We start from the raw sequence: 72089 nt of genomic DNA, 5'->3' as shown, positions 1-72089 counted from the left end.
TTACATAATAAACGGGATATTGTTCACCTTCATGATCCTTTACCAAGACGGCACTTACTACGTTTCCTGAGACAGCTAAATACAGATATAAGGATTCTCCATCCACAGACTTCATTAGAGCTAGAGCTGAGGATAAGTAATCATTCAAGGCTGTAAGCGCAGTCTCATGCTTTTCCGTCCACTCAAACTCTTTATTCTTCCTAAGGATGTCATAGAAGTCCTTGCACTTCTCGGAGGATCTTGAGATAAACATATTGAGAGCGGCTATTCTTCCTGTGAGCCTTTTGCGTTTGTGTTTTGGACAAAAATCCGCTAAGGATAATGTATCCAAATTCGTTATGTGAGGTTTAGTGCTAGATTGATAATAACGATTATGAAACAGTTGCAAAAACAAACACAAGGATTTGTTACGTGGAAAAGCCCTTGATCTTGGTCGGATCACCGGCACAAAAACCCCGGGTGATGACAATTGTCTATCACCACTTTATTAATATCAAAAATGAGGATACAAGGTTTGGAGTATATGATCGGTATTACAAGAAAGCTATGTGGGTGTGTGTATTGCTATTGTATTCGCAGTGGATTGTGTGTTTTTCCTAGCTGATCATAGCCTCTATATATACATGAAATACAATAAGTAAACTCCTATATTTTAGCCACTAATCAAGCCATTCCTTCCATTTCTTCATTGTAATTGTTTCCTTAATTATCCACGCGGTCTATTGACTTGATTGCGAGAATATAGGTTGGAATTGGTAACTAGCCGTTATACCTGCCCAAAATATCAAGATAACAAAGAAAAATCGTTAATAAATAATAAGTACCGAGGATCATTGATCCTGACAGGATCTGCAACATATTCTAAGGATAATTGATCCATATTGTATGCCAGGATAACATATACACAGTGTCAAATTTTCGTGCACTAAGTAGAGGCTACAGCCTTCATTCCATATATCCAAGGCCTGCCAAGAATAACGTTGCAACAAGAAAGACTGTCAATAACACAAAACTTTTGATAAGAGTTTAACCCTTCGATGTATATTGGGGTTTCACCACTAAAACCCACTAACACCGACGTGCTTGGGATGATTTCTGAGTCCGGGATGTTCATTTTTAGTAGTACGTCATGTTGGATGATGTTGACCGAGCTTCCACCGTCGACTAGGATCCTGCGTACATAATGGTTAGCAATAAATAAAGTTATAATCAAACCATCGTGGTGAGGATCCTGGATGCTTGTCTTATCTTCTTCGTCAAAGAAGATTCTTTTGTCAGTCGTCAAAGTAGTGAATATGACTGGTCGGTCTCCGTTCTCCAACTTCGTTTCTTTGGCGTGTCTTTTTGCTGAGGAGAAAGAAGTACCGCATATATCTGAGCCACCAGAGATGAAGTTGATTACTTGTGCGTCTGGTGGGGGCGGAGTTGCTTTCTGTGGTACATCTTTAGGATCCTGGATCCTAGACTTTTTTCTTCCCAAGAGCTCTTTGAAATGACCCTTGCTCAGGAGGTATCCAATTTCCCTCCTTAAACCAATACAACCTTCTGTCTGATGGCCAAAGTCTTCATGGAATGCACCACTTGGACTTGTCTTTGAAGGATGTTGTTTTCTCATTTTTTCGAGGCCACATTGCTTTCTCTCCAAGATCCTTCATGGCACAAATCAAACCATGGGTATCAACAGAGAAGCAATATTCGGAAATACTTGGGTAGTCCTCATCATCTTCTCCTTCTTCAACTGCTCGGACATTTTGATTGTTGGATTTTGAGTACGGCTTTGAGTCGTTGTTCCTGAATGAAGATCCTTGTTTCTGGTTAGGTGACTCTTGTTTCATTGGAGTTCCTACCCGTTCTTGGATCTTCTTGTCATCTACTAGTCTTATAAATCTGAGTGCCCTGTTTCTGACTTCATCTAAAGTCCTGCACGGAGTCATCACAAGATCGTCATAAAATGGGGAGCCCCTTTGAAGTCCCATATTGAATGCTTCAACAGCCGTAGCCATATCAAGATTAGGGATCTCTGGGGCCTCCCTGCCAAACCTTGTAACAAAATCCCTAAGAGATGCATTATAAGGTTGGACAACTCTATACAAATCACTAGTTAACTTCTCAAATTTCCTACTACAAGAAAATTGGTTGTTGAACAAGTTAACTAAATGTGAAAAGAAGTAACGGAAAAGGGAGGAAGACTTAGCAGCCATTTTAATGCAGATCCTGTTAGTGTGGATCCGAAACCCTTGCATAGACAAGCCTCCTTGAGTTTTTTGGGAATTGGATTGATTTCCATTCTCTCCCTGTATTGAGCCACATGCTCTTCAGGATCAGTTGTTCCATCATACACCTTCATATTGGGGGTCTGAAATCGTTTTGGGACTTCAGCATCACAAATAGGTGGAGCAAATCTGGACAACTTGTGGCTTCCTTTTGGTATTTCAGGAATCGGACGGACCACTCCTGGCACGCTGGATATCATATCCTTAAGCTTCTGAAGTTCCTTAGCCATAGCCTGGATGATACCTGTATCCTGCATAGAGCCAAGGTTAGTATCTAAGGATATATGATTATACATGTTACCTCTCAGTTGATTGAACGTTGGGATCCCAGAAGTGTAGCCAAGGTAAGAAGCATCTGCCATGGTAGCTGGTCCACCAGAGGCAATGTTTTGCATGGGGATGATGTCTCCTTCATGGACCTCCAAAGACATCTGATGTTGAAGTCCTGAGGATCCTTGATTCTGGAAGAAGGATCCTTGAAGTTGGGAGTTGGAAGATCCTTGGTGATAAATTCCAGAGGATCCTGGCTGAAGGAACGAGGATCCTTGAGTTTGCTGACCCATGGATCCTTGTTGAAGGATAGATGATCCTTGTTGAGGGAACGAGGATCCTTGAGTTTGCTGCTCTATGGACCCCTGTTGAAGGATAGATGATCCTTGCTGGAAAATCGAGGATCCCTGAGCGTGCTGACCCATAGATCCTGGTTGAAGGATAGATGATCCTTGCTGGAAGATGGAGGATCCTTGAGTCTGTTGAGCCACAGATCCTGGGGTAGTGAAATCCAGAATCCTTGGCATCAAAGGAGTCTCATCCTCCAGTGGCCTCTTTCTTTTCTTGAGATCTTCAATTTCACGAAGGATCTTCTGATTAGTCTTGTTCTGCTGCTCCATGTATGCTTTAACCTGTGAAAACATAGCAGAAACATCATTGTTAGAGTTAACCACCGATGTGGCAGCAGTGGTCTTTGAGCTATGGAAGATTGGAATTTGTGTCTTGTTTCCAGCAGCAGCAGCAGCCCGTGATGCTCCCGTGATTGGAGGAGGCATCGGCGGCAAAGTCTTTGATAAGAGAGAAACCGAAGATGGCATGGTTGATGAAGCAGAGGTTGATTGAGAGGCCATTGATAGTTATATAGGTAAGAAAGGTTGAATATTGATAAGGTATTTTCTGGATTATAGCACCAATTGCCCCACGATGGGCGCCAAATTGTTTTGGACAAAAATTCGCTAAGGATAATGTATCCAAATTCGTTATGTGAGGTTTAGTGCTAGATTGATAATAACGATTATGAAACAGTTGCAAACACAAACACAAGGATTTGTTACGTGGAAAAGCCCTTGATCTTGGTCGGATCGCCGGCACAAAAACCCCGGGTGATGACAATTGTCTATCACCACTTTATTAATATCAAAAATGAGGATACAAGGTTTGGAGTATATGATCGGTATTACAAGAAAGCTATGTGTGTGTGTGTGTATTGCTATTGTATTCGCAGTGGATTGTATGTTTTTCCTAGCTGATCATAGCCTCTATATATACATGAAATACAATAAGTAAACTCCTATTTTTTAGCCACTAATCAAGCCATTCCTTCCATTTCTTCATTGTAATTGTTTCCTTAATTATCCACGCGGTCTGTTGACTTGATTGCGAGATTATAGGTTGGAATTGGTAACTAGCCGTTATACCTGCCCAAAATATCAAGATAACAAAGGAAAATCGTTAATAAATAATAAGTACCGAGGATCATTGATCCTGACAGGATCTGCAACATACTCTAAGGATAATTGATCCATATTGTATGCCAGGATAACATATCCACAGTGTCAAATTTCCTTGCACTAACAGTTTGCAGGAGATTTCAAATTGAGGATGGCTTCAATCTGTTCGGGGCTTGCTTCAATTCCTCTTTTAGTCACCATATATCCCAGAAACTTTCCAGCCTTAACACCAAAGTGGCATTTTGACGGATTCAATTTCATGTTATACTGGTCGAGGATATTGAATGCTTCCTCGAGGTCTCTAAGGTGATCCTCAGCTTTCTTCGACTTTACCACCATATCGTCTATGTATACTTCCGTAGTCTTTCCCAACTGATCCTTGAACATCATGTTGACTAGTCTTTGGTATGTTGCCTGTTTTGGATAAAAATCAGCTAAGGATCAAGTATCCAAATCTGTAAAGTGAGGTATAGTGCTATGTTGATAATAACGGATATGTAATCGAAATCTTGATGTACACAATGATTTGATCACGAGGGAAAAAACCCTTGAATACGATAGTCTTACTTCGGTCAAAACTTATCAAGGTAATCTTTGGTAAAATAACTTCGGTCAAGGATTAATAAGATAATCTTTGGTTGAATTACTTTAGTCAATGATCAACAAGGTAACATTTGGTCGATAAGTATATGATTATCGTGGTCTCCGGCACAAAAAAACCCCCGAACGGTGAAAACTATCGCCGTCGATTATATTGATAATAAAAGGTGGTTACAAGTGTTGTGGAGTATATGATCGAGATTACAAAGTAAGCTAGTGTGTAGAGAGAATGTTTGCTTCTGCTCTACTGTGTGTGTTTGTACATGTGTTTTATCTAGCTGATCATATCTTCATTATATACAAGAAAAGAATAACAAATATCCCTAATTTAAGACGCCAATCAAGCCATTCCTTAATTGTGATTGTTTCTTTCATTATCCACGCAATATATTAATTAGATTACGAGATTATAGCTTTGACTTGGTCATTAGCCGTTATACCTGCCAAAAATATCAACATAACAAAGGAAAATCATTAATAAGCAATAAGTACTGAGGATCACTGATCCTGACGTAGCTCTGGAACTCTTCAGAAGGATAATTGATCCAGACACGTCAATATCTTCTTGACTGCAAGTTAGTGGATAGACTGAGTCTTCTAACCGTTATACCTACTAAATATAAGACTACACATGAGAACAACCGTTAATAAATAATAAGTACTGTGGATCCTTGATCCTGACGGGATCTGGAACACACGCTAAGGATAACTGATCCAAAACATATGCCAGGATAACATATCCACAGTGTCAAATTTCTGTGCACTAACATTGCCCCTGCATTTCTTAGTCCAAACTGCATAGCAGTATAACAGTATATGCCGGTAGGAGTCATGAATGCTGTATCTTCTTGATCAGATGGTTCCATCTGAATTTGTTGAAATCCAAAGGAAGCATCCATGAAGGTAAGCATTTCATGTCCTGCTGTTGCATCCACCATGGAGTCTATATGTGGTAATGGGAAAGGATCCTTGGGGCATGCCTTGTTTAAATCGGTAAAATCGACACACACCCTCCACTTTCCATTCTTTTTTGAAACAACGACCACATTAGCTAGCCATCGAGGATACTGAACCTCTCTGATCATACCGGCCTTAAGAAGTTTTTCAACTTCTTCTTGTATGATCTTGTTCCTCTCAGGAGCGAATTTCCTTCGCTTCTGATGGACGGGTTTAACAGATAAATCAAGGCCGAGTTTATGAGTGATTACTTCTTTTAAAATACCTGTCATGTCAGAATGCTTAAAGGAAAAGGTAGAACTTCTTCGCCCTAAGAAGGATATTATATCCTCCTCTATCTTGCTGGGGATACTGGATCCTAGGAACACCTTTATTTCTGGATCCTCGGGGTCCAATGATACTTCTTTAAGGTCTTTCTCCCGAGCTTCCAGCACGTCCCTAGGATGTTGTTGTAGTTGTTATGCTATAGTTTGCTTGGCTGTTGGCTTCATTGATGATGAATAATAGTTCCTAGCCTCCGCTTGGTCACCCACTATCTTTACAACTCCCCAAGGAGTAGGTAGCTTGATGCATTGGTGATAGGTTGAGGCTACAACCTTCATTCCATGGAGCCAAGGCCTACCTAAAATAACATTGCAACAGGAAAGGTTATCTATAACACAAAATTTTTGGTATGAATTCAACCCTTCGATATAAATTGGGAGGTTAATGTCCCCCAATGTCTTCTTAGTTTCGCCACTGAAGCCCACTAGCACTGAAGTTCTAGGAATGATTTCTGAGTCCGGGATGTTCATCTTCTTGAGGACAACATGTTGGATAATGTTGACCGAGCTGCCACCGTCCACTAGGATCCTGCGTACATAATGGTTAGAGCTAAATAAAGTAATAATCAAACCCTCATGATGAGGATCCTGAATGTTCAGCTTGTCTTCTTCATCGAAGAAGATTCTCTTGTCCGTTGTTAATGTGGTTGACATTATTGGACGATCCCCGTTATCCATCTTGATCTCTTTGGCAAGTCTTTTTGCTGCGGAGAAAGAAGTTCCACATATGTCTGAACCTCCAGAGATGAAATTGACGGCTTGCACATCCAGCTTGTCCTGATGAGGATCCTGGATCCTTGAATTGAAAAAGATTCTCTGATCAGTCACTCGAGTAGTGGGGATGAGCGGTCTTCTCTCATTATCCAACTCGAATTCTTCCATGGGACTTTCTTCTATGGCACAAGAATCTTTAAATAATTCGTAGTCTCTGGAGACAAAGTTGATCACATGAGCATCCGGCGGTGGTGGTGTTGCTTTCTGTGGAAGATCTTCAGGATCCTGGATCTTAGATTTCTTCCTTCCCAAGAGTTCTTTAAAGTGACCCTTGCTCAGGAGGTATCCAATTTCTTTCCATAAGCCGATGCACTCGTCTGTCGCGTGGCCAAAATCTTCGTGGAAGGCGCACCACTTAGACTTGTCCTTGAAGCCGGTCGTCTTCTCATTCTTTCGGGGCCACCTTCCTTTTTCTCCCAGATCCTTCATGGCATAGATTATGCCATGAGTGTCCACAGAGAAGCAATAGTCGGAGATGCAGGGATAGTCTTCATCGTCGTCTCCTTCTTCAACTGCTCGTACGTTCTGATTGTTGAACTTGGTGTACGTCTTCGAATTGTTGTTCCTGTTCCAGGATCCTTTATTCTTTTCGGGAGTTTCTTGTTTCGTTTGTCCCCCAAGACGATCCTGGATCCTCTTGTCGTCTTCTAACCGTATAAATCTGAGAGCTATGTTCCTTACTTCATCTAGGGACCTGCAAGGAGTCATCACAAGATCATCATAAAAGGGGGAGCCCATCTGAAGTCCCATCTTGAAGGCTTCAACAGCCGTAGCCATATCAAGATTAGGGATTTCCAAGGCTTCCCTTCCAAACTTCGTAACATAATCCCTAAGGGATTCATCACTTGGTTGGATAACTCAGTATAAGTCACTGGTTAACTTTTCAAATTTCCTGCTACAGGAAAATTGGCTGTTGAACAAGTTAACTAAGTGAGAAAAAGATGTAACAGAATAAGGAGGAAGACTTAGCAGCCATTTAAGTGCAGATCCTGTTAGTGTGGATCCGAAACCCTTGCATAGACAAGCTTCCTTGAGTCTTTCAGGAATTGGATTGATCTCCATCATTTCCCTATACTGAGCCACATGTTCTTCCGGATCAGTGGTCCCATCATACACCTTCATGTTGGGGGTTTGAAAGCGTTTCGCGATCTCCGCGTCGCATATCGGTGGAGCAAATCTGGACAGCTTGTGGCTCCCTTCTGGTATTTCAGGAATTGGACGGATCACTCCTGGCACGCTGGATATCATATCCTTAAGCTTCTGAAGTTCCCTAGCCATAGCCTGATTGATACCTGTATCCTGCATAGAGCCAATGTTAGTGTCTGAGGATATGTGATTATAGGCGTTACCTCTTGGTTGGTTGAACGTTGGCATCCTGTTGGTGCATGTTTGTCAGTAGTTCATAGTCTTGTAATTGTAATCGAGTCTGTATTGTAATTGTGTATTTGATTATGTTTTAGATTGTGTAACTAGCAAAGTTGTCAACAAGTTTGCTCAGGCGAACTTGTTGAACAAGCGAAGTTGTCAACAAGTTCGCTCAGGCGAACTTGTTGAATATGCGAAGTTACAGACAACTTCGCCTGTGGCGAAGTTGTCGTGTATATATTCACTGTTTCAGCCGAAACGTAAAAGGTTGTTCGTTTAGGGTTTCAGTCAAGTGTTCGAGTTTAAGCAGACGTGTTTGCTAGTTCCAGAGTCTGTATTAGTGACTACGAGTCACGTGTTTGGTTATTAATATAACGTGTTTGATTCATTGCTCGTGTTCTTCTATATCTACACTCGTAACCTACCTACGCAGGGATTCCGCACCTGCGTTGTTAGAGAATATCCCGTGTACGATCCGTCCAGGAACCTACAATTGGTATCAGAGCCGATTGGCTCGATTGTGAGGTTCGGGATTTCACACGAGTGTAGTTTCGTCTCGTTTGACCTATTCGCGAGACGTATTTTTGTTGGGATTGTGTTCTAATAGTGCTTGACAGTCATTTTCAAGCCTTAGCATTGATCGGGAGCTTCTGGTTTGAAGAAAACAGATCTGAAAAACTTCCAGGTTCATCGGGCGAACTTGCTGATCTTCAGGCGAAGTTGTTAAATTCTGGCGAAGTTGCCGTCACTGGAGTTAGGGTTTTTGGCGAAGATATAAGGTTTGGCGAAGTTAACCACAACTTCGCTCAACTCATAAGTTCGCCTTAGCGAAGTTATCCGCAACTTCGCTTACTACCCAAGTTCGCTCAACTCATAAGTTCGCCTGAGCGAAGCGAAGTTAACTTTAACTTCGCCAATTCAAGCGAATTAAAGACCTCAGCGAAGTTCTCTATTCAGCGAAGTTGACCTTCAAGCGAAGTTATCCTTAACTTCGCCTACTGAGCTGTTTTAATATTTTCTTGTTTTTTTTTTTTTTCAGGTTTTTCAGGTTTTACAAGGATGTCGTCTATCAACATCTCCGATTTGGTCAAGATGGAAGTTGAGGCAGGGTCAGCCACTAAGGCCCCGAGGTTGATGAAGGGAACAGACTTCGTGGCATGGAAGGACAGATTCATCCAATACATCAAATATCAGGATGCCAAAATGTGGGTGTGCATCCAGGATGGATATATCCCTCCAACTGCGCAATACGAAGGACGTGACGTGGTGAAGAAGTACAGTAAAATGGAGGACGAAGAAAAGAAAATGTATGAGGCCGAGAGCAAGGCCCATGCAGCGATAACAATGGCACTTCCTCAAGAAGTTCTCCATACGTTCCGAAAGTACACTTCTGCAAGAGAGCTTTGGGATGCTCTGGAAAACAGATTCGAGGGGAACGTAGGTATCCGTGCCTCAAAGATTAAACTCTTGAAGACCCAGTTCTCCGTCTTCAAATATTTGAAGAATGAATCTTTGGATGATATTATCACCAGATACTATCATCTAATGACAGAGCTTAGCAATTATTCGATTGCCTACCGAGAAGAAGAGATCGTCGAAAAGCTTCTCGATGCTCTCCCACCGAAGTGGGAAATGTACACCGTCCTTATGAGGGAAGACAGAGACTTTCCTAACTGTGATTTGGAAACTGCAGTAAACAAGCTCAGAACTTATGAGCTCAATATGGTTCGAAAAGAAACACCAACAGACCAGATACAAGACCCTGGTATGTATGGTGCAAAGATTAACTCAGGCTCAAGCTCGAGACCTGAATCTGCAGCTTTTTACTCAAAAGGGGAGTCAGGTCCCGACTCTCCTCATGATGGAAACGTTTCTGTAAACACGAATGGTGATGTATGTTTCGTTGCTGGAGGATCTAGTACTTCAAAGCCTCAAACATCCACAAGTAGTTTTTCTGTAAATGCATCAAGCAATAATTATACCAAGATGCCTATGAGTGTAAAATCTGCTGAAGAGCAGTTTGCAGTCTATGCTTCATTTATTGCTTCCTACGAAAACTACATCCAGGGGAAGATTGTGGACCCTGCTGTTCTGGATGAGGATTATGACCAGATCGATGCTGATGATCTGGAGGAGATGGACTTGCAATGGCAGATGGCCATGATAGTGAGGCGAGTCAAGCGTTTCATGAATAAAACGGGGAGAAAGTTCGTTGGTGGTCGGCCCGGGTTCGACAAGTCCAAGGTAAGGTGCTACAATTGTCAACAGTACGGGCACTTTGCCAAGGAATGCAGAAATGAGAGGGTTGAACGTGGACAAGGTCGACCTACACAACACTCAGGAGTTAACAGAGAGATAAATGCCATGTTGACCAGAGAGGCAGGAGAGTACAACTGGAATCAACGCCCAAGTGGTTCTGGTGAACAGGCTAACATGGCTGAGACTGAAGCTGAAGAATGTGAGAAGGTTGAAGAAACAGAGAAAGCAAATGAAGAAGAAACCGCCTTCATGGCAAATGACAAAGATAATCGCTCCGAGGTAAGTCCTAAAACTATTTGTACTAGTTGTGAGAATTTGTCTGAGCAACTTAAAACAATAACTGATCAGTATGTCCATTTAGATGCTGACTTTAAAACTGTTAAAGAAGATCACCATTTTACGAAAGCAAGAGAAACGAGTTATAAAATTAAAATAAAAGCATGTGAAAAAGACGTTCAAAGCTTAAAAATTAAACTTGCTGAGAAAATTGAAATAATTGATCTTAGTTATGAAGTTTTGGAGGAAAAAACTAAAGTGATTGCTGATCGGGATAAACAGATTGCTGACCACCAGGTAAAGGTGGTGGAACTGAACCGCAAACTTGAGCAGTTCAGGAATTCCTCAGCCATCCTTGATCACCTCGTGAGTGATCCAGGTACCTCTGCAAAGAGGGGAGGAATCGGATATAATGAAGTTCCACCACCCTTTAACCACAACTATACTTATAATCCGAGTGTTCAGAAATCTGTCGATTTCGAAGTTCCTCAGACAACTCCAATCAAGATTACAAAACCAAATGTTAGCTGTGGCGAAACAAGTACGCCTGTTTCTAGTGTGAATATTTCTGTATCAAGTCCAGTCTCATCAGATTCGGATATGTTGTCCGAATCTGGTCAAACAAAAGAGAAGGTAGGTTTACCCACCGATGGAGATAAAAATGAAGTTTCTAAAAAGAGTTCTCCACTCAATCCGTACGTCCCACCTTATGTGAGACGAACGGCTGGTAACACTGCCTCTACATCCAAACCAACATTTGACAAGAAAATGGAGGGTAGATGTTGCTTTAGGTGTAACAAGTTAGGACATCTTGTTGCAGATTGTCCTTTGAAACCGAGATTTAGAGATGTGAAGCCAAATAAAAATGAGGATAAGCGTCATTTTGTTCCTGCTAAAAATGAAAACTTTAAAAAATGCCAAAATGTAACGAATTCAAGTTTTCATAAAAACCAACCTCATTTTTACAACCAAACCACAAGAAATAACACTTTCTATTCTCAAAGGTTTGGAAGGCATTACACTCAATCTGCAGGGAGATTCCCTAACAGGACGTACAGAAATTATCCTGATGCTAACTTGAGAAAGCCAGGATACGGGATGTATCGATCCAAGACCAATTGGTCTTGGGTCCCAAGATTCTAACTCATTGTTTTATTGTGCAGGAACAGTTGAACAGGGCTGCCAACAATCTGTGGATTGTAGATAGCGGCTGTTCCCGGCACATGACTGGCAACAAACACTTGTTGCAAGATTTAAAACCTGTTCAGGGAGCTAGAGTTAGTTTTGCTGGTGAAAGCGGAGGAAGAATAACTGGGAGAGGAACTGTGTCAAATGGGAGAATGACACTTGAAAATGTAAACTTTGTGGAGGAATTAAAGCACAATCTGCTGAGTGTGTCGCAGATCTGTGATAAAGAATACACTGTCCATTTCACTAAGAATGAAGCGATTGTATTGAAGCCTGGTTTTCATATACCAGAAGAATGGATAGTAATGAAAGCTCCACGTGAAACGAATACATACGTGATGGATATGAGGTCTACTGAAATGGCCACCAGAGAATCATGTTTAATGACAAAGGCAAGCGAATCAGAATCAGAGTTATGGCACAGAAGAATGGGACATATTCATCTTCGTAAGATGAACTTCATTGTCAAAAATGGGCTTGTGATGGGCGTTCCCTTAAAGAGTTTTAACTTTGAAGATAAATGCATAGCGTGCAAGAAGGGAAAACAACACAAGAAAAGCCATCTCACCAAGACGATCAACTCAATTGATGGTACTCTAGAACTACTTCATATGGATCTCTTCGGTCCGGTGAATGTACAAAGTTTAGGCGGTACTTCTTACTGCTTGGTGATAACTGATGATTACTCGCGATACTCGTGGGTATATTTTCTGAAAACGAAAGACGAGACGACTCAGATGGTAAAGAATCTCATTACAAAAGTCGAGAACGTCATGAGTAAATCAGTTAAATTCATCAGAAGCGACAATGGGACAGAGTTCAAGAACTTTGAGATGGAAATCTTTTGTCTTCAGAAGGGTATTGAGCATCAATATAGCGCTCCGTATACTCCACAACAGAACGGAGTAGCTGAAAGGAAGAACCGAACGTTGATTGAAGGAGCCAGAACTATGCTGGCCGACTCAAAGCTTCCTGTGATGTTCTGGGCTGAAGCAGTTGCTACAGCCTGCTATGTTCTGAATCGGGTGTTAACAGTTAAGAGACTTGGAAAAACTTGTTACGAGCTTATGCATGGAAGGAAGCCCAACTTGTGCGGTCTTGAACCTTTTGGGTCTCCTTGTTCGATTTTGAAGACTAACTCGAAATTTGGTGAAGTAGCCGATGAGGGAATCCTAGTCGGTTATGTTGTTGGGACTCCCAACAGACGGGTCTTCAATACGACAACTTGCAAGGTGGAGGTGGTTTGTAACACCGACATTACTAGTTATCAACCGCCAAAACCAAGCAATGGACCTGCTGAGCTTTTTGACTATGTTAAACTGTTTAAGTCGTTTAACGTACCTAATTTGGAAATTGCTGAAGAAGACGAAAGAGTTGTGACGAAGATGATATTTGATGAGGAAGAGGAGCTAGTGCAACATCAGATGATAGAAAAATCTCAACCTTCCACATCAAACCCTATCGATACCCCTGCGGCCTCAACTGAAGATGAGTTTATTAATCCTTTTCACTCTCAGCCTGAAACTACCATAGATGAGATCTCTTCAAACTTGGAAGACAATTTACATGTCGGTGCTGTTCCGACCACGAGAATTCACAAAGATCACCCTTTGGAGAATGTTATAGGTGATGTGTCCTCTAGTGTACAAACCAGAAGTAGTTTGAATGAGCACACCTGTGTTTATACAAGCATTAAAGATACAGGTATTATGAATGAATGTTTGTACTCTTGCTTCATAAGCCAAATTGAACCAAAGAATTATCAAATGGCTTTGAAGGACAGCTCGTGGGTCGAAGCTATGCAAGAAGAGTTGGCTCAGTTCGAGAAAATGGAAGTTTGGACTTTGGTCGAAAAACCAAAGAATGTGCATGCTATAGGCACGAAATGGGTGTTCAAGTGCAAGAGAGATGAAAAAGGGATTATTGTGAGAAATAAGGCGAGGCTGGTTGTTAAAGGTTTTAATCAGCAAGAGGGTATTGACTACAATGAGGTTTTCGCTCCTGTTGCCCGGTTAGAAGCGATTCGATTGTTTTTGGCGTTTGCTGCTTTCAAAAAGATGAAGGTGTTTCAGTTGGATGTAAAGAGTGCGTTTCTTAACGGGAAAGTTGACGAGGTTGTGTATGTTGAGCAACCACCGGGTTTTCCTGACCCAGACTTTCCTGATCATGTATACAGGTTGAGCAAGGCGTTATATGGTTTACATCAGGCACCTCGTGCCTGGTATTCAACGTTATCGGACTACTTGCTGGAAAATGGTTTTGAAAGGGGTTTGATCGACAGTACGCTGTTTGTGAAGAGAGAAGGATGTGACTTCTTACTGGTTCAAGTCTACGTGGATGACATCATTTTTGCTGCATCAAGAGTATCCATGTGTCAAGATTTTGAGGCTGTCATGAAGAAACGATTCGAGATGAGTGCTATGGGTGAACTAACTTTCTTTCTAGGATTGCAGGTTGATCAGAAGAAAGATGGGATGTTCATTCATCAAACAAAGTATGTTCATGATGTGCTGAAAAGATTCAAGATGGAGGACAGTTCTCCATATGACACTCCAATCTGCGTCAATCACAAATTGGGAGCTGAATCAGATGGTGACGCAGATGTGGACCCTACTCTGTATCGGGCGATAATAGGTTCTTTAATGTATTTAACTGCTTCTAGGCCTGATATAATGTTTTCTGTTTGTCTTTGTGCTCGCTTTCAGGCAAACCCAAAGGAATCTCACATGAAAGGTGTGAAGAGGATTTTGCGGTATCTCAAGGGCAAGCCGAAACTAGGATTGTGGTACCCAAAGGGAGGAGACGTTGAACTGGTGGCATATACTGATTCTGATTATGGAGGTTGTAATCAGAGTCGGAAGTCAACAACAGGAGGCTGTCAGTTTCTTGGAGGAAGATTAGTTTCCTGGCAGTGCAAGAAACAGACATCAGTTGCAATTTCAACTTGCGAAGCTGAATACATGGCAGCATCCAACTGCTGCTCTCAGGTTTTATGGATTCAGCAACAATTGCGCGACTATGGTCTGAATTTCTTACTCACTCCTATTTTAATTGATAACACTGCCGCCATCTCAGTAATTAACAATCCCGTGAAGCACAGTAAAACTAAGCATATTGACATTCGTCATCACTTCATACGGGATTGTGCTGAGAAGAAACTGATCAAGATCGAAAAAGTTGATACACTTGAAAATTTTGCTGACTTGTTTACAAAAGCGTTTGATAAATCCAGATTTCAAAACCTAATTGAGCTAAATGGGATGATCAATCCCGAGTAACCATGTCTTTGTTTTTGATTTAAAAAAAAAAAAAAAAAAAAAAAAAAAAAAAAAATGAGTCTTTATTGCTTAAAATTAGTCGGTTACCTCGGTTTGATGGACATCTCCTCGGATATGTTTTGGTCCTTGTTTTCGACTTAGGAAATGAGGATAGCCATTAACCGGAAGACTGAAAGTAACTGGGGCAGTGTTGACATGTTTTTCTTTCAGTTGCTGAAAATTAGTCGGTCATTCTTAGTAAGAAGGACACATACTTGCATGTGGTCGGTCCAGCTGATCCAATGGATCTTCAGGATAGCCGTTTACCTGATGACTTTGACATGATTGGGGCAATTGAATTCAAAACTTTATTTAGGGAAATGAAATTACTTTTCAAGTCTATTACTTCGTAAGAAGTTCTTTGCTGTGTTTAAAAGAAAATTGATCCAACCTTGGAAAATGATATATATACTGACTATGTGTGCCTAACTAGTGAAGTTATTAAGCTTAAAAGGCTTTAGAACAGTCATTGTATGTCATGGTAATTTTAATGGTGCGTAAAAGTAGATGTGATACTAACTTAAATTTACTCGAATTTACGTGGAAACTCCTTAAGAGTTTTGTATGTCTTCATACATATCTTTTCGAAGGATAGGCAGAAAAGCGACTACCCAGTCATACACGAGCCCGAGAGTGTTCTGATTCCCGTGAAGAAAGCATTTCAAGACACTGCAGTGATCCAGATTCGGGACTTGCAGTAGTTTAGTACTCCGATGAAAATTCTTATGTTTGATTCAAAAAAAAAAAAAAAAAAAAAAAAAAAAAAAAAAAAAAAAAATACATGTATAATTTTTGTACTTATGAGAAATAGTGACAATAAACACGAGAACCAAAACGTCTCAAGATTTCTCAAGTTTGGAGTAAGAAGAAAACGGGAAGCAGACAACGAGTATCTACAAGTTAATCAGACACTATGGGTCGAAGTCAATTCGGGGTGACTTGGGTATAGCCAAATACGCTTTGAGAATAGATAGAAGGCATCATTACCTCTGAGTTGTTGCCAACTTAAATTTTTGAGCTTAACTGAACCTTAATCCGTATCACAGAAACAATGAAAACCATTTAAGTTATTACATGCTTATAACCTGTTTCTCTATGTCATAATACAGCCAAACACGGATCCAAGTGACAGTCACATAGTTAGTATGATTCCTGTTCGGATCTTTTCTAAAACGTAGTGGTCCCTGACTAGACTGAAATTTGATCCCTTATTTCGTTAAAATTTTATAAGTATTTTCTGTTTTTGTAGTTATATTTTTATTGTTGGTTACTGGGTCTTGATCATTTTTGTTTAACTTTTTTGGTAACTTATAAGGATATATTCAAGATTTTTCAAACTGAAAGGGCTGTTTTTGTAAATATCGGGCGAAGTTGTTGAATCGGCGAAGTTGTACTTAACTTCGCTTAGGCGAAGTTAAGAATAACTTCGCCTGAACCAACTCAGCCCTATAAAAGGGGTTTTAAACAGTAAATTTTTTATTATTAACTTTTTCCGGCGAACTTAACCTTAATTCCGGTTAACATCTCTTATATACACTTTCGATTTCGATCTTTTGTTCTTTGTTACTACTATACTGAGTGGTATGTGTTGTCGATTTCATCCTTTCATTCTCTTTATAATTTTACCTCGGGTAGTCGAACACTCGAAGAATCCTCGAAACCAAGGTTTTCGACCTCACGTTACGTGTTCATGGACGACCTTTTCGTCCATACACCATTGAAATATGTTGTTCTTCATGTTTATATCGTCAAATCGGTCCGAAAACATCGGATTTCGACCTCTGAATCCGAACAGTCGCCGATTCTGTTTCAGGCGAAGTTATGGTTTTGGCGAAGTTAATCTCAACTTCGCCAGACGCTTAAGTTCGCCTAGGGCGAAGTTATCCACAACTTCGCCTGGCGAAGTTAACCACAACTTCGCCGTGGCGAAGTTATCATCAACTTCGCCTTGGCGAAGTTATCCACAACTTCGCCTTGGCGAACTTAACTGTAACTTCGCCTTGGCGAAGTTATCCTTATCTTCGCCTATATCCTTTTATTTTAACTGTTTTGTAGACGAATTTACTGATGAAGCGAAGTTGTTCCCAACTTCGCCTCAACTTTAATTTCGCCTGTGTATCTTACATCACAACTTCGCACTTGCTACACTGCGAACTTGTGAGTTACATAAAACGTCTCTAACTTGATTTGTTTTGTGCAGATATGGCTGCAGTTGGAGGAACTGGTGGTGATGATGGTGATGAGCAACGACAATTCTTTCCAGCTCATAACCAATACATTACTTTGGATCCTGACGCACGAGGCGTTGACGACTACAGGGAGATTATCACTTTTCTCCAGAGATCAAGGGTGTTTCACGCGATCACTAATACACTACCCATATCTCTGCCTAACATACAAGATTTCTGGCAGACGGTGTATTATGATTGCAGACCTGAGCCTCCGGTGATGCGAGCAACCGTCAATGGTCAAAACATACAGTTTTCTTCGGAAGACATTCGGTTGGCTCTGCAGTTCGGCAATGAGACACGAGACGACCCAACGGAGTTCGTAGCTCCTTTCCGTGACGGAGCATACTTGAGAATGGGTTATTCGGGTCCGCTGGGGGACTCGCAGAGGAGGAAAGGCTTTCTGCTGGACCAATGGCGTTTTCTGATGCACGTGTTAATTGTGTGCATGTCCGGCAGGAAAGCAGGAACAGACGGGATGGGTGCGACGATGCAATCTGCCATGACGGCCCTGACTTACAATCGTCGTTACTCTTTTAGTCAGATGATTTTCTATGAGATTGATCGTCAGAGACGGGCGACGGCGCGAGAACGATTTATCATGTATCCGCGATTTCTTCAAATGATTATTAATCATGTCGCTCCGTCTCTACCGCAACGGCGTCCTATTCGATATGTTGAGTGTGTTACAAAGCGTATTTTTGCTCAATGTAGGACGTCGAGCACTCGTAGCAACCCTGAACGCCGTCCAAGGCATACTCCACTTTTCGGGTATCTCATCAACCCGGAGTATGTTCCTGCAGGAGGGGACGAGTTCAGGGATCCCCAACCACATCAGGCGGCAGCACCTCATGCTGTATCAGCTGCGCCTGTTGTATCTTCTGCTGCTGTGCCAGCTACTATTGCACAGACTATGTCCACGGCTGAAAACGTTAATCTGGATGCTGCTTTCAGTGGACACGGTTTGTTTGATATGGATATCTCGGGTCCTCAAGTTATGGATGCTTCAACAGCAGCTACTTCGGTAGCTGAATCCGAGTTAGATGAAACGTTTGCTGAGGCCAGACGGCTAATGGTGACTCGTGAAAGGATTTCGGGTAAGAGGCCGAGAGTTGAGGAAGAGGAAGGAGATGAGGAAGAAGCGGTACAACTTGTGATGAGACGTTCGCGACGAGAACAACTAGGTATGGCTACTGGAGCGGGGGAGACTTCAAGGCATGTACGTTTTGCTCCGCCTGTCTTGTCAGGTATGTCACTGCTTCCTACTACTGCACAGGTTACGACTGTCGAAGCGTCAGCTCCAGCAGTGGTGTCTCTACCACCACAACCGTTTGATCCACCGGTGGTAGTCGCACGCTTCGTTGATTCGACTATCACAACAACTGCAGGGTTACCAAGTGTACCACCTGCGGTCACTTCTGCTACTGATGTTCCACCAACTCCATTGCCTACTTCAGATGCTGAACGGATTACATCACTAGAGCGTATTGTTGCCGAACAGACTAAGACTATTGAACGCCTAGTGGAATCCAATCGACTACAAGCTGCCCTCCTGGTAGAACATGGCCGAATAATTGATGCCTTTAAGGATTACTTGGCATCTCAGGGGGAGAAGACGTGTAGGGGCGATGAGTTGAGAACGAAAAGACGAGAAGATCATGACGATGATCCCAATGCACCTTCGGGTGCAGGTGGTGAGCTGCCAAGAACCTCTCAGGCTCTTGGGGCTTCCACAACTGAGGGGGAGTCTACAGATGTAGCTGGTGATGTTGTTGTTGGTATGGGTGATGATGCTGATGTTGAGGACGTTATCGATGCTTTAAAGGAGTTGGATGATGAGGAAGACGATGAGTTTATGGATGATGACGACGTGTTGCCCGTGGATGAGATAGAGAGGATTGGGGAAAAGATTAATGTGGAAAATGTGTTAGAAGAAGGTGAGATAATGGATGATGATGTTGAGCATGACATTCCCGAAGTGGAAAAGTCGGGTGTTGGTGATGAAACGGTGTTGGATGAGACGATGTGGGAAGAGCAGCCTAGATGGAAGGAAGAATATGCTCATTGGTTTGTCAAGACCAAGAAGCCTGCTGTTCCAACCATGTTCAGAAAGAGCTACAATATTAAAGGGTATGCAGAGGCGAAAAAGGGGATTATTTGTTGGATCTATGATGCACAGCTCAAGTTGTTTGTGGTGAAGCGTTATGATGGCGTTCAATATTTCAAGAAGATGTTGAGATCGTTCAACACATTGCCTGAATGCGAAGTAAAAGATTTGGCCAGGTTGGGCCTGATAAACCGAAACAACGACAATATGGCTAGAATGATTGAGAAGATAATGTGGAAAGAAGGAGTAAAAGAAAAGAAGTTTGAGTTGCTAAAGCCACAAAAGGGAAAATTAGTGAAGGATACAGAGAGAGGTATGAGAGCAGATGGTAAACCGTGGATGGTAATGAAGTACAAACCAGTCCGATGTATCAAGGAGGTACCCATGAAAGCTATGCCTCGAGATGTGCTGAAAGATTTGAAATGGTGGTTTGTGGACTGTGAGACTGCAGAGGCAGTAATGGAGGACGAGGATGAACAAGAACTGCTTCGGGTTTACGACCCGATGCATCTTGTTAACCTGTCGCAAGCTGATCTGGAAGTACTCAACAACAAGAAGATCTTCTACATTCCTGCTTGGAAGGATCAAGCTAGGAGATATCAAAGTGTAGTGACAGTATGTGTGAGAGAAGGGGCGCACGCTTAGAGATGCAGATTACAAGATTCGAGATTTGAAGATCAAGATATGAAGCTACTGCCAAGGGGGAGTCTGTTGGTGCATGTTTGTCAGTAGTTCATAGTCTTGTAATTGTAATCGAGTCTGTATTGTAATTGTGTATTTGATTATGTTTTAGATTGTGTAACTAGCAAAGTTGTCAACAAGTTTGCTCAGGCGAACTTGTTGAACAAGCGAAGTTGTCAACAAGTTCGCTCAGGCGAACTTGTTGAATATGCGAAGTTACAGACAACTTCGCCTGTGGCGAAGTTGTCGTGTATATATTCACTGTTTCAGCCGAAACGTAAAAGGTTGTTCGTTTAGGGTTTCAGTCAAGTGTTCGAGTTTAAGCAGACGTGTTTGCTAGTTCCAGAGTCTGTATTAGTGACTACGAGTCACGTGTTTGGTTATTAATATAACGTGTTTGATTCATTGCTCGTGTTCTTCTATATCTACACTCGTAACCTACCTACGCAGGGATTCCGCACCTGCGTTGTTAGAGAATATCCCGTGTACGATCCGTCCAGGAACCTACACATCCCAGAAGTGTAGTTAAGATAAGAGGCATCTGCTACAGTACAGGTCCACCAGAGGCAATGGTCTGCATGGGGATGATGTCCCCTTCATGGACCTCTGAAGACCTTTGATGGTGAATTCCTAAGGATCCTTGATTATGCCAGAAGGATCCTTGAGGTTGGGAGCTGAAGGATCCTTGAGGATACAACCCAGAGGATCCTGGTTGAAGGATGGATGATCCTTGTTGAAGGAACGAGGATCCTTGAGTTTGCTGACCCATGGACCCTTGTTGAAGGATAGATGATCTTGGCTGAAAGAACAAGGATCCTTGAGTATGTTGAGCCACGGATCCTGGAGTAGTGAAATTTAGCACCCTAGGCATCAAGGGAGTCTGATCCTTCCCTGGCCTCTTTCATTTCTTGAGATCTTCAATTTCACGTAGGATCATCTGGTTGGTTTTGTTCTGCTGCTCCATTTATGCCTTAACCTGTGAAAACATTGCAGAAACATCATTGTTAGATTTGACCACCGAAGTGGCGGCAGTGGTTTTTGAGCTCTGGAAGACTGGAATTTGTGTCTTGTTTCCAGCCGCGGTGGTCCTTGGTGCTCCCGTAATTGGTGGAGGCATCGGCGGCAAAGTTCTTGATGAGAGAGAAACCGAGGATGGCATGGTTGATGAAGCAGAGGTTGATTGAGAGGCCATTGATGGTGATATGGGTATGAAAAGTTGAAAATTGATAGGAAATAATCTGGATTATAACACCAATGGCCCCACGGTGGGCGCCAAATTGTTTTGGACAAAAATCTGCTAAGGATCAAGTATCCAAATCTGTTATGTGAGGTAAGGTGCTAAGTCGATAATGGCAAGTGTATAAGCATAGTATTGGTGAGCACAAAGGTTTGATCACGAGGGAAAAAGCCCTTAACCAAGATAGTCTTACTTCGGTCAAAACTTATCAAGGTAATCGTTGGTAAATAACTCCGGTCAAGGATTAATAAGATAATCTTTGGTCGAAGCACTTTAGTCAATGATCAACATGGTAACCTTTGGTCGATAAGTATATGGTTATCGTGGTCTCCGGCACAAAAAACCCTCGGACGGTGAAAACTATCACCGTCGATTATATTGATAAATAAAAGGTGATTACAAGTGTTTGTGGAGTATATGATCGAGATTACAAAGAAAGCTAGTGTGTAGAGAGAGTATTTGCTTCTGCTCTAGTGTGTGTGTAAGTATATGTGTCCCCTAACTGATCACAATCTCCCTTATATATAAAAGATAATAATTCAAGGGAGTTATGAGTAATAATGACTATTAACTAATGATCCCTAAAAATCCGCCATGTCTTCAATATAATCGTAACAGTCACTTTGACCACGTGCTTCATCACTCAGGCTGCGAAATAGGTGGTAGACCAGGTCTTCTAGCCATTACACTTATTAAATATCAGCCTTCATATAAGATACAACCGTTAATAGCAGCAAATACCGAGGATCCATGATCCTGACATAGTTTTGGAACTCTTCAGAAGGATAATTAATCCAGACACGTCAATATCTTCTTGACTGCAATTTAGTGGATAGACTGAGTCTTCTAACCGTTATACATGTTAAATATAAGACCACACATGAGAACAACCGTTAGTAAATAATAAGTACTGTGGATCCTTGATCCTGACAGGATCTAGAACACACGCTAAGGATAACAGATCCAAAACATATGCAAGGATAACATATCCACAGTGTCAAATTTCTGTGCACTAACATAGCTATAGTTTGAATACCAAATATTCAAAATTTCTTTTTGAAAATTTAATTATTTTTGGTTGATTTCATTCACCACCTTTGTTATTTTTTGCTTGATTTCATTCACCACCTGTGTTAATTTTATAGATAATATATAATAAATAATTTAATTAATTATTTGTTATTTCATCAATAGAAGAGATTACGAATAATATATAGAGATACCGATATAAAATATTATAATTGTGTTAAAATATTATATTATTTAAATTTAAATAAAATAAATTAAAGATGTCAAATTCGTAAGAAAATTAAGGAAATTAGGAAAAGATGACCCATTTAATTAAGGTAAAGTTTAATTACGGATTTGTAAATTTCTAAATTTGATATTCCCTCCTTCCTATTTGAATTAAGTTTTACTATAATATATAATAAATAATTTAATTAATTATTTGTTATTTCATCAATAGAAGAGATTACGGATAATATATATATATATATATATATATATATATATATATATAGATACCGATATAAAATATTATAATTCTGTTAAAATATTATATTATTAAAATTTAATTTGTCAAATCCGTAAAGAAAATAAGGAAATTAGGAAAGGATGACCCATTTTATTAAGGAAATTAAAGAAATTACGGATTTATAAATTTATAAATTTGATATTCCCTCCTTCCTATTTGAATTAATTATTGTCTAAATTATGGTCTAAATTTGAATGTAAATTTTATTTAATTAACAATCATTAAGTTTTACTATAATTAAGTTAGTTGACCAATTGACCCATTGACCAACTGATTTCATTACAGTCATTTACTTTTAAGAATTAAAATACAAATCCATTGACCATTTCACCCATTCATTTATTATTGTCAATATATTACAACAATTAGTAACTTTTTATTTTCACACCTTATATGAATTACAATACATACTATATAATTAGTAACTTACATTTTTACATTATGTAACATTGCATTTTACAGAACTACCATTACATAAAATTCAAAAATTTGTAAATATATTATTTGTATTTCGAATCTAATTATCTAACATTACATATTATTTGAAAATCCATTAATTACGATATCAATTCATTCCTTCTTACTATAATTTTTTTGAAAATTTTTGAAATTTCCTAAATTTATGTTTCTAATTAAGAACATTTATACATTCCTTCTATAATTTTCACTACCCTAATTCATTTGGTATAAATATGTACATTTGATAGGCTAATTCTTACACCATCAAGGTATCTTTAGCAAAAACGAGTTGCTTTGTGCCAAGGTTTTTAGTTTATGTTGTTTATATATCTTCCATTTTCATATTTCATTTTTGAGGCTTAAAATTGTTATTGTTATTTAATTTTAATTTTTTTGTGTTTTTTGTTAAATTTTACTAGCAAGATGGAGCCAACAAATATCACCATGTTGAACCAACTCGATGTTCTTAACAGTGAGTGTATCCTAAAGGTCCGTATTTTGAAACTTTGGCGGCTGAAGGACAACTCATAGCCCGAGCAAGATTGGTCCATCGAAATGATTGTTCAAGACGAAATGGTATTCTTAACACATTCATTAATTTACTATATTATTTATACAACTATTTACTAATCTTAATAATAATGTGGCAGGGCAACAGAATGCAAGCCTGTGTAAGGAAGCCTTGCATTCCCAAACATGATGTTTGGCTTGCAGAGAATAAATCTTTGATTGTTCGGAAGGCCTCGCTCAGTGCAAATATGTCTACGTACAAATATATCGATTGCCCACACAAACTTTGTTTCGCAGCCGAGACGCATCTCTCTAATTCCTATGAATTTGAAGGCCGCTTGTATGGGCTTAAATTTGTTACTTTTGATGACATAAAAGCCAAAAACTTTCCACATAACGGAACTATAGGTTATTTGTATTTATTTTTTACCACCTCATTTTGATTATTAAACATTTTGTGACTAACTTTAAACATAATAACCCTCATTATATGTATAATTATTTATATATTTTATTTCTAGATGTCATCGGACATGTTACCAAGTTTTTTTAATAATAAGAACTCATTCTTAAGGGAAGTTCAACATCAAAACCGAAGAACGATGGAGTTTTGTGATTTGAGGTATAATTATTATATTTTTTTGCTAATATTTTGTTATTATATATATGTAAATGTTTGTATAAATTCATAAAGTTGTAAAGGTTTGAACCATTCATATTAAATTTAGGAAATGATGACCCATTTGATTAAGGAAATGGTTTAATTACGGAATTTGTAAAATTGAATTAATTATTATCTATTCTTTGAATGTAATTAATTTGTAAATTTGAATTAATTATTGTATAAATTATGGTGTAAATTTGAATGTAAATTTGAATTAATTAACAATCATTAAGTTTTACTATTATTACGGGTGTTGACCCGTTGACCCATTGACCCACTGACTTAATTACGGTAATTAACTTTTAACAATTATACAACGGATTTTGACCCATTAACTTATTCTAAATTAGCAGTTAATTATTTAAATATACAATTTTGACACATTTTAGTATAATTTCGCAAATTATCAATTAATCACCTTTTTGATTATGAAATTATTTATTTACGGTAATTGTATATTTTAATTATAAGTTGTATATTATTTGAATAATGATTTGAATATTTGATTAAGCATTAATTGTTTACTATAAATACAACTGTTGACCCATTTAATGCTTCTAAATTAAGTAAACATTGATATAAATATATTGTTTTGATTTATACTTATAAATATTCAAATTCTAATTCATATTATTCTAATTGATAATACAGTTCAATTCTATTTTAAATGTTTTAATGGTAATAAATCAAAACCATATTAGTTAGTTATTTTTTCACACCTTATATTAAGTTTAGAATTATTTAAATGCTGATATATACCGTAATTTTATATTTTATATATAATTTATTACATTATTTTCAATAATTTTATAATTTTCAATCAAGGTATTCAATATATAAATATATGCCGTAAATTTGTATTTTAGATATAACCTATTATATTTGTTCAATCATTATATTTGATGGCATTCAAATACATATTTTTATATAATAGTAAATACATAAAGTTAATTTATATTTTTACGTTAGTAACTTTAGAGACTTTAATTCCCTATTTAAGTATAGTCTAAATTTAAATATAGTATAGAATTATTTTAGGAACATTACATTTAAGGTTTTCACCATTGTTCCCTAATTTATGAACTTTTCATTCAAAATTTAAAAATTCATTAATCGTAATTACCTTATTTTAAGTTAATTGACTTTTCCTAAATTATTTTTTCTAATACAATATGAAATTCGTGTATAAATACTTAGCATTCATACGCTCATTCTTACACTATCCAAACTTCCTTAGCAACAACGATTTACTTTCTTTTTAAGGTTTTTAAATTTTGTTCTTTTTATTTCCTCCCATTTTGTAATGTATTTTTCGGCTTAAAATTCATAATGTTCATAAATCAACTTTGTTTTTTTTAACCACTAGGAAAATGGAGCCAAAATACATCACCATCTTGAGCCAATTCCGGTAAGAAAGATTAATTATTTTCCGGTAAGGTTTTATTTGATACTTTAATGGACGATTCTCATATTATTCATTATTTCATTAACATTTTTTTTTTTCTTTTCCCTTTTTTGTTTGTATTGATTTTAATTATTATATAATTTTCTTATAATCTTTTTAGGTTCTATATCAAAATCAAAGATTCAATGGAGATGTTGAACTATTACGGGTTTCTGGTAAGGTATTATGAAAAATACTATAATTCCCGATTCTCATATTATTCATTGTTTCATTGTTCATTTATTTCTTTGCCATTTAAATTATTGGTTTTATTATTTTTATTATTTCTGTTACATCCATTTGGAATTAAATTATTTTTGTTATTGTTAATTATTCAGGTTATAGTCATTGCAATATCATTTTTTCCGGCTATTGGTAATTATTCCGGCTATACATTATAACAACAATTTTACATTTGTTCACATAATTCAAATATTCCATAATTGGTAATTTTTCCTATTATTTTACATTAATTGTTATTGTATATAATTATGATTATTCCGGTTAATAACTAAAGTTCTGTTTAGTTAGAATAATATATTATTTAACATTTATTTAATTTTATCATTTCAGCTTATGGCTCCCAACTAGAAATGCTAATGTCATGGATGGAGTATTAGTTGTGAAAATGTCTTACTTTTTGTACAAGATTAAATGTAAATATTTATATTATTCATGTATTTTTGTATTTTTCACAATTCATGTAATTTAATTGATTTTTATATAATTAATCTTATATTGTTGTTGGTCAAAGTGTATTTAATAAATTTCCATGATTTTGAATCATTTTCAAAATCGTTTTAATATATTTCTCTGGTTATCATTATTGGTCAAATTCTATTTAATATGTTTTCATATTTTTAATTTAAATTTAATATCATAGGCAATTAAATCACCAATGTCAACGAGATTTAACAAATTTGTATACTTTCCAATATTATCAAACTTTATATTTTAAAATAATTCACATTTATGTGCTTATCTAAACTCATTTCCAAAGAATACTGTAAAAAGAAAGCTATGTTTCCATTTGAATTAAATTATATTTGTTATTGTTAATTATTCAGGTTATAGTAATTGCAATATCAATTTTTCCGGCTAGTGGTAATTATTCCGGCTATACATTATAACAACAATTTTACATTTGTTCACATAATTCAAATATTCCATAATTGGTAATTTTTACTATTATTTTACATTAATTGTTATTTATTTAATTATGATTATTCCGGTTAATAACTGAAGTTCCGTATAGTTAGAATAATATATTATTTAACATTTATTTAATTTTATCATTTCACCTTATGGCTCCCAACTAGAAATGCTAATATCATGGATGGAGTGTTTCTTGTAAAAATGTCTTACTTTTTGTACAAGATTAGATGTATATATTTTTATTATTCATGTATTTTTGTATTTTTCACAATTCAACCAATTTAATTGATTTTTATATAATTAATCTTATATTGTTGCTGGTCAAAGTGTATTTAATAAATTTCCATGATTTTGAATCATTTTCAAAATCGTTTTAATATATTTCTCTGGTTATCATTATTGGTCAAATTATATTTAATATGTTTTCATATTTTTAATTTAAATTTAATATCATAGGTAATTAAATCACCAATGTCAACGAAATTTAACAAATTTGTACACTTTTCAATATTTTCAAACTTTATATTTTAAAATAATACACATTTATGTGCTTATCTAAACTCATTTCCAAAGAATACTGTAAAAAGAAAGCTATGTTTCTATAATATATTAAACTATTAGCCAAGGTCATTGTGCAATTTGATTTTGTATTATCAATATATCATACGTTGGAGACACTTGTCTTCGTGGATATAAAGATTATTAATATAGATCAATAACTAAAACCAATAATTTAAGATTTATACATACTGTTGGGCTCAATGAGAACTACTATATATTTACGAACCACTAAAAATTATTTATTTCACCTTTTGTATGTATTAAAAGATTAATACATTATTAGTATCTTACTAATTTAAGATTTATACATACTGTTGGGCTCAATGAGAACTACTATATATTTACGGAAGCAGCCTCTCTATCCCTATGGGGTAGAGGTAAGGCTGTCTACATCTTACCCTCCTCAGACCCTACCATAGCTTTGCTATTGGTGGGATATACTGAGTACGATGATGATGATGATTACTAATGGAAAATAAAATGCGTCACTATATCAAATGGTTGCCACATCAAGACTGTTATTAGCAGCCATATGGATATGTAGTTAGACATGCCAAAATGTATTGCTGTGCAAGTTCTTGTCAAGATTTAGAACATGTTTAAGCTAATATGGGAGTTCAAGTCAAGATTAGAGTGTATACAAGTTATGACTCTATGAATCGTTAACAAGCCATATAAGTCAATTGATGTTTCTAAGTGTTCAATTATTAGCTATTAAAAAAACCAATTTATTCCTTTTTATATTAATCTTTGACAACACCGAAATACTACAAATTAAAGTATAAACCTTGTATACAAGAAGTATTTAGGGAGTTGTAAATACTAAATTTATGATACTTTTGTTAAATAAATAGTTAAATTGTATAGACTTTTGTTCGTGTTTATTTTAAATTACACTTCAAGTAGTTCTTCCTACATCTTGTCAAAGTGAAACGTACTTCAACTATAAAAAAAACACGAGGCTCACAGTTGGATGTCAATCCTTACATGTTGAAGAGATAAAATAATTTGCGAATTAACTATTGGATATAGGTGAAGGGAATGTTGGGGGGTCCAAATGACGACGAATGAATGTACAAATTCCCGATGATATTTTAATTAACAATTCATTATATCCAGCATATGATTTAATAGACTTTGTATATCACTCGATTTTAGACAAGTTCAATGAACTTACTTTCAAGAACGGACAATATTGTCGATTAAAATTATATATGTTTATTAGACGATTTCTATATTTCCACCCGTGGCGCCCACGGGTTAATAACCTAATATATATATATATAATCATGTTTTATCCCCCTCGTTACAGGGGTTGTTTACGTTTTTCGATTCTAATATTTATATATATATTTTTTGGATTTTAATTATTTTTATTGTGAAAAAGTTAATAATATACTTAGTGTTTTACAAAATTACTTGCTTTAAAAGAAGTTTTACATATACTTCGTTTATAAAATTAGTTGAGCCCTCAGCTGTATTCTATGTCATAGTGATCTTCTATCTTCACCGGACATATCCTCTTCTATACCTTACTTTTTGGTTACCTGAAAACACTTTTAAAGATACATCAGCTATATGCTAGTGAATAACGCTGACTCGATAAAAGGCTTTCATAATTCGTTATGACAAAATCACCAATAGCATTCAACGACTCGGTGAGTCTCAATCCCATCTCATCGGAACTAAGCATACGCACAACCACTTAGTGGACGATTACCCGCCCAAGAGACAGCTACTTGCCTGATGGTCACTATGTTTGTAGTGTGCCCACTACAGTTCATATATGTAAGGATCCAAACATATGTGTATTTTAGTCTGAGTGTCTAACACTACCTTGTATCAATACGTTTTATAGGATTTTAACCAACTATTGTGTAAATACCAATGTTTTTCCATTCTCCATCTCGATAAGCTATTTTTGGTTTCTATTAGTTTTTAGATTGTTAGTTACATATTGTTAGATTGTTAGTTACATATTTGTTTCAAAGATTTTTAGTTATGTGACAAATTATTAGGTTTTTGCTTGTATTACATATTGTGTTTTGCTTGTTGGATTGGATAAACCTGGTTGTTGGCTTAATACATGTGGGTTGTTTTTTTAGTTTTTTTCCAGATTTTTTTTTCGGATATCCGAAATTTCGGATTCGGATAGTGAAATCTAATATCCGGAATCCTAAACTTTGATTATCCGGTTTTGAACACCCTTAGTTGAGGTACTTACTTGAGATGAGTGAAGACAAACAAGTAGATTATACCTTTAGGATATCAACAAACTTTTATCACGATTTTTATTTTGAATTTTGAAGCTTGGTCTATTTGGATAATGTTTTGTTTTGAAAATTTGATGTACTTTAATTATTTTAGATTTAAATAAATAGATAGATATTGTGACCTTAATGTTGATAGTGTTACGAGCCATCGTGCAATTAGTTGTGCCCCGACATTCCGCCGTAGGTTGAGTGTGGCACTTGCGAAGACTGTATGACGATAATTTTGTCAACATCTTCAATTATTCATCTCATAGCCGTATAAAGTTTTGTATGCCATTTGACGTACACTTTTGTAAAGATGTAAAATCTAGTATATGAATGGTTGACCGCTCATTTAAAAACGTGCTGAAACATAACTTCATGTCTTCATACGTGAGATTGTTAGCAAATTAACCGCTACAAGACGATTCTTTGTAACTTCACAATCCCGCATAATTCAAGCTCATCTTGTAAGCGGTTGTGAACTTTTTGGCATGATGATATATAAGTTGGGCCCCCGCCCAAATCACACAAAGGAACATCCCATCTTCCGCAGATGAATATGACGATGAGGATGAAATATTCATTCTTTATAAAAAAAATGGAAAGTGATAGACAGTTAGATAGTAGAATGCAAGATTTTATGAAAAAAAATAAAAATAAATAAAAGCTTGATTGGTATATATATATATTATAAATTGCTTTAAGAGCCAAAGAGTTTTTTTTTATCTGAATTGACGTGTAACAATCAACATGCTGCACTACGCTCATGAAAGAGCTCACACCAACCTCTCACGACCCAATTCCATTGGAGGTTCGGGGGGATTCATGCTCTTTTTTACTATGTGGCGTGAAACCACTATACATAGTATGATTATATCATTATGTATTATTTATTTACTATACTTTTTAATTTTAACAAGACGAATTTAAATACATATAAAGAAATGTCTAAATACAAATGCTTTGAAATAACTTTAAATAGTTTAAACTATTATTTAGTGATGACGGGTGTCTAATCCAGATTAACTAATAACTGGTGTTCGACTCATCCGAACCTATTATTTTACGAGCGTCAAGTTTATATAGATTAATAAATTATGAAATATTATGATAAATACAAAAGGTAATGGAGAGTTTATAGGCAATCTTTCATACTCGTATTCATCTCATAGCCATAAATACAAATTAAATTAATTAAAAAGTGCAAAGAAAGTCCACAAAGTGTGACAAGCGTGTAATATCATACAATAACTTTTATCCCACTTCACATTTAACTTAATTGATAATATCTTACATAAATATAATTTAATAAGGTAATCTATCATGACCTTAAAGAACAAAACAAGCGGGGTCCCATCTTTACTTTCTAACCGGGGAATCCATTGAAATATTTCATATAATTAATATCATTATGATATAATATTGATTTTTATATTGTTTGATAAAAAGCCACTCATGGATGTAATATAATATTGTTTAATATAATATAAAATAATAATAGTTTGAAATCAGTGAGGAATAAGATATTATTTTATATGTTGATAGTGGCACACGACATGTTCACCATGTTTCCGAATGGTTTAAAATAGAAAATCCCTATTTAAATTATCAATTATATATATGTAAAATATAATATTTTTATTATTCATAAGGCTGAGGGGTGTGGAGCGCTAGAAAGGGCGCAAGAGGCCAGCCGGTCGCGCCCGGGGCGCGAGGACCACACCACCGAGGCGCGAGAGGGGCGCGAGAGGGGCGCGAGAGCGGAAAAAGAGGCAGGCGCAAGGGGTCTCGCGGGAGCTGTTGGGCGTAAAGGGACTTGGGGAATTGTGAAAGAGACGTTGGGGTCTTAAAAATGAGCCGTTGGCTCTTTAGTTAATAAAAAAAAAAAAAAATTTTTCTCTATATATATCTATATCAAATACAAACCAACAACAATATAAAACATACAATTTTCTCTCTATTAAACCTATATCAAACCCAAACCAACACCAATATCACATACCAATATCACATACCACACCCAAAACCCAAAATCACCCATCTTCCAAACCTTTTTTTAAAAACATGGCTGGAAATTGGTACCCAAACCTAGATTCAGATTACAGTTTTTTTTTTAGATATTAATGTGTTTTTTTAATTAATGTGTGTTTTTTTAAATAATTTATGAGTTTTTTTAATAATACGTTTTTTTAATACATTTATAAAAAAATAAAAAAAAAAACCGCTCGCGCCCCCTCTCGCGCCCCTCCACACCTTGTCCCGGGGCGCGAGCACCACTACCAACACCCATCTTATCAAGTTTCTCTCTCTGCCACACGTCACAATATTATTGGCTGGCGCCCCCACTCGCGCCCCCCACACCCCTCAGCCTAAGATCCATGTTTACGTGTTACCGGTGAGTTGTTTAATGTGTGGAATTTTCTGGAGTAGGAATTTTTGATGCCACGTCAGTCAACAACCCTTTTATACCCTTTCTTATAATACAATAATAAAATAATTTAGGTTTGTTTTATTACAGTTCAATTTATATTAATTTCTTAAACATTAAAATACTTATATTTATCAATTAAATTTGGTAAAACTCAAAGGGGTATTTTTTTTATTTAATCTATTTAGTCAATTACATGATATAATTTTTGTGAACGTCGTTGTCTTTAAATCAAAATCAAGTTCGATTTTGCTATACCAATCGAAATTAAAATCCAAAAAGTGGAATCAAGTTTTCTTTTTAGAAAACTAATGATGTTTAATTTTCATTATGAAATAAAAATAATTGCTACTACTTAACTAAACAAAACAAAATTATAACATAAATGAAAAAATGTCTGCGAAAAAAATTACGGATAATCAGTTTTAGCTCAACCGATATTAGAGGTGAAATAAAGACTTAAGCTAGATACTGAAAGAACTCAATTTCAAATTCGATTCCAATAGTGTTTTATTGCAGTGAGTTTATAAGTGTCTTGTTTTACCTAAAATAAAAGATAGTATGTTGGGCTACCCAACGTTCTCTGTTATTGTAGGCGTACGAGGCCAGTTACGTTAAAATTTTATTTGTTTAGACATGCCAAGTGATGCCTTTATTCCTCTTTAAACTTCTCTAACCCCATGGGCTATGACAATTCGGACGCTTTTAATTTCCCTAACTTAATTTGGTAACAGTAAAGAAACAAAAAAGTGTTTCTTCATCTTTTTTTTAATCAGCAATATTATTTATAGCAACGTCTGGAACTAACCTTAATATTCGAGTAAGTCTTTTTGAGCCAGAATGTCAACCATCTATATTGTTTCTGATATTCTGGGTCCGACTCATCCATGAAAACCTTCAAGGAGATAACTATCAGTGTGAAAAAACCTCATTAATTCTGGTTTCAAATAGAAAACCCATTATTGTGAGAAAAAGTGACACCGTCCCATAACATTAGACCAGAAGACCAAATGATAATCAACAATATTATTAAATTATTAAAACCAACAACAAAACAGACACAAAAAATGTGAACGAATCAATCAACTAGAATGAATATACAAGAAGACTAATAAGTATACCGGATATTAGTGGTCACATATATTTCACACACATTATAACATTCATGGTTAGTGATTTAAAATCAGCAACAGTTTAAGAGGATATCATCTCTTATTTCATTTATCCCGCATGGTTGTTCTAGCAATGCTTTGTGGAAGCATGTCCGATCATTGGGTTGGACTGTGGACGCTTACGTTGCTAGAAGTAAATATAATTTGAAACACAACTTCGGGTTTGTTGGATTTAAAAATGTCAAGGATATTGATTATGCTAGTAATAAGTTCAACAGGATTACGATACGAGGATATGGATCTTCTTAGGTCATGTTAATTCGGTACAGGGATGTTGGATCTTCTTGATGATTTTAATTCGATTCAGGTAGAGGCGCACAAAATACCCGTTTCTGGACCCGACCCGGAACTGGTTTCTATTCGTATCTGATCCGCGGGTACGAGTGGGTATAGGATTTATCCCTAGAGCCATACCCGGAACCGGAACCAACTCGGACTGCCGAAACCGGAAATACTCGGTCAAAACCCGACCCTACCCGAAACCCCAATAAAACTCGGAAAATCCGGTCAAATACTCGACTATACCTAGAACTAGTTCCTACATGGTTCAGTTTTGACTTGTTAACTATAACCAGAAATAGTTCCTGAAAATACCCGGTTGTGCACCTCAGATTCGGGTGGCTAAGGAAAGATTTAACTAGGTATTTAACGCTTCAACTCTTCAAGTGCACAACTTTTATTTGTTTTAGTAAATTCAACCCAATAGTCTCTGAGTTGTCGGGCCCAAATATCACATGTAGTTGGCCCAACAAAAGGCCATTAAGTTTTTTCTTCTTTCATTCTTAATGTTTAGTTCCACCGTAGATTCGAAAAATACTAGCATTTTGTACATGCTGCCAAAAAACAAAAATACAAAATTTAAACAAGTATATATATGATACCTTTTTAATATATTAGTTCAATATTAATTAACTTCATTTTCTTATGATTATTCTTTCGTCTTTGTTTATTCGCAACCGCACGTCCACACATCCATTTAACTACTAATTACAAGGATTGCTAAATGCGTGTTGCGTAGGGACACGTTAAATGAATTACATGTTCGAAGGCTATCGGCGTATCGCGCATTACAACATGGAAGCGGTGGAAAGTCAACCGTTATCGGTTTGGTTCATTACAGTAAAAGTTTTGTGGGCAAAGTTGATAATATAAAAGTCTTATGACAAAGGTTGAAACGCTAAACAAAGTTTTTATTGTAAAAGTGCAACCTTTTTGACCAAAGTTGAAAGGCTAAATGTTTCTATGGCCAAAGCTTATGTCACTAAAGTTGAGAGGCCAACAATGTAAATATGACGAAAGTTCAAAGAGGACCAAAGTTTGAAGGACCGACATGTAAAGAAGTACAACTTTGGTGGCAATATCTCAATCGTCGATTTCATGGTCGGCAATCCTCTTGATCTCTTCTTCTACTACGTCTTCATTCATGATAGGTACAATCTGTTTTTTTTCTCAGAAGTTGATGGAATTATTTGGTATAGTATTATTCTCCATAATCTCTTCCCCAACTTTGTTGCTTGAAGTAATATGGAAAGTCAGTTAGGAGACACTCATTGATTTGTTCTTTGGGATGGATATGGTGTCTTCATATGGTGCTATACAAATAACTTCGTGTTCTTTAAAACTCATGGTGGATTCAACCTTTGTTTCGCCCAAAACTTTTCGATACCCGAAAAACATCACTAATCATGTTGCCTTCCATTCTATAACAAATCATACTTGTAATTAGAGCTGTCAATTTTATCCGCAACCCAAAACCCGACCCAAATAACTATTAACCTGAACCCGAATGTACCCATACTCATGAAACCCGAACCCGGATGTAACAAACCCGAGCCGGGCCTGTGCTAATTCGAGCAAAGTATTGAGTACTTTTTATGGGTTTTGGCTAAACCCGAAAAACCCATTTGACCTAGTTGACAGTAACATATGCCATTACTAGTTGTTTCATATTCTACTTCGTTCGATGTTATATCACCGATTCCAATATTGCTGTTAACATATTCTACTCCGGTTCCAACATTCCAACCCCATTGAATCGATTATTATTTTAATCTACTTTAATTGCACTGATTACTCAAGAGATATGGACATTTTATTCAATTCAATCGATCAACGTTTTATTATTGGAGTTTTTAATTTAACTTGTCTAAGGATTATGAAATTTTGGATTATATGATTTGTTATTTGCTTATGTAAGTTAACATTTGAATATGATAGCTTTTTTCTTGAACTGTAGTATATATGTACATTTTTTAAGTTTTCTAGGTCAAACACTCCCGAGTCCCGACTAACCGGTACTCATAAAACTCGTACCCGAATAATCTGAACCCGAAGAACTCAGGGGAGATTAGGGTCAGGACTGAGTACTATAAGTATATTTCTCATGGCATCACTTTCTGTTTTTTTAGTAAATGTAATTATCTTTAATAAATCTTGTATAAGTTATTAAGTAATTTTCTGTTAGGGGGTGGGGTGGTTCTTGATGGAGCTCCCATCACGAATGATGGGGGGTGGAACAGTGCCGCCACCCCTTTCATCACGGGTGATGGATGAATAAACATGATGGTGATCACGGAATCTTTCAAAATCGTGATGGATGTTCTCTCTCTCTAAATATATATATACCCCTAAATATAATTATTTCACTCACACAAAAAACTATTTCTATAAACACACATACATATATATATATATGTATATATATTTCAAAACTCATCACACTACCACCACCCTACTAAATTCCATCACTAGTGATGAAATGTAGTGGGGGTGATGTGACACACCACCATTAGATGCGGCGAGTGATGGAAATTGGACCACCCCATCCGCTTACTTCAATTATAATAGATAAAAGTTTCTAGAAAAAGCGTAGGTCATACTTTACAGGGAAAGATATGCTTTTAGGATCAAGAAAATGAGGTCACTAAAGAAGATAAAGTGGACCAAGAAAAGTCAAAAAGGGCTAATCTTGTTTGAAAAGAGGGGTACTAGTACATTATGTTAGTTTTTCTACATAAACATACAAAGGTGATATCAATACCTTTATGGCGTAATTGGTCTGGTCCAATGATATAAAATGATGGTTAAAGTTTGAAATATTATGATCTTAATGTTTAAATCTTGACTCAAGGGGGTTTTTTAATAGTAAAATTTCCACCTTGACATTGTTCCTAGGTGAGTCAAGCTTGTAGCGTCAAAATTAATATGGATGGTTGACATCTCGAAGACTTGTATAATTTGGGGTAGTTTTAAACGCTATTAATAAAAAATTCCTTGAGGGCTTTACGAGTTAAAATTTGTAAATTTTATTTTTAAAAATTACGGCACTTATGGACGTATATTTACCAGGAAAAGTCGTCTACGAACTTGGCTGGTGACATCTAGAAATGGTAATACAGATATGAATAGAGTGGAGTCCTGTTATCATAGAAAACTTGAATCCAGACATTAATGGCTAGACATAAAATTTTGCATTAATATCAAAATATATTCCGCTGTTCTTGATATTTATTTCAACTTTAATGAGTTCAAATCTTTAGTTTCCTAATGTCATTTGTAGAAATAAAATTTAAAAGTATAACAGTTTAAAAAATGATAAACTACTACTATAAACCTTCACCGTATACAAGTAATATCATACATAACTTATGATAATTACGTTACACTTGACAAGATGAACACTTAAACAAGCAGGGTTGATAGCTTGAATGTCCCATTGATGAGCTTGGAGAACATTGTATTCTAAAACTCATTCTCGAGCTTGGGTGCTCGAGTAGTGAAATATGGCCTAGTATGATTTGAGTTGGCATGCTTAGCATAGGTGGAGGTTGGGGGTAGTATAGTGGATATTGTATAGGCTGGGTTGGAATTGGTTCATTTTGGCTAGCTCGAACCTTCAGTGTACGGTTTTTGCTTTGAGGATGTGGGTTTTTTATGTGCCCCTCCATTCAAATAATATTTTAGAAGTGTAAAAATATAATATTATAGAGAACAGAACAGGAGAAGTGTAAAAATATGTAACTTAAACGGGTATTTATACTTATATAGTACAAAAATAAGTGGTATAAAATTAAATTTTGTTCATCTAAATGACCGACGGTGTCATTTTCCTTTGTTCATCAAGAACTCACAAAGGAAACCAATTCCCAAACTCTACAATGTTGCGGCGGTGAACCCGAATTCAACATAACCCGCTCTTCCCTGAATACTAAGTTCCTTTCACCCTTAAAAGTGTAGTTAGATATTTTATATTTTAAATTATTTTTTTAGTTAAATATAGGATAGCGTTTTTATTAATCGGCACTTCATAACCCTAAACCCGAACCCTAAACCTTAAACCCTAAACTCGAAATTATAAAAAAAACGCAAGTTGTAAAAAAAATGAAATCCTTATTTTTGTGCTAATTTGGTAATTATATAATTTCAATGGGTAATATGAAAGTTGGTTTTTTAAAGGGTATGACAAACAACTAGGGGGTACGCTTAGCCTGACCCATACAACATTCATACATATAAATCTAAATGTAAATATATAAAGATACAAGAATGAAATTACAAAGCTCTTTTCGTGCCATTAGATTCCTATCAAAAAGTTGGCTTTCATACACACCACGGAAACTCATGGACATATCTATCTTTTATATGATTAATTAAAACTGATATTAAAATATATTAATTTTAAAAATGTATAAGTTGTTTATATAATAAACTTAAAAAACATATGCGTGAACGTGTATTATGTTTTATAATTAAATCAAGTTTTGTACTACATTTAAATATGTAATTAGTGACATTATATTATAAAACAAAATAGTTTATTTAAAAAAAGTTGGTATGCGTTTTAAAATTCTTAAGTGTGAAATGTGAATAGGTTCACACTTAATCCCGTTGTTTGAATTTGATTTTTTCTGTCACTTTATTTTCACAGGCCTCTAGTTTTAAGTGGTAAAGCATAATCAGCAAAAAGGCAGAAGTGTGCAATTTGGAGAAGTAAAGTCAGTCAACGCTGTTGACATATCTGCATCTTCAATTCCCATTTATGAAAACTAGCGATAATTGACTATCCGTTGCAGCGGGACGCGACGCTAAATTTGATTTGTATAGGTTCGGTTTGTTAGGCACTAGGGTATACTTTAACATCCAGGGCGTTAAAACTAATTTGACAAAAGTTAACGAGAGGAAAACACTCCCTTCGTGAGTTAAGGGGCGTTAAAGGCAAAACATGTTAAAATGCTAACGGGTTTTAAATCGTCTACATTCATACACAATAATTTAAAATTTGTTTTTTAATTAAATTGAGAGGCGTTAAGTGAGTTAAACTATTTTCTTTAGCTAAGATAGAACAAAGGGGGTAAATTGAGTGATGTGGCGCTTACGTGGAGTTAATGGTCATTAATGTGTAACCCAAGGCCGTATGTCAACTACATTCATTATAATAGATGATATGTAACTTATCTAGTTTAACATTTTAAGAATTGTGTAACTTAATTATTACTATAATATAATCAAGAAGTTTGGTGCCACAAAGTGAGTTCCTTTTTATTTTTGTATATGTAATATTGGTTTTGTATTTGAGCAAGTATGTTTGGGTTGGTTGGATGGTCGTGTAGGTTGTGTAAAATACCTAACCTGGTTTGTAACTAGGGTTAGAATCCCACTCTAATGCAACCTTGGTTTTTTTAATAAAATGTGTTCTATTACTTTTTTAAAGTTGTTTTTTGTTTTGTTTTTTAAGTGTGTTATTTATATTTATGTATACATGAGAATGGTTATTTTTTAACATTAACTTTGGTGTAGGCCGGATGGTTGTGTTCTTAGGTGAAACCGACCGAATTCGCATAGAATCACCGCATTTGTTTTAGTTTCGGTACCGTAACGAACTTAACAAAAATCGATAGAATCCCAAGTTTGTTTTTGTTTTAGTTCCGGTATCTTAACGAATGTGACGGAGACTGACCAAATTTGCGTAGACTCATCACCTTAACGTCCGAGTTTTACTGATCGAAACCACCCCAATTTTTTACATGCGTTTTATATTGTTTTGTTTTATTTTTAGTTTCAGTTCCGATATCATAACGAACGTAACCAAGACTGACAAGTTCGCGTCCACTTACCACCTGCTTTGATGTTACCATCGTCAGGGTTTTACTGACCTGTCCCGGCGCAACGCGCTGCGTAAAACACTCGTTAGATAATAAAACAACAAAATAAGTTCGGTGCATTCGTTGTAGTAACTGACGTGCATAAGAAACAAAAAATAATTACTTAAATATAATTATATTGAAACGTACATAAAAATATAATACTAATTGGAATTTCCCTTTTATTAAAACTTGTTATTATTCTTATTAAAATTAACTAATTTTTAATTTATTTAAGAATAATAATTAATCAAAGTTAATTATTAATTTATTAAATACCTAATTCAACTTTGGTTTGTTCAATCCCTTTTACCCGATTTTGTGTTTGTTGTTGTCCTTTGATTTATCAAAACAAATGTAGTCATGTCTACGTGTCTATGTGATCTTCTATTAATGAATTTGAAGTTGATTATAAATCTAGCATCTAAACCTAAAATTGAAGTGGTGATCTTCTTTTACAATTATTGTTTTACAATTTAAGTCAAAGTTTCAATAACATCAAAAAAAATCTTTTCATCCAATCAACTAACTTTTGCAAACTTCATAATGTTCTTTACAATTGCTTTATTAATAGTTTAGATAATCAAACAAAACTTGTAATACTGGACACACGGTTCTTATGGATACGATACGTGACTTACCCTAGCTACCTGGGTTAGTTAGGCTTTTGCATGATCGGGATGACACAGTCATCAAGTCATATGACGAGAAATGAGTTGTACACTATAAATTCAAACTTGTGTATACGACTTCACGACGCTAGCTAACTAGGTTAGATGCTTTTGCATGATTAGAACAAGATGGTCATCAACTCATATGACAATAAACGAGTCATACACTATAGACGTGCGTTTCTCATGTCACAAAGCAAACTTCAACTAAGCTAACCCCTGACTTAGAAGCGCTTAACCAAAGCCAAACTACCACATTTGATGTAAAGTCCGTGAATAGTCTAGTTCTTAGTAAGTAGGATGCTCAGTACTGGTACTGAAGACAAAAACTTAGTAAAATAACAGTACTGTACTAAACCAGATTGGTACCAGTACTGATTCCGAAACATCTATAAGTCAGTATCGAATTGATGCTGACGGTACTTGATAGTCTTTCTATTTATTTATTTATTATTTGTTTTTTTTTCATATTCTCATTTTTCAAAAAAAGAGGACCTTAAACAAAGTTAAAGGATTATTCCGTTCTTGATAATTATTTACTTAATCGGTGAATAGAAGTATACAATGGATCGGAATATGAGAAGTACACCTTGATCATTTATACAAATTTAAAGCCCCTAATTCTTTTTACACACATAAATACACTTACATAATCTCTATTATGAATCATTTGTGTACCTTCCCGGTTGGAGTGGTGAGATTTCATCTCCCACTCCCCTTCTTTTGAGGGCGAGTCCTTATTCAATTTGTAAACGAATTGCAAACTCGAGGCTAGCAAGTCAGAGTGCAGCGCCCCGAAACGAAGAAAGTGGTGCAGGAACAAAAGGTTATTTGATGTTGATACTCGATACCATTTGCTTATTCTTAGTTCTAAGGTAGGTCACATGTGAAATACTATTCAAATCATAAATATATCAAGAACTAAGTTTGGCATAAAGCCATAGATCACAAATAGAAGATTATAACCTAAAGATGATCTAAATCAATTCTAAAGAACATGCATTTACTTCAGAATTACACAACCACATAGAAATATGGCAGGAGCAAAAAACTATCAAGCAATCATATACATCATGGATGATTAAACCAAAGCTTCACTAAAGCCAGACATGCTTCATAATCAAATTCAACCAATATGATGTATACCAAGATCAAAATTAAAACTAGACCTAGATGATAAAACAAGTTTAGCTACTCATGGTGTATAAAACGAATATAAATAAAGAAATAACATAATCATGACGAAAACAGAAAGATAGATTCATTGAATGGTGTCCAAGCGTTCTATTCTTCAATCCTCGATCACGTTCCTCAATCGAATGTTTCAATTATATCTCCCATCATGTAAGTTTTCTGCCCAAAATCACCTTTGACAGTGGGTTAGATGTATGGAAAATCGAACTTCTTAAATTCTTAATTATAGCTGTCAATTATGTTTAAATAAGAAAAACTTTAGGTTCAATGCTACAACCTCATGATCTTCATCCACAAAGTACTCACTATGATTATTATCCGTATCTTGGCGATATTTCTCATCATCAGTAGGTAATGCTTTATCAAGTTCGATGTTTTCAAAATCAAATGCAAAGCTGTTCATCGACTCTAAGGTAGGTTCTTTACCTTTATTGGATACTCTCTATATATTAGCATATTTAATGGTCAGCCACAAAATAAAGAGGGTATCTTTAAATTTTATAAAGAAACAAATATACATATATACTACATAGGGACAATAGGCATTGGTGCTTATTTGTGTCTACTTGTGAATGAATTGGAATACATCATATATATCGTCCTCATGATTTTCTAGAAAATATAAAATTGTTGGTTTCATTTAGAAATTACAAGATTCATTTTTATTTTTGAAATTAGTAAAGTCAATGATCAATACGAGATTTGTCATGGTTTTGTTATTGGGTAAACTACAATGTTAACTTGTCACATGATTTCAACTACACGCCTATACGTTCATATTAAACTCATCTCATGGCCTTCATCTATTTTTTTTTCGCGATTTTATTAAAGGTTAGTGCACCACTCTAATTTGCCCGATGACATTTGGCTACATGGCTCGTCGTGATTATTTTTTTTGGGTTTGACTGCTACTTTGCTCATGACCTTCGACTACATGCCTTGATAAATTTTCTTATTCGTTAGCATACTGCTTTAATTCACCCTATACATTTGGCACATGCTTTATCATGATTTTATTATTGATCTCCGCATGCTCTATGTTGACCATAACCTTCGATGATGTTCCATATCATATGTTGTTGGATCTACCACTCTATACTTCCCATTTCTACATGATTTGAAAATCTCACCTAACCGAGCCACCGAGGCATCTTATGCTTCTCACTGTATGAGACGATCTCTCATATTTATGTTCTTTATGTGTCTAACCCATTGTATGATATGCACACTTATGTTGAAGCTAGACACAACATGATGCTAATTTATTGAAGTAGGTTAACTTGAGATGGACCAAGAATTTAAATACCTATAAACCCTTGGTTCCAAAATGACTATATAGCTCCAAATCAAAGTCTTTTGGACTTATAACAACCTCTAACCACTAACATTTAATGACACACGCCCATGAAAAGTCATTTGAACCGAAGTCCTAGATAAAAAGTCACTAAGACTAGGACCACTTACATACAATGACAAAAGGTCCAAATCACATTCATTCAAGTGAGGCCACTTACATTTGACAACTTGGGAAACAATGTCTTCTAATAGTATGAATATAGTATGAAGTATGCAAAATACAACATATAGGACTAGATGACTTGTAAACGAACCTCAATATTGGGTTCAATATTTGGGCTCTTGCTCTCACATCGGTTTGGTCTGGTGAGTGAACCCCACCTCCCCACTTAACCCTCGTTGTCCCCTCTCTCTCTCTCTCTCTCTCTCTCATGATACTTTTGCTAACTTTGACACGTACTCGACCCTTGGAAGTTTTCTCGGCAGTCTAGGTACTTTTTAATAGGTTATTTTCTGTTTGTAAAGATCGAGATTCCATATATATCGCAAAAACCAATCATGATCACTTATTAGTTCATTGTTGATTTGTTGGCCATATCCATCATCAGCTAATTCAAACTCGATTGAACCATTTCATTGCATCATATGCCTCTTTTAAAGCATATGAATCCACAGGGAAATAGGGAATTTCTTTAAACAAAATGATGAATCTAAGAGCCGTTGACTATACTAATGAAGCGTAACAATACCAACTATGATTAACTTTAGGAAAAAAAAAACATTAAATTTAAATAGAAAAGGAGCAATGCTTATAATACAAATGTATCGTTGACAAAATCTCCTTTGAAGATATGTGCACATAAAATAATTAAAATCCAATTATATTAAAAATGTTTCAACAATTAACACGTTCTAAAATAAAAGATATAAAAGTACACTATATATTTAAATGTTGGCTAATTGCACATTTTCTCAATCGCTTTCGAAAATACAAAATCAACTTGGACCACTTAGCAAGCGAGTCAAATTGAGCTTAAATATCAGCTCCCGCTTAGGCTTGAAGTTAAACAAGCAAACTAGGTTTGACTCGTTTATTTCTAACAAGCTAAAATTTAAGCTTGACTTAAACTTGTAACAAACTTGAGCCAACTCATTAATGTTAAAACTAAAATTTAATATTTATCTTATTAATAGGTTAAAACCGTGCGGTTGAATAATAATATAATAATACTAATATTTTTTTTATATGTTTACATGAGAAACGAAGAAAAATAGAGATTTATACGAGAATAGAAAACCAAGGATTTAAGTGGATAAATGTGTAAAAAAAATTAATCAGATAAGAGTGACACGTAACATTATAAATATCTTTACTTATTGGACGGTCTAGATTGGGATAAAAATTAATATTAGATTGGTTTCTTAGTGTACTATAAAACATTATAAATATCTTTATTTATTAGACAGTCTATATTTAGATAAAAATTAACATTAGATTGGTTTTTTACTCACTCTACAAACCATAGTATTTATCTAATTACCTTATTCGTACACCTAATTTAGTTTTATTCACAACTTTACAATCAACCGTTTTGAATAATTACAAATAAAACTTAGGGCAAGCCAGGTGTTTTTGAACGAATTTTAATTACCCTACAAACAACCTTTTGTTTTATCCAAAACCAACCACATATATATCTTTAAATTATTATCCAAAATAAAAAATATATATTTAGTGAATCAAAATCCGTGAATATCGTTACAAGTTATTCAGCCGACAAGGAGGAAAATAATCCATAGGTACACGTGTCAACTCTTTATTGGTGGACCCCACAACTTGTACCCTCACAATCCTTTTTGGATTCCTCCAAACTTGTCTATTTAAACTCCATCCATTAACCACATAAATCAAATTAATTTTTTGTAGCACTCCAGCCGATCATCTTACCCTCTCACCAAATACCATTATTCCCAATATTATTGGATAATCAAATACCTTTAACTAGCAGTAATGGCCGGTGGAGAACTAGCGGTCGCCGCGGCCGGAGGAGTCGAGTTTGAGGCCAAGATCACGCCTATTGTCATCATCTCATGCATTTGTTCGGTTACGATGTCGGCGTTTCAGGTGAACACCGCAACTCGATTCTTATTATAGTCTAGTAGATGTTATCAAATTTCATGATCAATTTAATATCGAGTCATGTTATAGCTTATTATTTTTTATGTGTCCGGAACAACACGTTTTGGAACAATAAATTATTTTTTATGTATATCTTGTTGTTTTAACTATTTAATGTTATTAAGAGTGTATTTAAGGTGAAAATAAATCTCATTAGTCAATATGTGAACGGCCGTTTTTTTATTTAAAACACTGGCCGTTCAGAAAAAAAAATTTAAAACACTAGTGAGATTATGTAATTGATTGATATTTTGATGTGGATGGACAGGTGGAGTGACGTCGATGCCGGATTTTCTAAAGAAGTTTTTTCCGGTGGTGTATCGAAAGACGAAAGAGGATCTTGATAGTAATTACTGCAAATATGATAATCAAGGGTTGCAATTATTCACATCCTCGTTGTATTTGGCCGGACTTACCGCGACTTTTTTTGCGTCATATACAACGAGACGGCTCGGAAGGAAGCTTACGATGTTGATCGCCGGAGTTTTCTTCATCATCGGAGTTGCTTTTAATGCCGGAGCACAAGACCTTGCCATGCTCAGTGTTGGTAGGATATTACTTGGTTGTGGGGTTGGTTTTGCTAATCAGGTTAGTTACTTGGGCGCCACGAGGTGAGGCTTTATAACAACACCCTGTTTATTTGGGCGCCACGTGTCGCATAATGCATGGTAGTGGAGCTTTATGACTACACTTAGTATAAGAATTAACATTTTCAATGTTTATTTGGTCCTAAACGTTGCGGTTTGGAGTCAACGCGAATTGTATAGGTTTCGGTTACATTCGTTACTTTAGCAGAAATATATACTCTTTTTTACATATTTAGACTATATTTATTTCAACCCAACCCAGCCTTTATAAAAAAAATATTTTTTCTCTCTTCAACTTGCATTATTCAACCCGACTCAACTTTGTATCTTATTCACAGTCCAACCTATATCATTTCTCTACTAATATATAAGATTTCGTTTTTAATTTATCATATAAAGTTTATTATAAGTAATAGAAATATTTATTTTCTTTAACATAATTATTTTTAGATTTTAAAAAATAAACACTTCAATTTCATTCTATCATAATAATATATTTATAAATTTTAACAAAGAAAACCACTTACAAACTCATATTCAAATAAATACATATTCTTAAAAGTACTCCGTTTTTAATAAATTTATATCGAAATATTCAAAATAAAAAAATGTGCTTTTTATACTTATTTAAAATGTTAAATAATATAAGTTATTAAACAAATATCAAATTATCAATAAACTAATTATAAGTAAGAAAAAGTAAAAAAGAAAATTAATTACAGTCACTCATGTGTTATTCGTCACTATCTTAAAAAAACAAATATTAAAAAAGTAACAGGTTCGGATCGGTCACTTGTACACATGATTGTTTCCTTGTTTCTTTGATGAATCCAAAAGGCTATAAATCTCTTATTCTCTCATTTCTTGAATCCAATTCAAGAATCCATTCACCCAAGTCGACTTCATCTCACTTTCATTCCAAATCTTCTTTCACACATCAAACTCCCATCCAAAATATCACCAAACTTGATGATGCCTACAAGCTGTTCGACGAAATGTCTCAAAGAACCCCTCTGCCATCTGTAGTCAAATTCAACATGTTATTAAATGCTGTCACCAACATGAACCACTATTCTTGCTCAATCAATCTTTTTAAACAAATGGGTGTTGTTCATATTCCGTTCGACACGTATACCATCAACATTGTGATCAAATGTTGTTGCAAACTGAACTATACTAACTCGGGCTTTGCGGTCCTTGGTTTTGCCTTCAAACATGCGGTTGCACCCGATGTTTGCACTTTTAACACCCTCTTAAACGGGCTCGTTGTAGAAGTTAGGATTCTCGAGGTCGAATTATTATTCAAAAAGCTTGTCAAGCAAGAACTTTGTGAACCTGATGTAGTTATGTACTCCACCGTGATTAAAGGCCTTTGCAAGATTGGAAATAACGCTATCGCCATGAATTTGCTTAAGCTAATGTCGAAAACTGGTTGTAAACCTAGTGTTTTTACGTATAACACGATCATTGATAGTCTTTGCAAAGATAAACAAGTGGATGACGCGTTAAAAATGTTCAATCGGATGATATTCAAAGAACGCGTCCCACCTGATATCGTCACTTACACGTCATTGATTCACGGGTTTTGTATCTTGGGTCGTTGGGGTGAAGTTTCTAGAATGTTGAAAGAAATGGAAGGCAAAATGATCTCTCCGAATGTGCGTACGTTTAGCATATTAGTTGATTCACTTTCCAAAGAAGGAAGAGTAGAAGACGTGGAAAGTGTGATCGGTTTGATGATAAAACGAGGTGTAGATATTGATGTAATAATATACAACTCACTTCTTGACGTGTATTGCTTACGTGGCGAAATGATCAAAGCGAGAGAAGTTTTTGATTTAATCGCGTTTAGAGGTTTGACCCCGGATCTTGTTACTTATAATAGTTTGTTGAACGGATATTGAAAGAATTTAAACACACAAGAAGCCAAACATGTGTTTAAAGAAATCATTAAACAAGGTTTGAAACCGGATGTAGTTACTTACAGTACCATGTTACAAGGATTATTTTTGTCGGGACATTGTGGGGCCGCACATGAGCTTTTAAACGAGATGCGTGCACAAGGGCTTTTTCCAAATTCATACACTTATGGAATAATATTCGATGGTTTATGCAAAAACCGTGAAGTGGATGAAGCGTTATCTTTGTTCCGTTCTATCAATGACAAGAATGTAAAATCTGATATTTATGTGTACAATATTCTTATAAATGGTGCAAGTAAGTGTGGGAAGTTTGATGTTGCTAAGACTCTTTTTAACGATTTATGTGTTGAAGGGTTGCAGCCTAACGTTAGGACGTTTAATGTGATGATTAGTGGTTTTTGTCGAGAGGGTTTAATAAGTGAAGCGAAGGAGTTGTTTTATAAAATGGAAGAGCGGGGTTGCGCACCGAATAGTGTGAGTTATAATCTTTTTTTTCAAGGGCTTGTGAAGAACAAAGAATATGATGTGATTAAAGAATGTATGAAGGAAATTGATGAAAGAGGGTTCTCACTTGATGCTTCTAGTTTATCGTTGTTAGTTAATCACATTGCAGCTAAATCACTTGATGCTTCAGTTTTGTCATTGTCTACCAAAATATGTTAGCACTATTGCTTTTGAGTTGTAGCAAGTTTGAAAAGAAGATATTTGATGCTTCAGTTTTTGTCATTGTCTAGCTAATTAAACCGCCCAAAACATGTTGATAGTATTTGAGAATGGATATAAAAGTTGACCCTGTGTCTCTCCACTGTAGACTAACAATGGGCTAGGCATGTCTTTGTATTTTATTTTTTATGTTAAATTTTTTACTGAACTTTATTGTCATTATTTAATGATATTATTATTCGATGATGGAGATTATACTGTTATTGTTTCAGGACATAATACTATGTAATTGTTCAATGTAGAATGAATTTTATGTAAATGTTCAATATGTCATCATTATGTAATATTTTTGTACATTATCAATTATGTAATATTTTTGTACATTATCAATTTCTCTTGTAATATTATCAGCTAAATATGTTACAACTGTTTAGGTACAAACAGACTCTTTATTTTAATTAATAAACATTTGTTTAATAATTATTTTAATCAACAAATCCTAAATTAATCAGAAAAAGGATCTATAGAACAATGTATTAAGAGGAATATGTTTAAATAACGTTCTTAAACATCACAATATGGTCAGAATGTACTACAATAATATAAAATGAATGTAGCTTTTGTATAGAATAATTGTTTTTAAAGAAGTTTTCGGCCAGAAGACTCGGATGCTGCAAGCTCTTCATACATACTTGCTATCGCTTTTGCAAAATGTTCCTTTGCTTGTGGCCTCTTAATCTGCAAAATCGCGTACTTTCAATTATTACGTGCCATTTAATCAGAGGTGGCAAAATAAGCAAGTTTGATAACAGTTCAAAACAGGTTATTTTGGCACCAATCAGAACAGGTTTTGGAACACCTTTTCCGAATGGTTCAAATGCTTTATAATAATCTGTATGTCGGGAACAGCTTGGAATAAAACTATAGGTTGTGCTAAGCTTACCCCTCCTATTAATGTTTTACTAAACAGGGGTTCGTTTAGGCAACCCAAAAATTATTTGAGAAGTTGTATTTAAAGTAAGTTTTGTGAACTTTCAACATATTTTATTCATTTGTCTCGTTTAAATTTTAAGCTGATTTTTTAAACCCTTTTGACCCGTTTCAGATGAAATAAAACCTGTATCAACTCACTCAGAACTCACAAGTAAATGGGTCGAAATGGTCATCTTCTATATTTTCGTTTTTTCCAAGAAAGAAAAGTATATTTTTTTTTAAATCATGATGCTAGTACTTACCTTAAATGTTGGAGTGAGTAAACCATTTTCCATGGTGAATGGTTCGGCTACTAGAGTGACCGATCTTGCAAACTCGAAACCTCTCAGCTGCATCACAATAACGTTGTTTGTGAAACCAAAAGCATAGATGGCAAATTATTCATAAAGTAATTATTGTTGAAATAATTTGATGTACTTTTTTAATGTGACGAATGCTGCCAGAAGCCTATTATTAACTAAAAATCAATTATTTGTTGAAATAATTTTATTTTCTAATCATATTTGTCAAATTAGTTATTAATGAAGAATTCAAATGATTTGGAAAAAGAAGTGTTATTTGTTTTGGCCCCTTACCCGAAACATTCAACCAACCCATTTTGCGGCATCTAGTCTTTTCTATTTATAAACCAAGATATACAAAACTAAAAGCGAGTAAGCAGAAAAGAGATACCTGGGCTTCCTTTCCAACCACATCCATGTCAGCAAGGACAGCTGCCCTTGCTCGCGGGTCATTGCACAATTGTTCCAAACTTTCAAACTATGAAGAAAAATATATGAACTTTTGTAATCTTTTAGATACATACAAGCTATTTAATATCAAAAAGTAAAAAATATATATATAAACTTTTGTGAATCTTTTAGATACAGATAAGCCATAAATATTATAAACTAAAAAATACATATATGACTTCTTGTAACCTTTAGATACATATAAGCTATATGGCATTAAAAAGTGAAAAAAGAATATACCTTTTTGTAATCTTTTAGATACAAATAAGCTATATGACATTAGAAAAATATATATAAAAAATATATGGATTTTGTCACCTGTATTCCTTCCTTAGCAGCCCATGCTTTTAGCACTTCAGGGTCCACACAGACAATAGCAGCTAAAGAAGAGTTGAAGCTGTCACCTGTTTTCAACCAAAATAATTAAACCACCCAAAAAAAACTGATACCATTCACAAAAAAATAATTGAATTACAAAACCTTTTAACAAAAAGTAGATTACTTACCATAAATAAAGCTTTGTGCCACAAATTTGCACTTCGCGTATACGTTCTCAATTTTCTCGGGAGCTATATACTCTCCTTGTGCCAATTTAAAGATGTTCTTTTTCCTGATATTAAAAAAATATAATTAGTATTTAGCATGATACTTAAGGTTGTAATCCTATTGCCGGTAAAGTCGGCCCGTTTACTACTTTACTTATGAATTGATCGATTTGAGTTACATCTTATCTCTAACAGGTATAACAAAAACAATTTAGTTAAAACCTCCTACAGCATTATATTAAAAAAATTAAATCATTATTGAAATAAAAAAATCAACATAATTTTTGTAACTATTGTCCACACACTAACTACTAGAAGTGTAAACTTCTGACACGACACGAACCTAACACCACATTCGTGGGTTTGGGTGTAGTATAAACGGGTCGTTTTCGTCTCTACCGCCGAATATTTATGTTGGGTTGGACCCACCAACCCCAATAAGTAATAACTACCGAAATTTAAAAAAAAAAAATGAAATCTCTAGACATAAAGGGTTTCAACCTGACCCATGAGAAGTTGACCTGTTTTCACCTGAACCTATTTGACCCGTTACTTACCTGATATGTCTGACCCACCCATTATTCCAACTATAACATTTTTTTCCTTCACTTAAAATAATAATATTACATCATACCGGTCAATTATCTTTAACCGGCCTCCAGGTGACCACAATCCTATGTCTCCGGTGTGAAGCCATCCTTCATCATCAATCACTTCTCTCCTGATCAAATTAATTAGGCGTTAACTAAACTATTAAATATGCATAATGAACAAGCAAAAGATGGTATTATACGTTTGCACTTCATCTTTGAAGTAGCCTTGAAATACAATTGGTCCCCTCACGCAAATCTCACCACGAGGATACGGTTGATCATCGGATGTGTAGTTCATTTCAGGAACATCCACAAGCTTTACTTCTGAAAAAACAAATTATTAAAAAAATTAGATTACTATTATTATTATAATTGTTGTTGTTATTATTATTATTATTATTTTTATTATTATCAGATGCATTTCAGAACTTCCAAATAATTTAAGAACTCTTAACAAAAAATCACTTTTATTTATTGTATATATTTAATACTATTTGAGGGTAGATTTGTCACTTATTATATGTAATTTTATGATTACATATATGCAAATTAGTTATTATACATATATGTAATATGGTTATTACATATATGTAAGCGTGTAATTACATATATCTAATCACAAAAATAAATGACAAAACTATCCTCAAATAATATTAAATATATAAATAAATAATTGGTTGTTAAAGAGTTCTTGAAGTTCTTATATTTTGGAGTTCTATATAGATCCAAACCCATTATTTCTTTTACTACTAATATTAGAAGTAACATCTTTTAACCCGAACCAATTTTCACAGTTACCCCAAAAGCCGGCCCAACCACCTCTAATTCATATTTTTATGTTTTAAGTTTTAGCGCTTCTACTAAATTAGTGAGGACAAAAGTATCACCTCCCAAATTAATCTCATCATTTAAAGAATATCAACTTATGGCTTACAATATTTTGTTAATAAAAAAACAAAAACTGACCGCAAGAAGGATTAGGAGAGCCAACGTGACCCGAGGTGGGATCATCCTCATTCATGAAAGTTATAACACAAGAACTCTCGGTCATTCCGTACCCCTCCAATACCGGACAACTAAAGCACCTGAAAAGTTGTAACTTTATGTTAAAGATAATTGATACTTACATTATAATACAAACCACAGCCACCATATGACCTTTTGTGATAATTAAGAATTAAAAATTAACTTACACTCTAAGAAAATCCATGACATCAGGAGACAAGGGTGATGCCCCTGAAACCATGAAACGAACCCGTCCACCAAGTTTGGCTTTTATTTTGTTAAACACTAATCGGTCCCACATAGGAGAGGGGCTCTTGCCTAAAAGATGAAAAAAGAAAAATTATCAATTCTAAATTAATACAAACTGAATTAATTGCATTTTACTATATATATATGCCTATACTAACCAGTTAATTACAATATTTATGGTTTTCTGTATAAAATATGCAGTGGGGGCCCAAGAATCCACATTCTAAGAAAATGAATTTTTTTGTTTGTTTTTTGAACAGGGGTATTTTGGCCATTCATACTCCTAACAAAAAAGTTTAGCGCACATTTTGAATATGTAGCAGGCCCGAGATTGCAAGATAATGTGCTTTTTTATTTTTGTTTTTTAAACCAAGGGGTATTTTGGTCCATAGTCACATAGATCGCAGTTCGCTCCAGTACGGGAACGCAATTCGCTAGTTGGGGCGTATTCGGTACGAAGGGGGTAGGTACAGTCCGGTACGGTGTACCATATAATCCGGTTCGATGTTCCCAATTTAAAACAGAATATACCAAATTCAATTTACCATAGATATAACATAAAATAAAAATTGCAAAATGTCACTGGAGAAACTGAAATTATGTATAAATTTGGGTTTTTGGTACGAATGATTGAATAAGAAGAGTAGGGTAGAGATATTAATAACATGAATATATGCCTAATATAAATCGGTCAAATTGATTGGAAACCCAGTAATTATTGGAAAAAAGGAATCGAGGAGTTTCCTAATTTGCTGCCCAAAATTACAGGATCGATTAAATTGACAGGAGAAAGACGAACCTGTCAATTGAAATCGATTTCTCCATCAATTAACAACGACGAACCATTCAATTGAATTCGCGATTCGGTACAAAACGATCCAATACGAAAATCAGCGAATTATGTGACTATGTTTTGGTCACTTCATACCAACTTGACATAAAAAGCTAACCGCCGTTTTATAAAAGTAATGCAGCTCAAGATGATTTTTTGTATTTTGCTTTTGTTTCCAAAGGAGGGGGGTATTTCGGTCATTTCACACCCACTTAACAGAAAACGTTAACGCCCCTTTTAAATAATATGTAGTGTGGCCCAAAGATTAAAAGACAGGGTATCTTCTTTATTTTTGCATTTTAAACAGGAGTAATTTGATCATTTTACACCCACTTAACAGAAAAGGTTAACGGCCGTATAGTATATGGAAGAGACCATCAGTGTTACCTGCATGCAAAGCTTTGACTAAGTGCGTAATTTACAACACTAATGTATCAAATCCATAATACTGACATCATCCCACAGGGACTAACTGTGTAATTAATTCTATTTAAAAGGGCATATGTTACCTTTGAGTAATGCTTGCCTCTTTGCATTATATGCAGCATTAAACAGTTTTTCCTTCAAACCACCAGACGATTTCACTGCATTTACAATACTGAAAAGACCACATGCAGAGTCAGCATTAAATAACCCGTAACAATTGCAGAATAAAGCATATTGTTGATCATACCCGTCATATACTCGGTTATATAACCGAGGAACACTGCAGAACACAGTCGGTCTTAATAACGCCATGTCATCCAATAATTTCAAGTTGTCCTACATTAATTAATAAATATATAAATTAGTATCACTAGTTATGAACTTAATAATGAAAGAACATAAACTTGAGTTTCTTACCCCTTGGTAAAATCCAACCGAGCCGCCATAGTATGCCAGTATAACCTGGTTGGATCTTTCATAGATGTGTGCCAAAGGAAGATAAGATATATAACTGTTGAACAAGATTAAGTTAAAAGGAAATAAAACAAATAATCATGACAAATTGGCATATGAAGCAATATAATTATTAATACTCACACATCCGACGGAAAGAATTTAATTCCAAAACTTCCACCGGCAACATTTGCAATCATGTTTCCATGTGAAAGTACAGCTCCCTAATAATGTACGAAAATGAAAATTTTCAAGTTATAATAAGAAGATATATTCCACTTCAATAAAAAAAAAGTATATGGTTAATAGCATAAAGATCAATGTATTTTCTACTTATTTATGAAAATGTACCTAAACCAAACTTAGCATTAAATTCCCTCAACTTGTAAAGAATACACGAAAAAAATCACCAAACTCATCATCATCATCATCATCATCGTACTCAGTATATCCCACCAATAGCAAAGCTATGGTAGGGTCTGAGGAGGGTAAGATGTAGGCAGCCTTACCTCTACCCCATAGGGATAGAGAGGCTGCTTCCGGTGAGACCCCCGGCTCGATAGTAGTTTTGCATCAAGCCTTGGACATAAGGCACATAGCACTCAATCATCGGGACACCGGCTGATCGGTGCATGTACCCTTATCTTTCAGCTATCAACGCCACTACATGATGCCTGATTAACCGTCCGTCACTTTTAACGTTATTTTCACGAGATTAGTAAAATAACGTCAAAATTAGTGCAATTTCACTTTTGCCCACCCGAGGGTTCACACATATATACATCATATGTGCGCACCGCAAGCAGGGCTAAAATCACCAAACTAATTTTGTATATTAATGTCCTAAACTTATCGTAAATGCACTTACTTTTGATTTTTCTTAAACAAAGGTTTTTTAACTCCAAAAATGGGTCAAAATTAGATGGCATTGAAATTTATTTTCCTTTTACAAAAATATTGAATCACTTTCTAGCTCCTATATTTTTTTTTTCTAAAATGCACTTACTTTTGATTTCTTTTCAATAGTTAACTCTAAAATTGGTCCAAATAAGATGGTAATAACCTTCTTGACTAAAATATTGAATGACACTTTATCAAATTTTGACCAATTTGAAAGTTAACATTAACAAGTCTATATGCATTTTAGACAAGTTTAGGAACTTTAATATACAAACATAATTTTAGTGACCTTTTCATGTATGTACTTTACAAAGTAAGGAACTTTTTCGTTAAAGTTAAGAAAGTATATCGGCTTTTAATGGTATCAACCCAAAAGTATAAGCGAATAAGAGATTATAACCTTTGGTGTCCCCGTTGTACCACTCGTATAGCATATTGTAGCAACATCCTCCGGTTTTGGTGGACAAAAGGGGTATTGGTTGCTTTTACCCTAAAAAAGTACCAATTTATTCAACAAAGAATTAACAACCAAAAAGCAGAAATAAATTTTTGATAAAAATAGAAGATATTGAATTAATTACCTGAGTAATTAGTTGTGAAAATGATACGACTTTAACCCCGGTTGATGATGGAAGAGATGGCATCAGTTCATCAATCCCTCCAACCACCTACATTATTAGCAGACACGAGTTCTTGACGTTATTAAATTTTTTTTATTATATATAGATACAAACTTTTATGTACAAAATTAAAAAAAACGAATGGTTTAACGGTCATACCACTACTAAGCGGACAGAAGGAATCTCGGACAAAAAGCTCAGCAACTGAAATATCAAAATGTTAGGCACATATTATTCAACTTTAGCTACATTTATATTTTTTTTAATTCAAAAAAAGTGGATTTTATTGACAAAATATTATTAATAATGCAAACATGCACTAGACATTGTACAAGGCACACAAACACAATTAGAATTTTTTACCCCAAAAAGAAGTGGATTCAAAAACTAAATTAGAATCTTTTAATTCAAAAATGTGAACTTCACACTTTTACTAATAAAATACTATTAATAACATAAACTTACACTATGCAGTGTTAGTAGCACACAAAAAATATTAGTCTCTTTGATATATAAAAAGTGAGCTTGTATGTAACTAAAATCAGAATCATCATGGTAAAAAAAATGTGTCATGCATTTTGACACATTGTTCACGCTCACTTTTGATCAATAAGTTTAAACTTATGAGTGTGTCAACACAAGTGTATACCCTGTTTACATAAACATGAACTATGCATTGTTTATGGTACACAAAACAAAATTAGAACTTTTGACAAGAAATTAAAAAAAAGGGGGAATCAAATTTAACAAAAAGCAGAATCTTTTTGGTCAAAAAAAGTGGATTTTACACTTTTACTAATAAAATATTATTATTGCTAATAACATAAACTTACACTGTTCAATGTTTGTGGCACACAAAATATGGCTTGTGCAGAAGAGTGATTCACAATATACCTAACCGCATCCGGGCCTACAAGATTAGGCATTAATCACACTTTTAAACATCCGCGAAAAGATAAAAGAAAATTTTAATAAAAAAACACACGACAAACCAAGGGTATCATATAAAGGGACTGATACGTATGAATACGCAGAGCAAGCATGATCAACAATTATCCACTCAGGTCGGTTGATAAAATATATTCCAATACTTGATCCCTGATGCAACATTAACCAATTGCACATTTTAATAAAAATAAATTACTCGAATTCTACAGGGGCCATCTGTATAACTAATTCAACAATAAATAATTAACATATGATACATATATGCATGACATGCCTTAGGTATTCCATGGGCCACTAATCCTGAGCCGATAGCTGTCCGAGCTGCAGCTGTTTCCCCATAAGTTGTCCATTTGTACCTGTAAACGTAAGCGAATGTTTTAAAAAATAAACGGGCGTAACTTGCCTGACAAGTAACAGGTAAGAGAACTAATTAACTTACTCTCCAACAGTTCCATCTGCGTGAATTCGTGTACCTAAATACTTGTAATCTCTGAAGGTTTCTGATGCATACCTATATTTAAATTGTGTGAAAACGTATCAAGATTTGTGAAAGTTTGGATGATAGAAATTATCTTTGTAAGTTTAAAGTGGACTTACACAAAATTGTCATGCAAGGTGCCAATTTCAGGATGATCAGGATATCTACTGACTAACTTTAAAGGAGATTTTGCAGATCTGTCACATAGTCAAATTGTTAAAGGGTTTCTTCAAGAAATAAATTATTTGACTTCAACTTAAAAGAAAGAGTGATGTTATATAAACACCGCCCCTAAAAGTGTACACCGGTGTGACTGTCATGCTTATAGGGGTTGTATGATAGGGCCAAAAATAGTCATGCGGGTTGTTTGACTTTATTTGTGATCAAAACAGTCATTTACTTTGTAAGTCAATGCATCATACAGGTCGCATGATGTCAAATTAACTCTGTGTGCCAGAGCCTGTCACATCATACGGGTTGTGTGATAGGGCGAAAAATGGCTGTATGGATCGTTAGACTTTATGAATGGTCAGATCAATCATGTTCGGGTCGAATGATTTGCCCCTCATACGACCCATTTGATCATTTTTGCTTTCCATATGACCCTTATGAACATTTTCCTTGTCATACAGCCCACAAAGACCATACAGCATGTATGGCACGTCACTAGCGTCTGGATAGTGTCTCAGTGGTCACATAAATTATTAATTATATTAGGCGGTCGAAACATCATACGACCCGTATGATCATTTACAACATTCATACGACCCGTATTATCCGTATTATCATTTTCGCCAGTCACGGCATTATCATTTTTGGCGCGTACGACACGTCAGTGGTGTCCGGATAGCTCAAACCAATAGAAAATACCTGTAAACATTCCACTTTCCTGTTTGCAACTTTTCTGGAAGAACAACACTGTACCCTTGTTCTACAATGGAATCAAAATCATTAATTACAATAATCACATATAAATCAAAATAAATACTATGCATAAAGACCCCTAAAACACAATCAAAATCCCATCTTTTTAAGGTACCCATAAAGCCAAAAAAAACCCCAAAATCACCCATAAATATTAGATTTGACACCCACAGTGACTTATCGGACCCACAACTCCTCCGATGAATCAAATCAAAACCCACAACTTTTTATTGATAAAGACCACAAATTAACCCAGACCCACCAATAAAATCACAAAAAAAAAACATCATAATTCACAAATGATATGTTTCAAGAAACCAATCAAACAGTATACCATGAAAGAACTCGCCGGCAGTCTGGTTCAGTTGCACGACGGACGGTTGATCTCCGGCTGCCGCGACGGTGGTAATGTGGTTTTGGATAGCTTGAAGCCGGCGACTGGCTTTGGACTCCATTGCAGGTTAAATGATAATAATATTATTATCCTGTTCTGTAATATTATTGCAGATTGAATGAAACGTTTGTAAGAAAATGTGAATGTAATTAAAAGTGATATTGTGATATTAATAATATTAAATGTGGGAATGGTGATTTGTAGATTTTGATGCAGTTGAGATTGTGGATATGATATATGTTATGAAATCAAATTTGTCTACTTTTGGGTATGAACCTTGATAGCCTTCAACATGTGTGTGCCGGCATTAATAATAGTCAAAACTTTTTTGCTTTCATATTTTATGTCGAATCAACTGACATGTCACAAAGTCGTAAAACTAATGCGACTTTGGACGTTAATCGTTGATTTATTTATGTGCTTTAAATGCTCTACTTAACAAGGTTAAATATATTGTTTAGTTTCTAATTTAAAACCAAAAAATTATAATAACAGAAAATGTGATGTTTTTTCCTTGTCTTTTGTGAAATTCAAAAATAATTATGACAAATTTGTTTATTGTTAATTAACTACACATAAGGTGAATGTCTTAGGCTGAAGTCCAACAGACAATTAGGATTATAAAGAAATTGTCGTTCAAAACATTACCTACACAAATAAATTTGTTTCATTGTTTCTTTTACGGTGTCTGTTTTGCAGGTTGAGAAGAATAGCCATCTTTGCCGGACCTAACCCTCGTGGGAAACATCTACTTAACCCTAAGATTATCCTTAATCTGTCGGGGTCACTTAGTGTTTCTTCATTGGCGCCATCCGTGCATTAAGCTAGAACTTACTCTTCTTTTTCTCAGTTTTTTCAAACTTCTGGAAAGATTGTTAAGGTTACTCCGATGCCAAAGCCACCGGGTAACCAAGAAACTCCGGTAACCACAACCCCAGCTACTGGGGGGAACACCGGTGAATACACGATTGTTACGAACACTACCCCGGTTACCCAAGCCGGGGCAAGTGCAGTAAACAATCCTCTCCTGGGATTCATTGATACCCAGTTGGGGAAACAACAGACGAGACTTCCCCGACAAACACCATAACAAGTTAAAGCTTGGACGGAAGCACGTCAGAAAGAATTCCAAGCCGAGTTGGACGAACGTTTACGTTTACTCCAACAGGCCAATGACAAATTCGGAAGCACTCGACAACAGCTCAACATGAGCAATGATTGCGAGTATGTGGATGATGAAGATTGGGAAGAATCTGACAGTGACGCAAACCCACGTCATAAGGCGAAAGGGAAGCGTGAAGAAGCAGACTTCCACTCGAGAAGAAATTTCGAAGAAACTTTCAAACCAAAGAACACGGGGGGAAACCCACGTGACTTCTCCAAAACTTTCAGACCAATTGTTGCGAATGCGGGAACGTCCAAATTTGCAAGGGACATTGCGGAAGCAATCGCTCCAAAGAGTGCCAAACAGATGTCCAACATAGGCACTTACGATGGCATATCTGACCCGGACGATCATATGAACAGATTTATAGCGGGGGCAACCGTCAGTAATTGGACGGAACCCACATGGTGTTACATGTTCCAAATGACGCTCGTCGGGGCAGCCAGAGCGTGGTTTGATCGTCTACCGGTCCACCACATCTACGATTGGGCAGACTTCCAGCACAAATTCAGCCAGCACTTCAGTCAACAAAGAAAATATACTGAAGAGCAATGGACGATCCTCAACTGCATCCGAGAAGAAGACGAATCTTTGCTAGACTTCATCACTCGCTTCAACTCAAAGAAGCTAAGTCTGGGCACTATTAGCGAAGATCTTGTTCTCGCCGCTTTCATCCAGGGCGCTGAGTACCCAGAGCTCATCCGCACGTTGACAGGTAAAGACGGCATGCCACCCACGTGGGATGCCATCATGACGGCAGCTAAACGCTTTGCCGAAACGGAGAAGCAACTGGGTAGAAATCTTCCCCAGAGCACAAACCTCTACACCCAGAGAACAAGAGAAAATAACGTCTGTACCGCCTGACAAAACAAAAAGAGGAAGCTTGGTATTTGGCAGTCAAGGGTAAACTTTGACACCTCATCCAGCTCTCGCCCTCTCTTAGGCGGAAGGGACAACATGCAGTCGTCGAACCGGAATCCCAGATGGACGCCACTCACCAAAAGCGTCACCGAGATATTTGCCACCGAGAAGCTCCCATGGCCAAAGGCTCCAATAATCCGACAGCGTCAAAACGCTGATCAGAGCAAATCCTGTGACTTCCACGGGACAAAAGGCCACACCACGGAGGAATGCACATCCTTGAAGGATGTCGTCGAAACATTCGTCAAAGATGGGAAACTCACACACCTCGTGGCGTCAATCAAGAACGGAGGGAGGAAAGACAATCGGTACAAGGGCAATGGACGGAAGCCCGTCGACATCAGCATTCACATGGTTCACGGCAACATCAGAAAAAGAAAACGACGAACAACAGAGCCAAGTGCGTGGAAGGAAGCAGAAGTGCGCTTCCCGCGTGTGCCAGAGGGGCCCAACAAAGAAGGCCCCATAGTCATCAAAAGCCAGTTGGGGCACTACATCACCTCCCGCACCCTTGCTGATAATGGCGCTTCATCAACGGTCATGTATAGGCAGTTCTTCGACAAGCTAGACGAAGAAGACAAAGAACGCCTAGAAACAGTTTACGCCTTGATGGAAGGGTTTGACGGCAGCACAAACACCCCCTAGGGAATCCTATCTTTCCCCGTCACTCTCACGGACGGGAAGTACTCCCGCACAGAAGACGTGGACTTCGTTGTAATGAGGAAGCCACACCACACATACGACATTCTCTTCCGGAGAGATGGGATGGCAAGATTTAATGTCGTGGTGTCTTCGGTCCATGGTATGATGGGATGGCCAACAGCTGAGGGCGTCGCTATGATCACGGGCATTCCCCAAGTATGCATCGCATCTGTCTCATCTAAACCCAAACCAAAAATGGCTAAACCAACCACCTCTGAGCCAGAAGAATGGGCCTTAAATGGCAAATACCCTGACCAGGCCGTTACCATTGGCCCAACGATCACTAATCCCACACGCACCTTACTCAAACGCTTGTTGCAAAAAAATGCCGACATCTTCGCGTGGACACCAGCTGACATGACTGGTGTACCTCGAAGTAAGGCTGAGCATAAGCTCAAGTGTGACCCGGCGTTTGCGCCGGTCATACAAAAGCGTCGCATAATGGGTGCTGAGCAGGCTAACGCGTGTAGAACCCAAGTCAAAGAACTCCTTGACGCTGGCATCGTACGCGTTAGTAAATATCAAACATGGGTTGCAAATCCCGTCATGGTACCAAAATCCAACAAACAATGGCGCATGTGCATAGATTTTAAAGACCTAAACAAAGCATGCCCCAAGGATTGTTACCCGTTACCCGAAATTGACCTTAAGGTAGATTCATTAGCACCGTTTCGCCTTAAATGCTTCCTTGATGCGTATAAAGGATACCTTCAAATCCACATGGCTGTTGACGATCAGGATAAAACCGCATTTCGGACGCCCAATAGCACATTTTGTTACCAAATGATGCCATTCGGACTAAAGAATGCCGGATCCACATACCAACGCCTGATGGACAAAGAGTTTCATGCCCAAATCGGGAGGAACTTGGAGGTTTACATGGATGACTTGGTCATCAAAAGCCTCGAGCCAGAGGCGATGTTGAAAGACATCGAAGAAACTTTCAACACGCTCAGAAAGATAAACATGAAGCTCAACCCGAGCAAGTGTTCCTTTGGGATGGAAGATGGGAAGTTCTTAGGAGTCATCGTTACCAAAGATGGCTTCAGAGCGAACCCCGAAAAGGTTGAAGCCATTATGAAAATGGAATCACCTACTACCATCAAACAGGCTCAGACACTGAATGGACTACTAGTCGCACTTAACCGCTTTTTGGCAAATCAGGCGGATAGGTCGTTCCCATTCGTGTCAACATTGAGAAATTGTTTGAAGAAAACGCACTTCCGCTGGACACCAGAAGCAGAAGCAGCCTTTCAAGAGATTCGGTCACGCTTGATCGAACTCCCAACACTCACAGCACCAGAAGTGGGGGAGGAATTAATTCTCTACCTCTCCGCCACAGACAGAGCAACTGGGGCAGTCTTACTAGTAGAACGAAAGGGCATCCAGATGCCCATCTACTATGTAAGCCGCGTCTTAACAGACGTGGAAACCCGGTACTCCACCCTGGAAAAATTAGTCTTAGCGTTTGTACAGGCTTCACGCAGGCTAAGACGATATTTCCAAGGCCACCCAATCACCATTCTCACCAACCTCAAACTTGCAAACGTTCTAGGCAAACCCGAGTTGTCAGGGCGCCTAGCCAAACGGGCAATTGAGTTGGGAGAATACGCGATAAAGTACAAGCCAAGACCAGGCTTAAAAGGCCAGGTCTTGGCCGACTTTATTGCAGAAGTCCCCGCTTCGTGGGAAAAAGAGTGCCAGGAAGAGGCTCAACCCTCTCCAGCACAAGACATTAACGATGTCTGGCGACTCTATACTGATGGAGCAGCCAACAACGAAGGTTCAGGCGCAGGGTTGAAACTAACTAACCCAGCAGGCCAAGAATACACTTACGCTATTCGGCTGGATTTCCCAAGTACGAATAACGAAGCGGAGTACGAAGCATTCTTGGCCGGATTAAGAATTGCGCGTAAGATGGGGGTAAAAAACTTGGAAGCCCACGTGGATTCCATGCTAGTAGCCAACCAGATAAACGGGACGTACACGTCCGTGAACGACACAATGGCCCTATACCTCGCACAAGCAAAAACCCTTATGCGCGATTTCAACGATTGCAAAGTTGTGCACATCAAGCGGAGCGAAAACAAATCTGCGGATGCGCTAAGCAAGCTTGCATCGTTAGCCTTCACCCACTTGGGAAAGGACATCCGCGTTGAACTTCTTGGAGCACCATCAGTCCCGCACAAGGAAATTTGTGTCATCCAAACCGGCACGGAAACATGGATGACGCCAATCATAAATTACCTTGCGACGGGTGTACTACCAGAGTTAAAGACACAGGCAAGAAAGATACGCTGTAAATCACTGAACTATCAACTTGTTGATGACATACTTTACAGGCGTAATTTCCTTGGCCCACTCCTAAGATGCGTTGACGACCAAGATGCCGACTACCTCCTAAGGGAAGTACACGAAGGCATCTGTGGAGTACACGCAGGTCCACGCGCAGTTATAGCTAAGCTAAACAACGCGGGATACTTTTGGCCGGGGATGCACACGGATGCGCTGGCCTACATCAGAAAATGTAGGTCCTGCCAGCTCTACGCACCCAACACGCATCGCTCGAAGAACGAACTTGTTCCAGTCACCTCTTCATGGCCATTCCAGAAGTGGGCCATCGATGTTACAGGCCCATTTCCAACAGCAGCAGGGAACGTTCAGTTCCTAGTGGTAGCCATCGACTACTTCACCAAGTGGATAGAAGCAAAACCCCTAGCCCAAACAACCGCAAAACATATCAAAAAATTTATTTGGGAATTTATTATTTGTCGTTTTGGACTTCCACAGATTTTGGTGAGCGATAACGGCACCAACTTTGCTGACCAGAAGCTACAAAAGTGGCTGAAAGAGCTTCAAATCACCCACACCTTTACCTCAGTGGCACACCCGCAGGGTAATGGTGAGGTGGAAAGAGCAAACAAGAGCATCGTCGACGGCATAAAGAAAAGACTCTTGGAGCATAGATCCGGCTGGGTGGACGAAGTTCCACATGTCCTTTGGGCAAACAGAACGCTGAAAAAAGCAAGCACGGGCGAAACCCCATTCAACCTCACCTATGGCACTGAAGCCATGGTTCCAGTCGAGATCGGTCTACCCTCACCAAGAGTCATAACTCAACCAGAAGACAATGATGCGGAAAGAAGGTTAGAACTTATGCTAACCGAAGAGCGCAGAGACTTAGCCGTAGCGCGTGAAGAGAACTACAAGAGACAAATGCAAAAGCACTACAACACGCGGGTGAAACTCTGCAACTTTAATGTCGGAGACTACATACTGCGTAACAACGAGGCTTCGAACCAGGAGTGCCCAGGAAAGCTGGCCCCGGTCTGGGAAGGGCCATACATTATTAAAGAAGTTCTGGGAAAGGGCGCATACCGGCTCGAAAGGCTCGATGACACCCCCATCCCAAGAACATGGAATGGAGCTCAATTACGCAGATGCTACATGTAGATCAATTCCAAACTTGTAACGAACAGGCCTACAGCCACTTCTAATGGAAATGATTCTCCTTATCACATTGATTCTGATAGCCTTACCTTTATACTTATGATCTGACCACACTGATATGCCGATATTCACCGCATAAATAAGTGAGAGAGGAAGTAAGTCGTTGCGTGTGGAAAACGACACAACCCGCATAAACACAAATAAACAGTAAAAATTTCTAAGGAAAAGATGTGGAAAACCTTCACGCGAAGTTTGGTCATCCTACTAAGTGAAAGTGACGGTCCTACCCGCATAATCATGATAGAGGAAACAGAACATTAACCTATTATCTGACACGCGTCGAAAGGTTAACTTATTCAAAACACTTAGAAAATTGCTAAGATAAACTAAAATATGCATGAGCAAATCATATAATGTTTATAAGGCAAGGCATTAACAAAACATTTATATTCACGATAAAAGCTGTTCAAACATTACAAAATGGCTAGGTATCTACCCGCCTACAAAAAGTGCAAATCTATCCTAACGGCTTGGAGGAATCTCAAGATTCAGGCTTCGGGACCACTCCCTCCAAACCCACTTGAACCCGCACCATCAGTTGGCTGCGGCTGTTCAAGGAAAGCTTTGAGAACAGCTAGCCCGTCATCAGCAACAGCAACTTCATTCACCTTTTCCACGACCGGATGAGAGAAAGCAGCATACTGGTTCACAGCTTGGTCATAGGCAGCCTTAGTATCAACATCGTGTAGAGGAAATCTGGAAGGCGAGATACCTTTCTCTGCAAATCCTAGGCCAAGTAAGAAACCAACTTTCTCTCCATCCTCGTGAGAAGCGTTGAGGGCTGTGCTCATGGCATCATCATAGGATGTGTTCGCGAAAATCCGATGCACAACCTACAAAAAAAAAAAAAAAACTTTTCTAAGTATAAAAAGCAAAGAATAATTGAGCTATGCGTACCTGCGGCAACGCTTCTCGTAGAAGCCAATCCTTATTGAACAGAGTCTCTTGAAGGGTAGCTTGAGCTTGATCGAGTGCGCGTTCGGCCTCATTCTTATTTAGGTTGGCAAGCAACACTTCCTTGGCAGTAGCCTCCTCAACGCCTTTAAGCTTGCGCTCAGTGCGATCAAGCACACCCCTCTGATCCAAGAGCTCCTGTAGCTTCTTGGCGTCCTCCAAAGCTAAAGCCTCATGAGCCTGCTGAAGCTTCTCCGGTTTAGTTTTCAGTTCTTCATTCTCAGTGCGTAGAGGCTCAGCAACAGCTTCAGCTTTTGTGGCCCTTTCAGTCGCATTACGCGCAGTTTCCTTAGCCAACCTAAGCTGTTCATTAACAACTTGAGAAGCCTTGGAACGGGCCTCATGCCTAGCTTGCATTTCGGCCTCAAGATCCTTGAAGGCCTTTTCTCTCTCAGTAGCGGTGGCGGAAAGCTTCTTGTTTTCTTCCCTCAGCGATCGCACCTGAGACCCCTCCAAGCTACGCGCAGTCCTTAACTTATTGTTTTCACGACAAAGTAATTCGACACGCGGCTGCATCCGGGCGAGTAGAATTCGGAGCTCGGTGGACAACCTGCCTTCCTGGTAACTAACCATTGCCTCCCCCAATGCACCACTTGGAGCGGCATGGCGCGTCCAATCGACGCAGTCTGCAGCCGTCCTGAGAGTTGTTCCTCGGCGGATATTCCACCTTGGGCATAAACCTCATTGGAATCCGAAACTGCAACAACAAAAAACAGTCAAGAAAAAATGACTAAGGATGGATAACAGGCCAAAGTAACCCCACGCACCTGTAGGATCGATAACAGGTCGATAGCCGCTAAACCCATCACCCGAACCTAAAGGATATCCATCCAAGAGGTCAAGGAGATGGGAAGGAGGCAAAGATCGGACCCCCTCATCAACAGAGGTAAGTCTAGAGGTCCCAACTCTAAACATACCTGAAGAACTGGCCAAGGACGAAGTAGTCGTTGACGCCGAATGTGACACCGTAGAAGTCACAGAGGTAGAGACCATTGGAGATGAACTCATAACCGTTGCAGTCGCTGCAGATGAGCTCATCGCAGATGAGCTCATGGAAAAAGTCACCGCCGGTCTGGTGAATGACGTGGTAAATATGGCACTGACGGCTGGCGAAGAAGTTGAACTGCTCAACGCAGCAACGAAAGTGGACGCCATCGTCGGCACAACAGCCATGACAGACGACGTCATAACAGTTGCTTCAACAGTAAAAGCAACAGAACCAGTACCAGAAACAGACGCAGCCGCCTGGGTCATCGCCTCGGATAGGTTGACCAAACCTATCGTCGTGGGACTGAACCAACTCATCCCGCACCACTCTCCTCAAAAACAGATAAGTCTACTTCTGCATAAAGAAAAACATTAAGATATCAAAAACGAAGGCGGAAGGAGATGCGGAAAAGGTACACAAAAAGTACACTTACTGGTTTTCTTGATCTTGAAAGTCCTGTTAGGCGGAGATGGACGCGATGAAAATGGCCTCTTCACGCCAGTTACCTTCGCAATGCTTAGCGGCTTGGAAGTGACAGTCGTTGTCTCAACCTCTGAGACAATGGTCTCGTCACCACCACCAAGGTTCCTCGCCGTCTCCTCACTCTCAGTCTCGGAATCAGACTGATCCCCCAAGTCAACGAAGGTAGCAACCTTCGTTTTGCCCTTCACGCTAGCCGCCTTCTTTTTCCTTACAACAAAAGGCCCATCTGCGGATCCCTCATCAGAAGATGACAAGATCAGAAGAATTCCAGCAGAAGTGTGAGCATGAAGAGGAGGAGGATTAAAGAACTCATTACCTGGCCGAGTGGCGCTTAAAATCTCATGGCCTGGCGGGTAGACCTCTACGAACCTATCCGCAGTTTTCTCTAAAACGGGCAACTCGTTCTCATAAAGATCACGAGTACCCAACCGCGTTGGACCACCAGTCTCCCGCGGGTGCAAAAGCGACTGTAAGTCGTTCCCTTCTGAAATAAAAATGATAACAATGTTCGAAGAAAAACCCTAAACCAACACAAAAGACGGGGCGTACCGTAAGGAATATAGTTCAAACCGTATTCAAGAACGATGGGTATTTGCGGCGTCCCAGACCCGGCGTCCTTCCACACGCGACTCATCCCAAGCATGACCATCCCAGATTCCGAGAAGCGATAAACAGGAGTCTGAATCTGGGAAATCTTGGTGAACCACTCCGTCTCCTGGTAATTGGAAGCCGGAAGATTGGGAAGTGCCCTCCCATTCTTGAACGTCATCGCAATGGAAACGACACGAGCGGAAATATAGAAAAATTCACGCTTCCAAGAATGAAGACTACGCTCAGTAGTACAGATCTTCAAACCCTTGATCAGAGTGACAAGGGTATACCAACCCTGGATGCACCTCCAAGTATAGAAGGTCATCAGGCGGTCGACTCGAGGCTCGATATCCAAAATACGGCACACCCATTCGAAATGGCGAACTTTAGCAATTGCCATTGGGTGCACCTCTGTCGAATGAACACCGTGTTTCTCCAAAACACGGTATACGAACTTCGTTAATGGGAATCTTAGATTCCCATATATGAAGAACGAAGCGTAAACCCCTATTCGCCGGAAATCGCTTAAAAGAAAAAGAAGTGTGAAGTGAAGATAATGGACGAAATACACCCTCTCCACCTTATATACTCATCGCAATGAATGCGATGAATTTTATGCGAATGAGAGAGAAAGCGTAGGAGGAATGACACGGCGACATGTGTGGATAAAGCAAGCCGGCAACAGGTCACAATGGCGTGTGTCATGAAACTCGCGCCCACGCGCCTGAAAAAGCGTTTAGATTGACCACATGCTTTCACGTCGTCACAACTTCCTGCACATCCTGAAACCGTCAGAAGACGCCAACGTCATTTCAACCGATTGGACTGTCCTTATCCTTTCACCAACCCTCCGAATTTCAAAAAGATTCAAAAAGATTAAAAAATAAGAAGGAATATACCCCCTTACCTTGGAAAGCAAGAAACCATAAGACAAGTGCGGGTACAGTGTCAAGGCGAATACTTAGCACTTGCAGGGAATTGAAGCCAAGAAGATCGATCTTATGGGCCATGCTTGCGGAAAGAGAAATAACACCCCCGCATGGCGGGAACGTTGAGAACTAGATTGTTTGAAGTTTCAAGGTGGAATTGGTTGTTTAACATAGCTGATCACTATGTCTAAAACTACCAAAACCTCGTGGAGAATCTACACAAGTGAAACTCAACGCTCCCGACTTGCGAAGAGGTTACACACCTACCCGCATTATACCCAAAGATCAGGCAGAAAAGTCGGGAATTTTCTGCAAGTGACATTAGGAAAACTGCGGGAAGAATCCCCACGGAGAACATTAAAAAACGAAAACTCCTTTTTAAAGCCCTTTGCTTAAAGTCCAAAAGTTCCCCTCACTTATTAACAATTCATGAGAAGAACAATGGACTGGGGGGACTTGAAGAGGTAGGTTCCCGCAAAGCCCAGTTGGACTCACAAGACTCACCTTGAAGAGGTACGTCTACGCAAAGACCAACTGGATCCACAGGACCCACCATGCTCAGAGAGATGAAGACTTTACACGCAGTAAGCCAGCTGTCCCCGCAGGAAAGCCTCCCTTGGTACAGTACCCTGCCTATCCCCGCAGCTGTGGGTACAAGCCAAGAAGGAAGGCTACCCGCACTAACAGTAAGGCTACACGTATAAGGCACTAACTCTTATACTTCAGTAATGTCACCTGAAGAAGGAATGAGCAGAGCGAGAATATTCCCGCCCAAAAGAGCCAGTCCGTACGCTTCTAGAAGATCTTTTGTACTATACCTACCAAGGTATGGACAAATAGACAAGATCTGACAAAAACAACCCATGAACCAATCACAGGGTGACAGCTCACTGACAATAGTACGAGGAGGAGCACGCTCCAGTACAAAATGTCACTATCAGCCGCTGCCTACCCACCAACTCCCATCATGGCACGAACGTAGCCTATAGTTGGTGGAAAAGGAATATTATATACAGCTGGTCGTACCTGCTTGGAAACCTACCTTCGGCTATAAATACTCCTACACCTTGGAACGGTATCATCATCTTCTCTCTAGCTATTTCTCTTTATATACACTTATATTCAGAGCAACCTAGTCTGATTCTCACGCCGGAGGGTGGTCACAAGGAGGAACCCCCCACCCTTCTCAGTGACGAGCTTACGGTGTCTGTTTTGCAGGTTGAGAAGAATAGCCATCTTTGCCGGACCTAACCCTCGTGAGAAACATCTACTTAACCCTAAGATTATCCTTAATCTGTCGGGGTCACTTAGTGTTTCTTCACCTACAAATTTAAATGTAAAGTTAAAATTTAAAATTATGAATCATTTATTTAGAAATAATCGATTCAAAAAAAATTCTCATGACAATTTAGTGTTATATAACTCTTATTATTCATAAGATTAAATGACTCATGTAGTAGTGTTCTACTTTTATTTTTATACCATAAGACCATGCGTAGTTATAACTAAGCACACCCGGACATTTTACGTCATATGACGTCTAGTCAGCTTTTGGATATTTTGCAAGAAGTGGGTGTAGTGAGATATCCCAAAACGCCTCTCTCTCTCTCTCCTCCCCTCTCTCTACCTCTCACTCACAAAACCCTCAAAACTTGTGCCACACTAGCGTTAACGTTTACCATCATAATGCCTGAGGGGCGGTGTTCCCAGGCATTATGGCTCCAAAACGCCACATAATGCCATCCACTACGGATGGTCTAAATACATGTCAACTATTAAATTGGTTGATAAGTTACGTGGTAGTGCTAGTGTATGTTTAGTGATGGAACTTTGGGTTAAGTTAAACTGATATATTTGATCCATGGATGTAAATGATTAGAGGTTTCTTTGCCTTACATTGAGTTTAATTTGTTTTGCTCAAGAGATAAAATGACTCATTATTTTAAGAGAGCTCGATTAGCTTGCAACTTAGCTCGATCTTGCATTGTTTCAAGCTCGATCTTGCCTCCTTTCGAGCTTGAGTATATCTTCTTTTGAGCTTTATATCCAAATCTTAGGTTTGGATCGTGAGTGATTTTTCAAACCGAGCTTGGTTCAAACTCGGCTCATTTTAGATTTTACTAATAATTTAACTTGTTTCAATGCACACGTGTATAATATATCAGTGTTTAATGAATGTATGACCACACATTTCTTTGCTCCCAAGTTTTCCATGAGCATGTGGCATCCTATGTGGATTATCACAGTTTTTGGTATAAATTCTTCTTTGGTGTAACCCTACTATATGTATATGTATAACGTGTGTGTATATATATATATACACACGGATTATATTTATATATATCGTAAAAAAGGGTTGTTTTCGTATTGAAGCTCTAAATGAGTTTTTAATCAATGTTAAACTCGTTTAATATCTGTTGATTCGAGTTTGCAGTGACTCAATCTTAAATGTGTTACGAGTGACTCGGCTTGATTAACCTTCCTATAAAATACCCGAAAACATTATATGGTTGTAAAATGTAAGTAGTTAAGCAGCACATCACTATTGTGAGACAAGAGTAGACGACATATAAACGTTTTCAGATGAAGACATAATCAGTAATACCACATTTATATAACCATGGATGACAAAGACTTTATTATTATACTAGCTTTAGAAACCCGTGTATTACACGGGATAAATTAATGTATAAATTAAAATGAATAATTTAATACAAATAAAAAAATATAATTAAGTCTCTTTATATTATGTAAAAAAATGTATTACAAATATAGTTGTTTTATATCATAAAAAAATTGAATTTTAAATCAAGAATGAATTATTCTACTATCGGTATACAATAATAAAGCAATGCCACTGGAAGCAACATTTAAAACAATGAGGCCTTTCGATTTGAAAGTTTTAGCAAAAGTCTTTCACAAAAGTGTTATACGTTTCATACCCGGCCATAGACAAAAAAGACATCAGATTTTCCTTTTTAAACAGCTTTCATGTTGTCCTTATAAACACAATGTTGTTCAACTATCACAATAGTCTTATAATGAATATAAAAAATGAAAGATTTGTCTATGATTTTTAAGACTAAATATTTGTTTAAATATAAAAAAAAGTTTATTATAGCTTTCTTCAATATAAAGATGTCTCAAAAAATAAAGTGTTAATGTACTTTTTAAGCATAAACTCTTTTATATATGCATTTCAATCTTAAAGAAAATATATTTATCACACGTAATTATTATATTAATATTTTTTTATATTAAGTATGTTTAGAATATAATTTATTACATTAATAATTTAATCAATAGAGATTAATACTATAATTAGAATCAATATTTTTTTTTCATCAATATAAAGTGATTTTGGAGGGAATTTGATAGTGAGAATAAACCTCAGAATGACATGTGTCGTAATTATTTTCTTTTATTAGTATAGGTAGATAATTAAGATTTGGTAATAAATTAATCTAAGAATGTTAGTTGCATTATTATTATTGTTTAACAAAAAGGCAAATTTACTAGTCTTATATATAAGGTAACAATATTTAAATTGAAGACGGAGAAAACAATGAAATAAAAGCATATACCTTTATCTTCAGGTCTGGTGTTTGGCTT

At 37.1% G+C, this 72089-nt stretch overlaps 2 protein-coding genes across 2 annotated transcripts; one reads left to right on the top strand and one right to left on the bottom strand.

The window, feature by feature from the left end:
- Positions 1-46347: 46347 nt before the first annotated feature.
- LOC143586204 (pentatricopeptide repeat-containing protein DOT4, chloroplastic-like) lies at positions 46348-48165 on the top strand. Its single transcript, XM_077067803.1, has one exon. The coding sequence runs from the start codon at positions 46383-46385 to the stop codon at positions 47460-47462; it is 1080 nt and encodes a 359-aa protein (XP_076923918.1). The 5' UTR covers positions 46348-46382; the 3' UTR covers positions 47463-48165.
- Positions 48166-48506: 341 nt separating this feature from the next.
- Positions 48507-58402, bottom strand: LOC143586201 (long chain acyl-CoA synthetase 6, peroxisomal-like). The gene is made up of 23 exons (XM_077067800.1): positions 58175-58402; positions 57787-57847; positions 57036-57113; positions 56878-56949; positions 56713-56794; positions 56483-56588; positions 56324-56400; positions 55650-55694; positions 55452-55538; positions 55271-55360; positions 54115-54194; positions 53935-54028; positions 53765-53853; positions 53601-53689; positions 52199-52328; positions 51972-52090; positions 51206-51329; positions 51047-51133; positions 50374-50477; positions 50186-50271; positions 49809-49895; positions 49379-49465; positions 48507-48881 (listed from the first exon to the last, which is right to left on the bottom strand). Exons 1-23 carry the CDS (start codon positions 58293-58295, stop codon positions 48783-48785), a joined length of 2094 nt encoding a protein of 697 aa, XP_076923915.1. The 5' UTR covers positions 58296-58402; the 3' UTR covers positions 48507-48782.
- Positions 58403-72089: the final 13687 nt, after the last annotated feature.

The sequence above is a fragment of the Bidens hawaiensis genome, unplaced genomic scaffold, assembly GCF_021521415.1.
Source record: "Bidens hawaiensis isolate Kalapana, Puna unplaced genomic scaffold, B.hawaiensis_p1.1 tig00034468_1, whole genome shotgun sequence".
Taxonomy (NCBI): Eukaryota; Viridiplantae; Streptophyta; class Magnoliopsida; order Asterales; family Asteraceae; genus Bidens; species Bidens hawaiensis.
Note: the sequence above shows the minus strand (reverse complement) of the source record. Positions and strands in the feature narration are given on the sequence as shown.

What these genes read in the sequence shown, in the direction of transcription:
- LOC143586204 (XM_077067803.1), top strand. Translation starts at nt 46,383, where the DNA reads ATGAATCCAAAAGGCTATAAATCTCTTATTCTCTCATTTCTTGAATCC.
- LOC143586201 (XM_077067800.1), bottom strand. Translation starts at nt 58,295, where the DNA reads ATGGAGTCCAAAGCCAGTCGCCGGCTTCAAGCTATCCAAAACCACATT. An exon ending in GTACAACGGGGACACCAAAG is followed by an intron (nt 54,195 to 55,270) that starts GTTATAATCTCT and finishes GTACATTATTAG; the next exon opens with GGAGCTGTACTTTCACATGG. An exon ending in GGCACAAAGCTTTATTTATG is followed by an intron (nt 50,272 to 50,373) that starts GTAAGTAATCTA and finishes GGTTGAAAACAG; the next exon opens with GTGACAGCTTCAACTCTTCT.